We start from the raw sequence: 71,783 nt of genomic DNA on the forward strand, positions 1-71,783 counted from the left end.
ATTTGACAGCTGGTAGCAAGCAGGGTGTGGAAACTCAGTGAGAACAAAAGTGGAGAGAGGGAACTGTGTTGCTGCAAGTGATGCTTTTTATCTGAGAACGCGTAATGCAAACCTTTAACCTGGAGGAGGCTCAGTGGAAAAGGTGGACAGTGTTTCTGTTTGTCACCATCTGGCTTTTCACAATATAATTTATGACTCACATGTAGTCAAATATAACTGCAAAATTAATTTCAAAGTCAAATATCGGGTTGAGGATTATGTGCTATTTGGAGTTATTAAAACTACTGCTCTGTTCTACAGTAAAGGAGGAGAGGAAAGAGAGAGTCTATTCTGTTCAGAGAGCAAAAAGGCTCAAAGAGGTAATATGCTTCCTTTCTAGGTTCTAGTTTCATCGGAGGAAAATCAGACAATAAATAAGCTTATATTAAAATTATCTTTTATTATTAATTTTGTTTCCTTTTTCTTTTTTTCTTTTCTTTTCTTTTTTTTTCTGTTGCCCAGACTGGAGGGCAGCAACGCGATCTCGGCTCACTGCAACCTCGACCTCCTGGGCTCAATCTGTCCTCCCGCCTCAGCCTCTCAAGCAGCTGGGACTACAGGTAGGCGACACCATGTCCAGCTAATTATTTTATTTTTTTGTAGAGACAGTGTCTCACATGGTTGCCTAGGCTGGTCTCAAACTCCTGGACTCAAGCAATCCTCCCACCTCGGCCTCTCAAAGTGCTGGGATTACAGACTTGAGCCATCGCACCTGGCCTAGTATTAATTTTGATCAGAGCACTATGTATACCTTGTTTAAACATCAATAGATACTACAAGGTTTATCATGAAAAGCAGAGATTCCTTACAAGCACTTTCAACTCTTTTTAGACACTTTTCTGATATTTTCTTCCATAGGGGTGTGTGTGTGTGTGTGTCTGTGTGTGTGTCTGTGTGTGTAAAGACAGTATCTTGCTCTGTCTGACACCCAGGCTAGAATGCACTGCATGATCACAGTTTACTGCAGCCTTGAACTCCTGGGCTCAAATGATCGTCCTGCTTCAGCCTCCTGAGTAGCTGGGACCACAGGTGCATGCCATCACACCTGGCTAATTTTAAAATTTTTTGTAGGAACAGGGTCTCACTATGTTGCCCAGTCTGGTCTGGAACTCCCGGCCTCAAGTGATCCTCCTCCGTCGCCTCCCAAAGTGCTGGAATTATAGGCATAAGCCGCTGTGCCCAGCCTTTCTCCATAGTTTTAAGTAATATATTTCTTGATTCTTTTCATTTTACACACATATTAACTTCCTACTATGGAAGAGGAGAGTTTTGCTTTTATATAATATACATACATGCACATTCACAATCATTCTTCAATATAGTATTTCACCTTTTCTGGATAAATTAAAACTCAGAATTTATGTTGATACGCCTCTGTAAATAGAAGTATTATTTATAGATAAGCCTCAGAGTTTACTATAATGGCATTTCCTTTCTGGTACAATGTTTTGTTTCTCCTGGAGTTAATAATCACAGTGTTTATGTTTGCTCAAATTTGTAGGCACCTTTCGCGAATTCTTCCAACCTCTTCTAAAAACTCTTCTTAATATAGGCAAACACATGAAGTACGTGATCAGGTCTTCTGTCCTTGTTATGCTTGAATCCAGATGTCTAGTGTCCTTCATCCTGCTGCTTCACTCTGAATTGATAGGTGTCTAGGCCAGGGGTCCTCAACCCCCAAGTCAGGAACTGGTATCGGTTCATGGCCTGCTAGGAACCCGGCCCATAGCAGGAAGTGAGCAGCAGCAATTGGGCATTACTGCCTGAGCTCTGCCTCCTGTCAGATCAGCAGCGGCATTAGATTCTCATGGACCTCGAACCCTACCGCAAACTGTGCATGCAAGGGATCTAGGTTTCATGGTCTTTATGAGAATCTAATGCCTGATGATCTGAAGTAGAACAGTTTCATCCCAAAACCATCCCCCAACCCTGTCCAACCCTATCCCAGCACATGGAAAAGTTGCCTTCCATGAAACTGGTCCCTGGTGCCAAAATGGTTAGAAACTGCTGCTCTAGACCTACTACGCCCTGTTACCCTGAAATTCCCTTCACCTCTCTCCTGTGTTGAACTAGCTGCTTCCTGTGTCACTTTTTGTTGGTTTACTCCCTTGTTTTATTGAAGCACAAACCTTAGTAACTTCTTGAGAAAGGGCCCACAGAAAGTGAATTTATTTAGACTTTTCTTATCTGAAAAACTCTTGAATTCATCCTCATATTTAATTGATGATGCAAAAGTCATTTTCCTTCTGAATCCTGAAAGCATTGCTCTGTCGTCTTCTAGTTTCCAATGGTGCTGGTGAGACATCTGAATGCCATTTTGATTCCTGATCCTACATGTTTTTTCTGGAAGTTTTACGATCACCTCTTTGTCCCTGGTGTTCTAAAAATTTACATTGATTTATCTATGTTTTACAATGTTCCAGGCACTTGGTGCAAATTTTATGATATTATTTCTTTAACAATTTTCTACTCTCCATTTTTGCTCTCCTTTGTTTCTGAGACTCCTATTAGTTTGAGGCTGGACTTCTTGAATGGATTCTCTGTTATGGTTTTTGTTTCTTTTTATCTTTGCTCCTATTGCTCATTGATCCCTTTATTCCATTTTTTCAGCCCTACTATTCAACTCTTCTACTGAAGCGTTCATTCCTCTTATAAACACCTTAATTTATGCAAGCATTTTCTTATTCTATAAATGCTCCTGTTTTTATCCTGTTCTTGTTTCATGTATGAAATATCTTCCAATTCCTTAAGGATATTGATTTTCATTTATCTGGAGTTTTATTCTGCTTTCTGCATTATTTCAGCGTTGGGGTTTCCCAAGTTTCTTTTTCTATTTGGTTAGTTGGATCACTGGCATTGGTGTTAGAGGTTTTCCTTGAGCCTAACATACGTCTGAACATGCTTGGTTGTCCTTTATTCTCCTCATATTTAAGAATGGCACTCTTAATAAAAAAGCTATTTGGATGTTCTGGGTGTAGCTATTGTAATTCTTATAGCTTGGGCTCTGGAGTCAACTAGTCCTGTTTTCATCGTGTTTAGCTCCGTTACGTTGCGCTAGAGAGCCAACTTCTGTACGCCTCATTTCCTTATATGTTAAAATGGAGATGGAGATAACAGTAAGGACCATGGCTGGGACCAGGGTCTGATACTCTCAGGTGCTGATGCTGCACTTGTGTGACCCTGAAAATGAGTATCTCCTTAAATTTTGTGCCCTGAGTGCCTTACTTCCCCCCCCCCCAACATCCTCCCCAACAAGCTTACACGGCAGCTTGGAGAATTCAGCAGAAAAATACATTGTAGGTGTTCGGCACCAAACTGGCCTATGGTAAATCCTCAATAGACATGAGCTGTTAATTACAGCATGTGTGACACAAAGATTATTAATGTAAAATACTTATTTAATACACATATAATTTTAGTGTATTAAATAAGTATTTAGTACGTCAAAATCATTTAATGACATTAACATATTTATTGACATTTGATGCTCTATGAAGTGAAGAGAATTAGAAAAGAGAGGGAAAATGGAGGGGGTACCCAAAAAATAGTGTGAAGAAAGGATTATAATGATAAAAAATAGAAAAAACAAAGGGAAAACAATCCAAATCTACCGAAGAAAGGCTCACCTGGGAGACAGAAAGCAATGTCAAGGAAACAGGCTGGAGGTGCAGCTTGAGCAATTTTGCTGGTGAAGAGAAACGCCATCGTTGTAGTGAGGAATGAGTTAATAAGAAAAGGCTAGAGTCCCTTTCTCTTAGGAAAAGAGGGAGTGATTGATTGAGGCTTCCTGAAGGAACAGAAACAGCCTGAAGCCTGAAAGAAGATGCTCCTCTACTGCATTCCAGCCTGGGCGACAGAGAGAGACTCCGTCTCCAAAAAAAAAAAAAAAAAAGAAGATGCTCCTCTATAGCCTGTTTCCCGGTTTCAGTGCACGCCAGCCACTGCTGCTGCTTCCCCTGTTTTAGTTGATCGTTGGTGTTCTGGGCTTGTGGCTCAAGGTGAGTTAAGTCAGGAGCAAGACAAGTTTATAGGAATGAGAAATAAATACACAAGCACTAGAGATACCTTTCATTCTTAAGATTATGGGAAATAAAACCATTATGAAGAAAGAAAGAAAACCCCCCAACACCACAATGAAGTGAAAAATCAAGATGACTTTAGAAAAATACAAAAGGGTACAAGGAAATGGTTTTGTTCTTCAAACTTATTGCCTGTCACAATTGAAGAGCTCTGTGTTGCTGGGCTCAGTCTAACGTACGCACAGAAAGCCATGTGAGTGCCTTGATGCTCTGCTCCTCTTTGGGCCTAAAGGCTGTGGGGCGGCCTTTCTGGACAGGAGAGCAGAAGGCCGGCAAGGCTGAGACCTCTGGGAGAGAGAGAGGAGGAGGATACACCCACCACCTCCCAGGCATGCCTCACAGAGAATCTAAGAAGCCACCAGCCACAGGAGCATGTTGTTTAATAAACTATTGGAACTTCCTGGAATCCCATGATTTCTTTGTGTTCTGGTGGCATTTAGGGAATTGATTGTAAAATCAAAGCTATTTAAAAATGAAATAAAGCACTCCTGTGGGGTGTTTGATCTGTCACTCAAACCTTTACTGAGGAGCTTAGGCATCCTGGGAGGAGCTAAGGCCACTAACCCTGTGTGCTGGGGGAGGGGCAGGCACTCTGGAGGGGTGGACAGAAGGCAGGTTCTTACACGAGGTCAGAAAGAGTGGAATAAAATTATTATGTCATTTGAGCTGGAGCATCTGACTGGCCCGCCTTCTTGGAGTTACAGCAAGAGCTAAGAGTGTTGGCACAACCACTCTTGCGTCCAGGGGCGGAGGGGAGGCTGTTTCTGGTTTCAGTGGAAGGACACTCCCATCTGCTTTAGAACATGAGTTCTGGACTCAGCAGAGATGGGGCAGGTCCTTTGGAGCTTGAACTCCCAGGGACCTCCTCTGAAAAACAGGCATCCACTGCCACCCACGTTTGCTGGTAGGACAGTCAGTGAGACAACACAGCATGGTGTTGGGCTCAGGGATGCACACAGAGTAAGTGTTCATTACGTGGCAACTGTTATGAAGAACCTGGTTAAACTGGGCTGCACAGTTCGGCCCCTTTGCTTTGGAGTTTGCCTTAAACAGGTTCATTGCTGGTGTTCATTGGTCTCCTAAGGGCCCCGCTGAGTACCCAATACGTAAATGCTGGGAGACTGGCACTGCTGTCAGCCACTCATTCTTTCAGCAATTATTTACTGAATACTTACACATGTCAGACATAGTCTGGTTGCTGGGCATCTAGCAGTAAAACATCCCTGTGCTTGTGGAGCTTACGTTCACTACAGAAAACAAACAAGAAAATACATGGTCTGTTAGGGAGTGATGCATGCTACAGAAAAAATGACAGGGTAGGGAGGAAAGGGAGCATAGGGTTGGGGTGGGAGGTGGCTGGGGGGTTTTTTATTTTTTATTTTTTGAGATAAGGTCTCACTGTGTCACCCAGGCTGGAGTACAGTGGCGCGATCTCTGCTTACTGCAACCTCTGCCTCCCGGTTCAAGCGATTCTAGTGCCACAGCCTCCTGAGTAGCTGGGATTACAGGCACGCACCACCAGGCTTGGTTAATTTTTGTATTTTTAGTAGAGATTGGGTTTCACTAGGTTGGCCAGGCTGGTCTCAAACTCCTGGCCTCAAGTGACCCACCTGCCTCTGCCTCCCAAAATGCTGGGATTACAGGCGTGAGTGACTGCACCTGGCCAATGGCTGTTTTATATGGGATAGTCAAGGGTGGTCTTGACGTGAAGGTGACATTAAGTTGACCTGAAGGAAGCAAGAGAGATGTATTAATAATTAGAGGAAGAGCCAATTGTGATGGCTCACACTTATAATACTAGCACTTTGGGAGGCTGAGGTGGGAGGATCATTTAAGGCCAGGAGTTTGAGACCAGCCTCGGCAACATAGTGAGACCCTGTCTCTACAAACAATAAAAAAATTAGCCAGGCATGCTGGTGGCTAGGCTACTCAGGAGGCTGAGGCAGGAGGATCACTTGAGCCTAGGAGGTCCAGGCTGTAGTGAACTGTGATCACACCACTGCACTCCAACTTGGGCAAATAGAGGGAGACCTCGTCTCAAAAATAATAATCATAATCATAATTAAAGAAATATTATTCAAGATAGAGAAGTATGGCAGACTGAGTAATGGCTACCAGAGATGTCCATGTCCTAATCCCCAGAACCTGTGAATATGTCAGTTTACTTTGCAGACATGATTAAATTAAGGTTCTCGAGATGCTGAGATTATCCTGGATTATCTGGCTGGTCTCAATGTAAACTCAAGGGTCCCTATAAGAGGGAGGTATGAGGGGCTGGGTGTGGTGGCTCACGCATGTAGGCCCAGCTACTTGGGAGGCTGAGATATGAATCACTTGAACCCATGAGGTGGAGGTTGCAGTGAGCTGAGACAGCGCCACTACACTCCCAGCCTGGGCAACAGAGAGACTCCATCTCAAAAAAAAAGAAGGAGGTAACAGGGTCAAAGTCAGAAAAAGTGATGACAGAATGAGAGATTGGAAAAGGCTACACTACTGGCTGTGCTGATGGAAGAAGCGGCCAGGAACCACGGAATGCAGCCTCTAATATGCTGGAAAAGGCAAGGAAACAGACTGTCCCCCAGAGCCTCCAGGGAAAACGCAGCCCTTCTCACACCTTGGCTTTAGGACCTCAGCTCTCCAGAACCATAAGATAACACATCCTGGATGTTTTAAGGCATCGAGTTTGTGGTCATGTGTTATAGTAGCCCCAGGAGGCTAAGACGGGTGCAGCAAGTTGAGCAGGCTGGGAGTGGAAGTGCTGAGCGGGGGTGGCCCTGGGATCAGCGAGGGGCTGGGCTGGTGGAGTGAAGCCGACTGGGTGGAGTGGCAGGGGATGAGCTCAGAGCGGGAGGGGACCAGGACAGGTGGGGCCCTGTCAGGCCTGGAAAGGATTCTGGCCTTTACTTAGATGGGAAACCCATGGAAAGAACCAGACATGTGATGTGGTCTGACCTTCATTTCAGTCCAGGTAAAAGATAAAGGCGACTGGAAATGTGGTGGAAGTGGAAGAAGACATGCAAATGTCAAACATTGAAAGTGTTTTCAAGGAGGAGTCAAGCATTTTGCTGATGGGGTGAATCTGGTGACAGCAAAGGATTACTGACTCCAAGGGGTTTTCCCTGAGAAATTAAAGGGACTGTGGGGCATGAGCTGTTCTGGGAGAGCCTGAGGGAGGAGCAGCCATACACTAAGTTCCGTTTTAGAGAGGGAAGTGTAAGACACGGATCAGACTTGTGGTTGAGATACAAGGCGCGGGACTGGATGCCCAAGCCTGGAGTGAGATGTTCTGGCCAGAGACATAAAGTTGGGAATCAGGAGCCTAAGGATGGCATTTGCAGACGTAAGACTGGATGGAATCACTGAGGACAGGTAGAGAAGGGGGATCAAAGGATAGAGCCTGGGGCACCCCAACATTTAGAGATCCAAGAAATGGGAGAAAACACAGATGAGACAGAAAAGGAGCCAGGGAGGAAAGAGGAGAATGAAGTGAGTGTGATGTCCTAGACACAATGGAGCAAGGGCTGCAAGAAGTGAAGAACAGGTTACGTCAAATGCTGTGATGGGTCCATTAAGAAGACAAGTCAGGCCAGGTGAGGTGGCCCACGCTTGTAATCCCAACTCTTTGGGAGGCCAAGAAGGGCGGATCGCCTGAGATCAGGAGTTTGAGACCAGTCTGGCCAATGTGGTGAAACCGTGTCTGTAGTAAAATACAAAAATGAGCCAGGTGTGGTGGCAGGCACCTGTAATCCCAGCTACTTGGGAGGCTGAGGCAGGAGAATCCCTTGAACCTGGGAGACGGAGGTTGCAGTGAGCTGAGATCACGCCATTGCACTCCAGTCTGGGCAACAAGAGCAAAACTCCATCTCAAAAAAAAAAAAAAAAAAAAGACAAGTCAGGCCAGGTGCAATGACTTATGCCTGTAATCCTAGCACTTTGGGAGGCCAAGGTAGGAGGATATTTGAGCTCAGAAGTTGAGACCAGCCTGGGGAACATACCAAGACACCGTCTCTACAAAAATTACAGAAATTAGCCGGGCATGATAGCACGCAGCCATGGTCCTAGCTACATGGGAGGTTGAGGTGGGAGGATTGCTTGAGCTGGGGAGGTTGAGGCTACAGTGAGCTGTGATTGCACCACTACACTCCAGCCTGGGCAACAGAGTGCGACCACGTCTCAAAAAAATAAAAATAAAAAAAGACAAGCTTGAATAGATCAATAGACGTAGTAACTGCAGGTCATCCATGACCTTGGCAAGAGCAATTCCTTTTTTTTTTTTTTTTTTGAGACTAAGTCTTGCTCTGTTGCCCATGCTGGAGTGCAGTGACGCGATCTCAGTTCACTCCAAGCTCCGCCTCCCAGGTTCATGCCATTCTCCTGCCTCAGCCTCTGGAGTAGCTGGGACTACAGACGCCTGCCACTGCGCCCGGCTGATTTTTTGTGTTTTTAATAGAGATGGAGTTTCACTGTGTTAGCCAGGATGGTCTCGATCTCCTGACCTCGAGATCTGCCCGCCTCGGCCTCCCAAAGTGCTGGGATTACAGGCGTGAGCCACTGCGCCTGGCCGGCAAGAGCAATTTCAGTGGAGGAGGAGTGGAAGGTAAAAAGCCTGATTGGTGAGGGTTTAACAGAGACTGAAGGACAGACTCTTCAGAAGTTTGCTACAATAAGTAGCAGAGAAATGGACTCGTCGCTAGAGCAGAATGGAGAGTCAAGAGAGGTTCTGTGCTTATTTTTTTTAATTAAAGAAATCAGTATATTTATGTGTTAGTCAGATTATCCAAAAGAAGGAAAATTTGATGATGTAGGAGAGAGGGCAGAATTGCTGGCTGGAGTACAAGAGAAGCCGGCGACTTTAATGATATATTATTTCCTATTGCTGCTGTAACAGATTAGCACAAATTTAGTAAGTTAAAACAAACATAAATTTATTATTTTAAACTTATGATGGTCAGAAATTAAGGTGTCCAGATGACTGCATTTCCTCTGGAAGCTCTAGGGGGGAATCTATTTCCTTGCTTTTTCCATCCTCTAGAAGACACCTGCATTCCTTGGCTCCTGGCCATTTTCGAATTTCTCTCTTTGCTTCCACCTGCACTTGATCTTTTCTGACTTTGACCCTACCTTCCTCTAATGATGACTTTTATGATTACAATGGGCCCTCCCAGAAAGTCTGGGATAATCCCGCCATCTCAAGACCTTTACCTTAAATCGCATCTGCAAAAACCTTTCGTCATGTGAGCTAACATAGTCACAGGTTCTGGCCATTAGGACATAGGCATTATACCGCAAGCAGGGAGCATGGTGGTCATTCATGGACACAGAAGGGAAGAAAGAATATGTGGGTTTAGTTGTCATTGGATGAATAGATATGATACATGGATCGATTGAAATTCCCTTTAATATTCCTATTTCCTAAGTGAAATTAGAAGCAATGTCACCAATGGAAAATGAGGATGGAGATGGAGATGCTGGAGGTGGAGGACAGACAGTGAAAAAGTAGTCATGTAGGAAAATGAGAAAATGAATGGATGAGGGAACATGGTTGCATTTTCAGTAAGAACCAAGGACTCACTTTAATTTAAAATAAAACCAATCAGCATGCTTGTAATGTCTTTCTCTGTCCATGTTCCACTGTGGGGATGGATTGCTGAGATGGGGGGAGTTAGAGAGCTATGGAATAAACAGAGAGTTGGATTCAACCAGGGCTGCAATTCTGTGAGCACCACAAGGCGAGGGAGGGTTGAGGAGTTAATGTGCCTGTGAGGTTACAGATTTGATATGCAGTTACATTACAGTCACCATTCCAGTGACTAATGTGTAATGTGAGTCATTATAAGGGTGGTTGACCATGGAATTGATGTTGGGTAAGCGGGAAATGGGGAACATGAGAGTGATGAGAGACACTTAAAATGTGGTAGGATTGGTGATTTTAGGTCATGATCCAGTTGAGGAATAGTGGGAGTTGGAGTTCTGGAAGGAGTAAGCAGAGCTGAGAAGTTGGGAGATGAGTGAAGAAGTTATGAAGGTTTTGCAGTTCTTAGTAACAGGATGGTCTAGGGTCTAGGTGGGAGAAGGTACCAAGGAATGAGAGTACAGGATGTTAGCGGACCATCTCCCATGGCTGTTGAAATCACCATGGATGCTAAAGAATTGCAGTTGGCACAGTTGAGAGGGTGACAGAGCAGCAGGGGTTCAGTGCAGAAACAAAGTGGGGTGATGCTAGGGTCAGTGAATGGCTGCTCCTTGATGTGGCCTGAGGACACGAGCTTCAACTTGGGGAGCCTAAGGTCAGTAAGTATCATTGGTGACCCTAATGGATACAGCCCAGGGGTCAGAAAGCCTACTGGTAACAGGCCAGAGCCACGCAGCTGCCCCCACAGCCTTCTGGGGCCCCAGATATGCACACACTCATTCCTTGTCCTGCCCTTTCTCAGTTATTCCTTCACCAGCACCTCCAGAATGCCCAGGGTGAGCCCCAGATGACGCAGGACACTGCAGGTCAGAGATGAAGACAGAGCCTTTGTCCTGGAGGAGCATTGAGCATCCCACGCCCACACCACATAGCTCCTCCCCGCCCGAACCACTGTCCCCTGCAAGGTGAGCTGCCAACCATCTCAAAGGTCAGGGGGAGGACCAGCAAAAGCAGCTGCTTCTCTCTCTCTCTCTCAATCTCTCTCGTAAAATGCATTCAAGCAATCTAATAGCAGCAGAAATCTATTTAGATTTTGTGCCTCAAATTATTCTGGCTTTCAGGAATATACAATTGCTCACACAATAAAGACTGACTGCCCCTCACACCGCTCCCCACACACGGCAGGGCTTTGATTATGTAAGTGTACCATGTTTTTCACTCAGACATCCAACAAAAGTGGCATTTGACTGAAAAACAAAAAACCTGTCACTGTGCTGACAAGTTACCATGAGTCAAACAGAGGAGGAGGCAGACTCACTCCCTTCTTTCCCTCACCTTCTGGCCGCTTTGCTGGGATCCTGAGAAACAATAGAGGCCGCCAGCCCAGCCTCAGGATGCAGCCCGTCCTGAGTAGCACAACACACTGAGTGTGAGAAGCACAGGCTAGCTCCCCTTGCCAGGGCCACGCTGATGGACGTCGTCTTTTCTGCACATTTTCTGCCTACCCAGAGACCATGGCTGGGAGCCTGTCATTCTGGCATGTTCCACTGCCACACACACACACACTCACTCACTCACACACTCACACCCTCTACTTTATAATCGGGGGTCAGTGGACCCAGACAGGGTGAGCAGGAAGGGAAAAGACTCCCCCTCAACCTCCCAGTTCTCCAAAGTGCAACCTCCATTCCAGAGACAGTAGAAATATTCAGCTTAACATGGCCGAAGACATATTTAAAAAATCTTTAGTGGACAATGTGTAGTGGCCTAAATAAAGCCTTGGATATTGAGACTATAGAATTTTTGTGCTTTTTTTCTTCTTCTTCTTTTTTAACTAGAAGGTATCTGAAGCATTATTTGGCCAAACCCCTACCATTTGACAGCTCATGAACGGGACACTTACCAAAGTGAAATGACTTTCCCATCGTTGTACATGTCATAGAGGGCTGGCTAGGACCTGAACCCACATTGCACTGACTACTAACTCCCAACCGCATGTGCTCTTCCTCCCCAGCCCTGAGCCATCACCATCTACCCCCACCGGACCACAAGAACACAGACGCTCTTGCAATCTTTCTCTCTCTCCCTCTCTCTTCTCCCCCGACCCCCCAACACACTCCTCTCACTTCTCTTAGCTGACCTCAACATTAAGTATCTTGGCCAGTTTGGGTGCAAATCTCACACTCTTCCCAAATGCAAAGCAGGGAGCTAAGCTACAGTTTGGCTCTGTGGCCCATAGAGGGTAGCAGGTCTCCCAGAGCAAAGAAGGCTCACTGTGTCAGACGTTCTGGGTTCTGTGGTCAGGCCCTCTCTGGGGTGGGCAGCCATGTGGTCTTCCCTGGTTCCAAAATTTCAGAAGAATTTCCCCTGAATTCTGACCTCAGATTTAGCCAGCATGATCTATGAGAAGAGACAATACTTGGTAGCACGCTAGCGGGAGGAAAACTCCTGGTGATGGTTACAGAGTCAACAGGCAACTTGCAGCAGCAGCACCTCATGCACAGTGGCCTCTACTGTGGGACGATGCCTCTGCTAAGACACTGGAGAAAGGCACAGTGTGATCAGAGACAGGCACCCAGAGATTCTGGCCACCGCCTGTCGTTGTAGTTCCCAACCATGAAAATAAAATTATTTTTCCATGATGAGTTTTGAAACAAAACAAGGCGCTAAGAATCCAAGTGATTTTTAAGACTTTTCTTACATAAATATATTGATTTCCGGAAAAAAAATGTTTTCAATAATTTATTTGTTTATTCATCCATTTCACGATATTGAAGGCCTACTGTGTGCCCAATATTGGTTTAGTGACTGGGGATATATCAGAGAAGAAAATAGACTCTTTGTCTTTCTGCAGTTACATCCTAATAAAAAAGACAGACAGCAAAGGAAATCTAAAGTGTGCCAGATCATGCATTCTGTGGAGAAAAAATACTGCGTAGAATGGGGATTAGAAGGTGCAAAGGGTGGGGGTAGAGTTTCCATTTTATAAACAGTGGTAAAGGAAAGCTTCGCCCACATGGTGGCATTTGAGCAGAGAAGTGCAGAAAGTGAGGCTCCTGGCCACATGGGCATCAGGGGAAGGTTTAGCTGGCAGAGAAAAGGGCATGCAGAGGCCCCGAGGCAGGTCTCAGGAGCAGCAGGAGGTAGGGAAGCTGGAGCTGAGGGAAAGAGGGGGAGAGGGCAGAGAAGAGGTCAGAGAAGGAGTGGAGGGTCTGGTTGGGGGGCCAGATTATGGAGGGCTGGGTGGGCCATCTTATGGTCTTTAGCTTTTAATCTGAGTGGGATGGGAAATCGCAGAAGTGTTGGGGTGCAGGAGTGGCATGATCTGGGTCCTATTCTAGAAGAGTCACTTTGGATATCCTGAGAAAAGTAGGCTGTAGGAAACAATGACCCAGTAAATAGGGGGAAGACCTTCCAAATGTCCCAGTGTGTGGCCCCTACCCTCAGCTTGCCAGCCCTCACCTGAGATCTTCCTCTCTCCTTACTACTTCCCTCTGGGTTCTCAATCTCTCAGACCCTGCTACTCCCCTCGCCCTTCCCCACTCCCCAGCTCTGAGGCCTGTGTCTTCTCCTCGACTTCCATCCTAGGCTGCTGGTTGCTCTTCCCTGGAGGGAGCTGGCAATTTCTTCAGACAGGCAGGTTGAGGAGAGGCAGAAGAGGAAGGGGCCCCTCATGGCCCAGCCTCACAGTTAAGCACTGCAAAGCAATCCAACCTTTCATGCTGCCCGGGATGCCCCCTTGCTGTAACTCCTGTGAGTAATTATGCTCCGAGTCACAGTCTCTTTCCTCCATCTCAATGTGTGCTCCCTGGCTTGCATCTTTGCCTTCACCTTGTAAGCGCCCAGCCTCCAAATGCACCATGCTCTGGAAAGGGTAAGGAGGTCCCTGACTGCTGCACTCGTATGCCCAAGACACAACTAGGACATTGGAACAAAGCTCTGCTTCAAGCCAGAGGAGGTAAAGATGGAGACATTCGGAGAAAACGGAAGGGAGGATGGAGGGACTAGAGTGAGGGTAAGAGCTGGTGCTCAGTAGATAGCTATGTGTCCAACCAGTGTTTACCAGCAAGCACTCTGTGCCAGGCACTGGGTGGTAGGCAGAGAGATGGGAAGGATCTGGGGAGAAATGTGGCTGTTGACTACCACGGTCATCCAGCTTCTGGGACAGACTGGAAAGTTGGATAATTTGCCTTGAACCTTCCCCTCTTCCCCTTTTGAGCTCCTTGTTTAACCTTCTCACCCACTGGCAGCACCAGTGTCTGGGCTTCCTCTCCCCTCTCAAAACATTTCACTCTTAAAAATCTCTGTTCCTGGAAAACAGTCTGCAATTCCTCAAAAGGTCAAAGGTAGAGTTACCACATGACCCAGCAATTCCACTCCTAGGTACTATATAGATCCAAGAGAATCGAAAACAGGTGTTCCAACAAAAACTGGTACATGGAAGTTCACAGCAGTTCTATTCCTAATAGCCAAAACGTGGAAACTACCCAAATGTCCATCAACTGATGAACGGATAAACAAAATGTGATATATCCAAACAATGGAATATTATTCAGCCATAAAAATGAAGTACTATACACGCTACAGCATGGATGAACTTTGAAAGCAAGATGCTAAGTCGAAGTGAGATGCAAAAGGACATATATTATAGGGTCTCATTTATACAAAATGGCCAGAATAAGCAAATCCATAGAGTCGGAAATCAGATTTGTGAGCTGGGCCCAGTGGCTCATGCCTGTAATCCCAGCACTTTGGGAGGCCGAGGCAGGTGGATCACCTGAGGTTGGGAATTCGAGACCAGCCTGACCAACATGGAGAAACCCTGTCTCTACTAAAAATATAAAATCAGCCAGGCATGGTGGCGCATGCCTGTAATCCAAGCTACTCGGAAGGCTGAGGCAGGAGAATTGTTTGAACCTGGGAGGTGAAGGTTGCAGTGAGCTGAGATTGTGCCATTGCACACCAGCCTGAGCAACAAGAGCGAAACTCTGTCTCAAAAAAAAGAAAGAGAAGAAAGAAAGAAGAAGAAAGAGAGAAGGAAGGAAGGGAAGGAGGGAGGGAGGGAGGGAGGAAGGAAGGAGGGAGGGAAGGAAGGAAGGAAGGAAGGAAGGAAGGAAGGAAGGAAGGAAGGAAGGAAGGAAGGAAGGAAGGAAGGAAGGAAGAGAGGGAGGGAGGGAGGGAAGGAAAGGAAGGAAGGAAGGAGGGAGGGAGGGAAGGGAAGGAGGAGGAAGGGAGGGAGTGAGGGAGGGGAAGGAAGGAAGGAAAGCAAGCAAGGAAGGAAGGAAGGAAGGAAGGAAGGAAGGAAGGAAAATAAAGAAAGAAAGAGAAAGCAAGCAGCTAGATGTGTGGATGCCAGGAACTTTGGAGTGGGGGGTATAGATAGTTACTGCTTAATGGGTATAGGGTTTCTTTTTGGGGTGATGAAAATGTTCTGGAGTTAGAAGTGATGGTTGTGCAACACCGTCAATGTCCTGGAAGTCATTAAATTGTGCACTTTAAAATGGTTAAAATAAAACTCTCTTTTTTCCTGCCTCATCCAGACTCATCAGTCAAAGGGAAAGTGTTACCAGACTATGGAGTATTTGCGTTTATTAGGGAATTTTTGAAGACCAAAACACAATAAGTTCAGCAGCGCAAATCCTGAATGGAGCCATTTTAGGCACCTTGAGAAGGAGGAGAGAAGATGATCTGAGGACAAGAGGGTCTGTCCAGTGACCCTCATGTCACACCAGTACGACAGCAGCCCCTCATCCTCTGCGGGGAGTCAGCTCAGGTGGTGCCTCTCAGGCCACCTCATTTTGAATCCTGCCCAACTCCACCCTGCCTGCTTGTGAGGACTAAATGGCTGGTGCACTGTGGGTTCCTCCTCCAGGGGTGGGGGTCCATATGAGATCCAAGCGGGGAACTGGAGGATTCTAGACTCCTTGGTAGCTCCAGTAAGCCTTGGCCTAAGGGCCAATGAGCAGGTGACGTCTACACAGCCAGGCTGAGCCATCTCACTGTCTGTGTAAACAGACTAACTCTTAGGTATCCCCAAGCTTTCAGTCACTTCTTGTTTAAACATACTTTTTGTGTGGTCAGTTTGGAAGGAGAGAGCCCAGTGGAAGCTGATGCTGGGAGGAAGAGTCAGAGATTCGAGTGAAAATGCCCCCACCCTCTTTGTAGAAAATCTTCCATTGTAGCTAAACCTGGAAGGTCTGAGCTTTAGTTTTACTGAGGAAAGTAATGATTTTCTCCCAACTCTTGAGCCTAAGCTCTTCCAGTTAATAGAGAAAAGAAAGAAAGAGAGAGAGAAAGAAAGAAAGAAAAAAAGAAAGAAGAAAGAAAGAAAAGAGAGAAAGAAAGAACAGAGAGAGAAAGAAAAGAAAGAGAAAGAAGGAAGGAAAAGAAAGAGAGAAAAAGAAAGAAAGGAAGGAAGGAAGGAAGAAAGAAAAGAAAGAAAAAGAAAGAAAGAAAGAAAAGAAAGAAAGAAAGAAAGAAAGAAAGAAAGAAAGAAAGAAAGAAAGAAAGAAAGAAAGAAAGAAAGAAAGAAAGAAAGAAGGGAGGGAGGGAGGGAGGGAGGGAGGGAGGGAGGGAGGGAGGGGAGGGGAGGAGAGGAGAGGAGAAGAGAAGAGAAGAGAAAGGGCCTTCTTAGGAGAGAAGGGGAGGGGGGGAGGAGAGGGGAGGGGAGAGGAGGGGAGGGGAGGGGAGGGGAGAGGAGAGGAGAGGAGAGGAGAGGAGAGGAGAGGAGAGGAGAGGAGAGGAGAGGAGAGGAGAGGAGAGGAGAGGAGAGGAGAGGAGAGGAAAGGAGAGGAAAGGAGAGGAGAGGAACAGCCTTCTTAGGTATTTCCACAAACCAGTGCTTGCCTTCCTGTGATTCACAGCCAGGGGCTGCCGCTGTAAGGAATGGGGATGAGAAGGGGCAGGAGGGAAACGGAAGGATGATCTCAGCCATATCCTTGTCCATGCAGCTCTGCACCACCCGTGGCAACCAACTTCCCTGGTGAGGTCTGGGGGATCCCAGTGTAGGATCCTCCATCAGGTCTGCTCGCACACTACCAAGGCTGCTCAGAATGAACAGCTGCCCGTGGGGATTGGGGAGCAGCAGAGCCAGGCCAAGGGCTATGGTGGGCAGTCTTTCTTGTCTATCAAGACAAGCATCCAGGGAGGATAGGTTGGGAGCCAAGAGCACAGAGCTGTGGCACGGGGACAGCGGAGGCAGATGGTCACTGTCTCCCTCACACCTGGCTTCTCTGTGAAGGACACTCTAGACACAAGTCTTGGTGTCCACCTCCAAGAGCCAAGTAGGGAAGGCAATGAAGAGCCCAGGGCCCCATATCAGGAAGCGTGGATTCTGCGGCAGACTGCAGGACCTGCGGAGCTCAGGGAAAGGAGCTCGGTGTGCCCTGAGAAGGCTTTGTGGAGGGCTGCTTTGAGGGAGGAGGGTTGCAGGAGGAAAGGACTTTGGCTGGGCCTGGAAAGAAGATAAATACATTAACAAGTGAAAAGAAGGGGGAGCTCAGAATGTGAGGACCACGAAGCTTAACTCTCAGGCAGCAAAAGTCACTGGATTTTGACAAGAGGGTGGGGAGAAGGCAGTAACCTGAGAGTTGGGGAGAAGGCAGTAACTGATGGCAGAATGTAAGGACGTAGACTGGCCTCTGTGTCAAGGACAGATGGCACTGAAGGTGGGGACAGGGTGATAGACATTGCAGGGGTGTGTGCCGCAGGGTCAGGAAGGTGGCTGAAGCGAGATGTGTGACGGCAGCATATTTAAGGTGACAGGGCTGATGTGGGGGCCAGGAAGGGAAGAGTCGCTGACCCTGGTGGAATGAGGATCTCCTGATGTTCCCGGCACAAGACTGCCGTGTGGTGTGGCGAGAGCCAGCATGAGAAACGAATTCTCACCACAACAGGCCCGTCCGTGAGAACAGAGTCAGGTTTATGCTACTTAAGGATTGGCTTCCTTCTTTCTCCTCCAACACAGCCTGCCCTTCCTCCTCCATTTGGGACTTGGTGCCATCGCCCACACAGAAACTCAGGCCAGAAAGCTGGGAGTGGCTCTAGCCCGCCCAGCCCTCCCCATCCCATATCCCAGCCGTATCCAGGCCATACCCTCATCTCCACAGCCACGGGCCCTGCGCTGCTTCCACTCCCATACTCTCCCCTGTGCCTCCTTCTGGCCTCCCTCCCATTTGTCTGTCCTGTTGCCACCAGAGAGATCTTTCCATGATACAAACCGTGTCATGCCATTCTCAAGCTTAAGATCCCTCGGGTGGGCACCTGAATCAACCACGATCTGACGTCAGGCCTTTTTCCTCCTCTCTGCCCTCCCAGGAGCATGTCTGCCTCCTCTCCCCACCTGGAAACAGCCAGTTGTCCTCTACAGATACTGGCAGTATTTTGAGGGGAAAGGATCAGCAGGAAATCTAAACTGCACATTCACAGATCACACTCCTGGTGCAGCCTCGCAACTTAGGTGACTCACAGGCGCTTCAGACCTAACATGCCCAAAGCCAAGCCTTTCATTCCTCACCCCTACACCCTGTCCCAAGCCTGCCCCTCCTCTAGGTAAATGGCACCCCCACCCAGAAGTTCAAACAAGAACCCTGATTCCTCCTTTTCTGTCTTCACACCCCTACATCCAAACCATATTCCCATCTCACATTTCCCAATTCTCTCCATCCCCACTGTCCCCACCATGCCTAAGCCACCACCGTCTCCAGCCTGGACACTGAGATAGCTTAGCGACTAGTCCCCTGGCTTCCATACGCACTTATTGTCCACAGTCAAGACTTCTTTATTCTTTAGCATCTTACATTTTATTTCCTTTTTGAGGTGATGACAAATTTACATGGAATAAAATTCAAATGATGATAAGGGCCTAGTATCCAGAGTATATAGAGAACTCTGACAGCTTACCAACAAAAAGACAAGGACGCCAACCAAAAAATGGGCAAAAGATCTGAGCAGACATTTCTCCAAAGACATACAAATGTACAATAAGCATAGGAAAAGATGCTCAAGGCCACTAATCATAAGGGAAATGCAACTCAGAACCATGAGATACCATCTCCTACCCATTAGGACATCCACTATCCAAAAACCAAACAAATAGCAAGTGTTGGTGAGGATGTGGAGAAATCAGAACCTTGATAGGAGTGTAAAACAATGCAGCCGCTTTGGAACATAGTTCAGCATTTCCTCCAAAAGTCAAGCATGAAATTACCATATGATCCAGCAACTCCACTTCTAGGTGTATAGCCAAAAACCAAATACACAGACATGCACATTCCTAGCAGTGCTAATCCACATAGCCATAAGGTGGAAATAGCTTAGATGTCCATCAATGAATTAATGGATGCACAAATTAGGGTGTATTCATACAGTGGAATATTATTCAGCCATAAAAAGAAATGAAGTACCAATATATGCCACAACATGAATGAACCTTGAAAGCATTATGCTAAGTGAAAGAGGCCAGATGAAACAGGTCAGGTATTGTATGATTCCATTTATATGAAATACCCAGAATAGGCAAATCCACAGAGACGAAAAGCAGACTGGTGGTTGCCAGCATTTGAGGGAGGGAGGGAGAAGAGGGAATGGGGAGTCACTGCTTAATGGGTATAGGGTTTCATTTTGGGGTGATGAAAATGTTTTGGAACGACAGAGGTGGTGGTGCATGACATTTTGAACGCACTAAATGCCACTCAATTAAATGTTGAAAAAAAATTCAAATAGTGGGAAGGAGGACATGGTGAAAAGTCTGCCTCCCACTTCTGGGGTCCGGCCACCCATTTCCTCTCTTCCGGAGTAGCCGGTATGCAGTGTTGTACCTTACATCCTTCCTGAGGTGCTCCATACATATACATCTGTGGCAGCCATGGAGTGGCGGCACACACCTGTCTTCAAGAAAGAACCTACAGTGAGGAGTGTCAGCTGACAGCCTCTGGCTGCTGCACTTAGAAACCCACCACAGTGGTCACACTGAGGCCACATTCTCCCCAGGTTGCTCCCAGCCAGTGACAGCCCAGCGGAAGGCCTTGAGCAGGGCCAGTTCTGCCTGACCAGGACTCCTTTAATGATACTCTTGGCTCTATGGCTGAGATATACTCTAGAGCTGCACTGCAGTCTGAGGCTCTTCCTACCCCATCCTCCTTCTTTCTCCCAATCCTTTTCCAGGCTTCAGACCAACCTTGGGATCTAAGAGCTCTTCCTGCCCTACTGCTTGCCCCCTCTCCCCTGTTTCCTGCATGGTCATTTCCCCCAATAAATCTTTTGCATTTCTAATTCCAACCTAGTATTTGCTTCCTAGAGGACCCAATGGGCACACAAGCAAACACACACACACACACATCCTCTACTTATACAAATGATATATACACTATACACATGGTTTTAAGAATTGACTATATGTATATGTCAGAGACTGACTAGTATCAGTACATAAAGAGCTCACTCAATCCGTACAGCTGCCCAGCAGCACGTTGTGTGGATAAACAATGTATGTTTATCCAAATCCTCACTGGTTGATATTGTTAGATTTAGTCCTTCATTGATATTTAGGTCTTTTCCAATCTTTTGTAGTTATACACAATGTTGCAATGAGTAACTTTCCATATATTGATTTCAAAACATACTGCATGCAGGCAGGAAAAATTCATGAAAGAAAAGTTGCTGGGTTGAAGGGTATGTGCATTTTTTATTCTGATAAATACTGCCGCATTTCTCCCCTTAGGGTCTGCATCAGTTTATACTTCCACAGCAATAGATGAGTCTGTCTGTTTCCCACATCTCTGTGTGTTTCAAACTTTAATCTTTGCAATTCTGATGGGTGGGGAGACATTGTTTTCAAAACAGAAGTCAAATCATGTCACTCTCTTGCTTGAAATTTCTCAGGGGCTGTTCATCTATTGCATAACATCCTATTTCCCTGTCCATGCCCACACCTCACTCTCCAACTCACCCATTTCCTCCTCCATTGAATATTTGCTTTTTCCTTAAACACACCAAGTTCATCCCCAACTCAGGGCCGGCACACAAGTTGCCCTACCACCTGGAATGCATCTCTAAGCCCTTCAGGTCTTAGCTTCAATGGTGCCTCATTACAGAGGGCTCCTGGAACACCTTTAAAACTTGATATCCATATTGTGCCTTATTATTGCAGACTGTCAGTTGCCTTTGCATCATTTATCACAATTAGAAATTGCTTGTATGGTTTTCTTTCCCGCTAGATTTTCACAGTGTCTGGCTCATCTTGAGTGCTCAATAAGAACTTCCTCAAAAAATGTATGAATAAATAAATGACTGAATACATCTCCCTAGACTTGCAATGACATCAAGCTTTTCCCATATTCTCTCGAATTCCATTGTCTGTCCACAAATACCTTGTGCTTCTGAAGCTGTAAGATGCATTATTCCCCCAGGTGGCTGCATTTTTCAGGAGTTTTTAGCCAGCTAATACACTTTCAGATCCTTCTGAAGGCAAAATATGACTCACAGAGAGGTCACAGCTGACACAGGTGTGTGCACTGAAGCAGATTAGAGGCCCGTCAAAGACTTTCTATAGTTGCCATAGCAGAGTTCAGGCTGCAACATGCCGTCTCAGGAAAAAAGAGACAGATTCCTGGTCTCACCTGGGCCAATAAAATCTTTTAGGTGGATCTACTGCTTTATACAGAGTTTTAAGCCAAGAGTCAAAGCAAGATGCAACTGGAAGATCTTCAAGGTTACACTTCCCATGGAAAACATACAGCACCTGAGTTTATCACATCAGTGTTTTGAGTTGAATTGTGTATCCCTCCCCATCTCCAAATTTATATGTTGAAGTTCTAACCCCCAGTGCTTCAGAATAAGACTTTATTTAAAGAAAACAGTCAGCTGGGTGCGGTGGCTCATGTCTGTAATTCCAATACTTTGGGAGACTGAGGCGGGAGGATCGCTTGAGCCCAGAAGTTCGAGCCCAGCCTAAGCAACATAGGGACACCTCAACTCTACAAAAATAGAAAATGAAAACATTAGCTGGGTGTGGCGGTGTGTGCCTGTAGTCCCAGCTACTCAGGAAGATGATGTAGGAGGATTCCTTGAGCCCAGAAGGTTGAGGCTGCAATGAGTCATGATCATGCCACCGCACTTCAGCCTGGGTGACTGAGTGAGACCCTGAAGAAAAGGAAGGAAGGAAGAAAGAAAGAGAGAAAAGGAAGGAAGGAAGAAACAGAGAAAAGGAAGGAAGGAAGGAAGGAAGGAAGGAAGGAAGGAAGGAAGGAAGGAAGGAAGGAAGGAAGGAAGGGAGGGAGGGAGGGAGGGAGGGAGGGAGGGAGGGAGGGAGGGAGGGAGGGAAAACAGTTTTTGCAGGTGCAATTAGTTTAGTTAAGACAAAGATGAAGTAATACTGAGGCAGGGTGGGCCCTAATCCAATAGGAATGTTATCTCTATAAAAAGAGGACATTTGGACACAGAAAAACACAGGGAGGATGCCATGTGAAGATAAAGGCAGAGATCCACTAGCCAAGAAATGCCAAAGATTGCCAGCGAGGCACCAGAAGCTAGGGGAAAGCATGGACAGGTTCTTTCCCACAGTCCTCAGAAAGAACCAACCCTGCTGACACCTTGATCATGAACTCCTAGCCTCCAAAACTGAGAGACAATACATCTCTGTTGTTTAAGCCACTCAGCGTGTGGTACATTGTTACGGCAGCCCTAGCAAACTCACACAACCGACAATCATGCTAGGCCAACATGGACAACTGTATTCTGTATGCCAAGGGTAAATGTGTCCATTTGCCACCTAAATAACCTCAATCACAGCTGTTTCCTTGTTGAAGTGGTGGAAAGAATGTGGGACTTGGATTGGGGGGTCCTGGCACATCCTCTCTCTGGCTCAGTGAAGTGAGGGGGTTAGACTAGATGATCTCCCAACCTCCTCCCACATCAACACCCTTTCCCCCCATGGGCATAGTTACAACAGTTTCCACCAGGCTTAGAGAGAGGAGAGCCAAAGAAGTTTCAACCAGCAATTTAGATCTCAGAGGGAGGGCAGAGGAGATGCCCTGCAGTCGAACTTTGGTAACTGTACCCTACATGCTTTTCCTTTCTATCCTTCTCTGCTAACAGAACCTCTCTGTTGGCCAGGCTCCATGGTTCATGCCTGTAATCCCAGCACATTGGGAGGCCAAGGTGGGAGGATCACTTGAGCCCAGGGATTTGCGATTAGCCTGGGCAACATGGTGAAAAACCATCTCTACAAAAAATACAAAAAAATTAGGTGAGGTGCCTGTAATCCCAACACTTTGGGAGTCTGAGGCAGGTGGATCACGAGGTCAGGAGATCAAGACCATCCTGGTTAACAAGGTGAAACCCCGTCTCTACTAAAACTACAAAAAATTAGCTGGGCATGGTGGCGGGCGCCTGTAGTCACAGCTACTCGGGAGGCTGAGGCAGAAGAATGGCGTGAACCCAGGAGGCAGAGCTTGCAGTGAGCCGAGATCGTGCCACAGCACTTCAGCCTGGGGGACAGAGTGAGACTTTATCTCAAAAAAAAAAAAAAAAAAAACCGGCAGGGCGTGGTGCCTCACGCCTGTAATCTCAGCACTTTGGGAGGCCATGGTGGGTGGATCACTTGAGATCAGGAATTTGAGACCAGCTTTGCCAACATGGCAAAACCCTGTCTCTACTAAAAATACAAAGATTAGCTGGGCGTGGTGGTGCACACCTGTAATCCCAGCTACGAGGGAGGCTGAGTGAGGCAGGAGATTTGCTTGAACCCAGGGGGCAGAGGTTGCAGTGAGCTGAGATTGAGCCACTGCACTCCAGCCTGGGTGACAGAGCGAGACTCCGTCTCAAAAAGTAAAAAAAAAAAGAACAAAATACATGTAGAAGTCCCTTGACTACCTTCCTACCCCGTCTTCCTTTTGTTCCTCAGAAGCAACATTCATAGATTTTTATATATATATTTACATTTATATTTTTAGATAGCAGGCAAATACTTCTCCCTCTTGATTCACTTATTTCCCACTATAGTAAGTGAATGTTTTGGATCACTTACTCCTCCCCTTCCTTCGGTTTCTATCCTTCCAATTGTTTATCAATTTTTTTGTTAAATCCACATGTAGCATTTTCATTATGATGAGAACGTAAACATTGTTTACTGCTGAGCCAAGTAGTGAAAGGATAGTACATTTCAACATTTTCTTCTTCCTGGAGTTGATAATTCCTCCATGTTTTGCTTTTGCTTTGTTTTCTCTAAACATCTGAGTCTTTCCATATTTCTGAGAAGCCTGCAAATCAACATTTTATACAATTTTTGACATCTCAAACCTGGCTACAATCATTCCATTGTTTCCCTGGAGAAATTCTTCCCAGAACCCTGCAATGCTCTGCTCTGACCTGGACTAGCTCGTTCTAGAGCCTGTCCATAGCTTCATCCTGGAACCTCCCTGTGCCTCTCCCCTTTGTTAGATTAGAAGCCTTCTGGCTGGGTGAGGTGGCTCAGGCCTGTAATCCCGGCATTTTGGGAGGCCAAGATGGGCAGATCATATGAGGTCAGGAGTTCGAGACCAGACTGGCCAATATGGTGAAACCCTGTCTTTACTAAAAATACAAATAATCAGCCCAGCATGGTGGCGGGCACCTGTAGTCCCACCTACTCGGGAGGCTGAGGAAGGAGAATCCCTTGAACCAGGAAGGCAGAGGTTGTAGTGAGCCAAGATCACGCCACTATACTGCAGCCTGGTAACAGAGCTAGACTCTGTCTCAAAAAAAAAAAAAAGTTAGAAACCTTCTTTTTTCGTGGTACAGCATCTTCCAGTAGCTTCCCAATAAAGGATACACTGGATGTAATTTTTTTTGTATTTTGCAAATGTCTTTATGGATTGGCAGTGACTGATACTATCAATCATATTTGATTGATAGTGTGGCTGGAAATAGAATTTTAGGACAAAAATAAACATCCCTGGGGATATTGCAGGCATTTTTCTGATGTACTCTAGCTTCCCATGCTGCTATCGGGAAGTCCAGTGTCATTCCAATTCTTGATCCTTTCTGTGTAAGTGTTTTAGTTCTCTTTATGAAAACTCTTACTATCTTTTTTCCATCTCTAGGAGTCCTGCAATATCCCAACTGTGTATCTTGGTATGGGGCTGTCATCAGATATTACCTTGGGCATTTGGAGCATTTCAGTTGAAGATCTGTATTCTTCTACGGCTTTCTTTTTTTTTTTTTTTTTTTCTAAATAATTTTCTTACCACCATGTTCTCTGTTTTGTCTTTCTAAAACTACCTATTGGATATCGCACCTCCTGAATTGCTCTTATGATTTCTTATCTTTTTTTTTTTTTTCTCCTATTGCCCTTCTTTGCTTTACTTTCAGGGAAATTTCCTAAACTTTATCTTCCAACACTGTATGGAATTTTTGAAATTTTAGCTCTCATATTTTTAACTTCCTGGAACTCCTTCTTGCCCTACTTGTTCCTTTTTCATCACATCCTGTGGATGTAACATCTTCCCTTCTACCTCTAAAGATATTAATTATAATTTATCTTCAGCTTCCCCTGCTTTTTCATTATTTCTACTGACTTCATTAGATGCTTTTGTTTCCCTGTTCGATTATTTTATTCTCTGTGATGTTGGACACTTTATTCCGTGATGATCCCTGACTGCCCCTCAAATTTAAGGAGGCCCTGAAGAGCTGAGAGCTGATTGGAAGTTCTGCGTGCATGGACAGGATTTTATTCCAGGGTGATCAGATAGATAATGGGCTTTTTTGCTAGGAGCCTCCAAACGTCTCTTTCTGTATATACCTACTATGTGCCCACAATAAAACGTTTTAAAATGTCAATATACGTATGGGCAGCTCCTGCCGGGGATGGGCTTTTTTTTTTTTTTTTTTTTTTTTGTGAGTGGGTCCAGTTTTTGCAGAAAAGAAATCCTTCAATTTCCTGTCCCTGTTGTTCTGAGGCTAGGTCAGGGGAAGTGCTCACTCATTATGCAAACTCACCCCCTCCCTCCGAACCTGGTGTTATTAGCATCAAGTCTTTTTGGTCCAATTTCTCTAGAAAATAAACTTCCTCTCCTGCAGGCGAGGGTAGGGTTTGAGATCTGCAAGTCTATCTGCCTGTTGTAAATACTCGTAAAGACTTCTAAACAATGCCTCTGTGTTCACCTTACTCCCCTCCACAGCAGCTAATGCTCCAGTCCTTGAGACCTACCGAGGTTCTATGGGCCATAGCAACTGGCCTCTCCGATGTAGGCCACCCCTGCTCCTAGGCGCTCAGCTTGGACCTCCCTCTTCTCTGCTCATGCCTTCACCTTCCACCATCTTCCTATAGTGTGGTTATGGGTCACATAGTCTCCCAGCAGAGATGAGACTTTGGACGAGAGGGTGGAATTGCTGTACCCCACCATCTTGAAATTCACACTCCAAGGAGTCTTTCAATTGGTGTTGGGGAAAACTGCCTTTTGTGCCACCCTCAAATCAGCAAACACTGGTGGAGCATCTCAAAGGGCTCTGAACTCTGTAATAACAACAATAAGCATTTGGTAGCACCTGCTACGTGCCAAATATTTTTCATACATTATCTTTAATCCTCATCTCAATCTACCAAGGGGGGATGATCCCTCTTTTACAGATGAGGAGACTGAGGCCCAGCAAGGCAAAATTGTCTGTCCCAGTTTATCCCTTTGATAAGAGCCGCATTTGAATCCAGGTCTCTCTGGCCCCAAGTTGCCTATGGCAACCAAAGCCTTCCACGTCTACCTCCAGTCACTCAGTGGTGGCCTTCCACCAAATCTTGGTTCATCGGTCATGTCCAACACACCGGTATGTGCTTCCGTGCTTAGAAAGGGAAGCCAGGCAAGATAAGCCTCCCTGGTACGCCTGTGGTCCCGTTTCCTGGTTCTCATCCTGCCGTCTTTCAAGGTGAGCCTTCCAGGTAAGGGGCTGGGCCTGGTATCCGCAGCATGCAGCTGGGAGCTGATTTTCAAAGAACCCGGTGCAGCAGGAAGACCGAGGAGACAGCCGCCTCCCCTGCTCGACTCCTGCTGACTGTGGAACTGAGCTGGAGCCGCGTAGCCATGGTGACGGTGGCAGTCGGCTGACAGCCCGGGAGGGGGTCGGGGAGAGGGAAGAGGGAGCCAGAAGCCGGGCGGAGGCCTCCTGCCGGGGATGGGCAAACGGGTTTCTGGAAACCGCTCCTGGGGGAGGGGCACGTGGGGAGGGAGCGCTCCCCTCCCCGCGAAGCCGGGCACCCTGCCGCGCCGCCCACCTGCCTTCCCCGCCTCCTCCCCTGACTCACCACGCAGGTGGGTGACTCACAGCACCTGCGGTGTAAGCGGGGCCGAGGCGGGCAGGGAAGCCTCCTGCTGGGGCGCTTGGCCTCGGGAGTGGGGAGGGGAGAGAAGGTGATGCTGAGGGCGACTCTCCTGCCTTCTGTCCCTGTCCCTGCCCCCAGCACCGCCATCTCTTCGCCCACGTGCCCCCCTGGGACGCCCTTATCCGTGGACACTGCTTGACAAGGAGGGCGGAGGGGCCTCAGCCCATCACTTGCAAGGTACTGGGCGCCCCAAGACCGTCCAGTGTGCCCTGAAGGCCACTCCCGCTCCAGTCTCTCGCCGGCTTCCCCAGGCTCCCAGCATAAACACGAACTTGACTCCAGTCCTGTCTCCTGCCTGGTCACCTGACCTCTCTGCCCTGGGCCACCCTGGTGGTCTTCCCATTTCCTGGGCTCTCCCTCACAGCCATTGCCCAGGCCCTCTTCTCCACCTGGGATGCCCTCACTTCCATCCTGCGTTTGCCCCTTCAGGTATAAGCCCAAACATCGCTTTTCCAGGACAGCCTGTCCTATTCCCACCCCACCCAGGCGGGTCACCTCGGTCACTCCAGTCACTCCGCCCTGCAGGACCCAGGAACTCTTTGTAGCATTCCTCTCAGCTGCTATGTCTTGGCAGGAGGCCTCTCCTCCCCGCTGGACTGGAAGGGCCAGGAGGGCAGAGCCAGGCCTCCTCTCTGCACCTTGGATTCCCCAAATTTTGTACAATGTCTGGCAGAAGATCCTCACTCAAAAAATGTTGGAAGGGAGGAAAGAAAAGAGGGAAGGAGGAAGGAGGGAGGGAGAGAGGGAAAAAGGAAGAAAGGGAGAAAGGAGACATCATTTTGCCCTTCTGGGCAAGGAGCTGATGGAGTGTGCCGCCTTGCACCTGCCCCAGCTGGGAGGTAGAAACCAAAGTGGTGCTTCCCCTCCCCTGCTGCTCTTCCAGCTGACCAGGGGCTAAGGTGATGGTGAAAATACTATGAGTATTAAGGGCTGTGGGCTTCTCGAATTGAACAATCATTTGTTCTGCTTTCAAAAATGCATTTCATGAAGGTAGGAGCAGCTAGTACTGCTAGCATGAAAGGAAGCGTTCTTGAGTCCCCTGCCTTGCGTGGGGGACCTGCCATCTGGCTCACATTCAGAGCGTTTGCTTTCTTTCCTGCAAGCACCGGCCCTGATTCTCATGTCCCCCCAGCTGTCTGGTTTCCTCAAAGTCATGTGCCCCCCTAAAGGCCATAGGAAAAGTGCTTGTGGAAAAGACACTGAGCCCCTACTGGGGCCAAATTCCCCAAAGGCAGGAGATTGGGTTTCTAGCTGGAGGGTATGGAGCAGAGTGGAGTTTAGAAGGCCCTTCCCTGAAATTGATAGAGAAGCCGGTTCCTGCTCAGCCCTGCAGTCCCAGCCCAGTCCTTGCAAGGGGCTCCAGGGAGTGAGTGAAATCTGATAAAGCCAGCCAGGATAAGATAGAAGGAAGGTTGTTTATACACCGGCCCTTCAATACCAGGTGGGGCTGCTGTTTTGGAGGCCAAAGAACATCCATTGGAATAGGAGAAGTCCTGTTAGAAACCAGAGGAAGACAGAGTAACCCAACTGTCATTTTCTTGAATTTATGTTATTATTTTTAGTTTTGATTTTTCAAAATGGGTCTTGCTCTGTTGCCCAGGCTGGAGTGCAGTGGTGCAATCAAGGCTCACTGCAGCCTCGACCTCTCAGACTCATGTGATCTTCCTGCCTCAGCCCTCTGAGTAGCTGAGACCACAGGTACCTGCCACAACACCCAGCTAATTTTATTTTATTTTATTTTTTGTAGATGGAGGTCTGACTATGTTGTCCAGGCTAGTCTCAAACTCCTGGACTCGAGCTATCTTCCTGCCTTGGCCTCTCAAAATGCTAGGATTACAGGCATGAGCTACCACACCCGGCCTTGAATTTATTTTAAATGGGCTTTGAGTCAGTCCTACCAGAGAAAGGTGTCTAAATGTATAATGCAAGTCAAATGCATTCTCTAGCCATGTGACTTAGTAAAGCATTTTTCTTCTCTGCTTCATAAACCACCCTGAAGCCAACTCAGATGATCCACTGAGACTCCTTTAATAAATATGTGGGGAGTGAATTAATGAAATAATGTCTTCTCTCATGAACTTGGGAATCAAAAAGCTGAGTTTTAAGTATTGATTCTAGCATTTTCTGACTTCCCGTCTCTATAAAATGGAGTCTACACATAGGATCGTCCCCAGCGTGGCACCTGATTCCTAGAAGGCGGGAGTTGGCTAAAGGTCGGTCACTGTGCCACCCCGTTCCCCACCTCCCAGTGGGCGTTAGGAGGGCTGCTGCAGGTGTTTAGAGACTGGTACATTGTATGTGCCTCTGAAAGAAAACTCCTGGCTTGTTGAGAATGATTCGGGAAGCCAGATGTTGCTCCTTTACCCAAAACTTTGTTCCTGGGCCTTGAGTGCTTCCGCCTCTGACTCACAGAGCACTTCTATGTGAAACCGTGGCTCAGATAAAGCAACACTGGTTCCAGAAGGGGCAGAGGGATCGGGGAGCCTGTGAGCAGAGGAGAGGATCAGAACAGAAAGGGGAGTACCCTGCCCATCGGCCAGCCCTAGAAACAATTATTAAACAAAGTCCCATAAAACCGCAACGTCAAGATTGCAAGGACCTTGGCGGTGACTTGCTCCAGGCTCCTGTTTAATATAAAAGGAAGCAGGTTCAGGGAGTGAGGTGAACCTCCCAGGAGTATCCAGACAGCAGGTGGTGGAGCTGGGACAAGTGCCCAGTTCTGCCACCAGGGAAAGCTTGCCTTGGGACCTTGATCCGCCCATTGTAAGCTCATTCTGTGCCATAGGGCACTGCTCATTCCCTCCAAGGGTTAACAGAGAACAGAGATGGAAGGATCAGTTCTAACTCTTCAAGTTCTGTTTAATTAGTATGTTTCTTTGTTTTTAATATTAGCCAGAGATAATCATTCATTTATAGACCTCTTGAGACTCAGCCAATGTGCCAAAGGTCTTGATGACATTGCCAATAGATATTGTGATCTGAAGGAATTCCATGGTCTCCCAGGACTGAGCACGTAGCATCCCACACATGTCCACCCCTGCCTCCCTGCAAAGGCCCAAGAGGGGATCTCTCACGTGACTGATCTCTCTCACTGAGGGGCAGCGGCAAGCTTAAGTCTCCCGGGAATACCCTGAAACAAACCACTATCCAGTGACACTGTGGAGGAAGCAGAGTAAGGCTGGGCAGACCAGGGAGAGATCCACAGGGTTAGGGTTCTCTGCCCGCTAGAGTGGGAGCAGGACCCTTTGGGTTCCCCCAGCCCCATGATTTAAATCCATGGAAAATTTGTATTTTGGGGGTCCTAAAAGAGATGATATGGCCTCCAAGGAAGTAACCTTCAGCCCAGGGTCAGAGAAAGGGTACTGTTACCCTACCCGAGGGTTATACCACTATCCCAGGCTTCTAAGACCCCAGAAAGTGCCAAGGGTAAGGGGTGGCAGGTAGGCGAGGACAAGAGGCTGGGTTCCTAGGGGCCAGGCCACAGCTGTCCATGGAGGCACGGAGCTGGATTTAGGTGGCACAGCCTGGCTAAGGCAACTGAGCATGGAGAGTGAGACTCTGCTCAAAACACTCCCAGGGCTCCTTTCAGGCTCTGCTGAGACATGAGGGCTGGGTGGCTGGCGACTTCAGGGAAGGTGGGGCGGGGCAACACAGGGGGCAGCAGGAGTGGACCAAACTGTAACCACGGGCACTGCTTATAGAATGTAGACAGTCCATGTTCAGGGCATATACCCAGGAATAAGACTACCTAGGTTCATATCTCAGATCCTTCACTTTCTAGATAGTAATAGGAATTAGGCAGATGCCTAAACCTTAGTTTTCTCAATTGAAAAAAAAAAGGGATAGTAATACCCACCTAATATTGTTGATTAAATATCAGATCTATGAAGGACCTGTTGCAGTGTCTGGCACGTTATAGTTAAGTGCTTATGTTAGTTATCTATTGCTGCAAACATGTTACCCCCAAACTTAGTGATTTAAACAACAAGCAGTTGTCTCACATTATTCATATGGGTCAGGAATCTGGACACAGCTCAGCTTCTGGTTCAAAGTCTCTCATGAGATTGTAGTCAAGCAACTGGTCAAGTGGTCCCATTTGAAGGCTTGGCTGGAACTGGGAAGGGGTGCATCTAAGCTCACCACATGGATGCTGGCAGGCCTCCGTCCTCACCATGTTGTCCTCCACACAGGGCTTCCTCACAACATGGCAGCTGGCTTTGTTTGGAGCACACAATTCAAGAGAGAGCAAGCGAAAATGCCAGGAAGGAAGTCACACTCTTTTTTTAAAATCTATTCTCAGAAGGAATATCCCATTACTTCTGATACATTGTATGCATTGAAAGTGAATCAGTAATTCCAGACCACACTCAAGGAGAGGGGTTACATAAGGCATGAAGAACAGGAGGCAGAGATCACCAGGGGCCATCTTACAGAATGACTCCCACAATGTTTAATCAACGCTATTTTTATTATTCCATTTGTGTATCTTATTCCCCAAATTATTCTCCATTAATGCTGCTACTAATTTCCACTTCTGTGTTTTGCTGGTGCTGTTCCTTCTGCCAGGAAAGTCTTCCTCTAAATATCTGTGGTTTCCAATCCTACACATCCTTTAAGGCCACACTCAAATGCCACTTCCATGAAGCTTTGCAAATTGCCCCCTTGCAGGAAGCACTTTCCTTCTCTGATGTCCAAAAGGGAAGAGTTTGATAAGGGAATAAGGGAAAGTGACAAATCCAGCCTATTGGATTTAGGCCCACTGGGTCCATGAAGGCACCGACTCTGTGAGATCATTCCCGAAACTTCTGTCATGGCTCGGCTTGTTCTGGGATGTCTGAGCACCTACCCATTTGCCAATCCTCAGAACTAGGCTTCTCTAATAAACTGATATGAATCCAAAAATTAGAGCTCTTCTGAATGTTGGACTCCAAAAGCTCCAATAACATATGCAGACAAAGAGCCATCTGCCCCACGTGGAGATAAAGCACTTGAGAGGGAAATCTAACTGTGGGTGGTGTGCTCTTCTGTGAATTCTCTTGTGGTTTTGAGAACTTCATCTTTCAAAAAGGCTCCGTGGGGACTGAAGAGGGCTTTATTCCACCCCAGAATACCCTTCTCTAATGAGTCCAGTTGTCCCAAAAGGATAAACTACCTAAGGGTGCCCATGGGTGTGGCGGGCAACTAGGGAAGAGACAAAGCCAGGAATCCTGGATCCAAACTGAGTCAGTTCAGCCACCGTCTTCAGCAGGGGGGCATCAAGTCAACTTAGGAGGAGAAGAGGAAGAAGCTCCTGGGTATTATCCACTCAGTGTTTCAGACACCATACTGGGAACGGAACATGATGTCATTAAATCCTCAGAAAAGCCTGGTAAGGAAGGTGATATTTTTCACATTTTACAGGTGAGGAAACTAAGGCTCAGTGAGGTGAAATGGCCTGCCCCAGGTCACACTGCCAGTGGAACACAGACTGCTTGACTCAACGCCTGTATTAATTTCATGATCCTCTCTTACAAATGGTTGTGGGAGAACAAAGGGAAAGGGCAGGGTTAGGAGCCAAGCTAACTAAAGTAACTCCAAAAATAGCTATTACAGACCAAGCATAAAGTTACAGTTAGTTCTCCAAGATCCTAAGCCACATTTTAGCAAGGCTTCCCTTATTGTTTCTGAGTTGCATAATAGGCAAATCTTCCATAGGGACGACTTGGGGAAGAAACTGAGAAAAGATGTTTAGTATGATTAATAGCAAGACTTCCACAGTCCCCTGCCCCCCACCCCATTACCAACCCCACCTTTATCAGAAGATGCCTGTTAACAAGGATGACACACACACCCAGAAAGTTAACCGGATAACAAATCTAAATACCAGCTTCCATTCTTGCATGACTTGTCTCCTGCACTCCTCACTCTTTCTGTCCCAACTTTCTGTTCTTTTAAGATTTGGTCAGCTTTCCTGTTTCAGGAAAGGTGTTTCAAAGGTGTTTCCCAAAAGGAAGCAGAGGCTCAAGTCAGGAGAAGATGAGGGTATGGTTCAAGGCTAAGACAAGGCTAAAATTGCTGATACCAATCCCTTTCTGCTCATCGCTCCTTGACAACATGGACTAGGTTGAATTGCCATAGAGGCCAGGCATGGTGGCTCATGCCTATAATCCCAGTACTTAGAGAGGCTGAGGCAGGAAGATTGCTTGAGGCCAGGAGTTTGAGACCAGTGTGGCCAACATAGCAAGACCCCATCTCTCAAAAAATTTTAAAAATTAGCTGGGTGTGGTGGTGCACACCCGTAGTTCCAGCACTTCAGGAGGCTGAGGTGGGAAGATTGCTTGAGCCCAAGAGTTCAAGGTTGCTGTGAGCTATGATCACGCCACTACATTACAGCTTGGGTGACAGAGACCCTGTCTGTAAGAAAACAAACAAACAAACAAACAAAATTGCTGTTGAGCCTTTTGGGGGTATGGTATGGAGGGAGGGAGAGGTCTAGGAGTGCCCACTCAAGGCAATAGGGTAGCATTGGTCTTTTGATCTTCTCAACTAATGTTCTTTAGCACAAACTCCCTGCCAAGCACTGGGCTATAGGTACTCCAAAGGGAGAGAAACTCAGAATTTCAAATTCCACAGGGGAGATATAATATGCACACATAGCTTAAAAATAAGACAGCATGTTATAAATGCCATTTAAAAATTAAATTGGCCGGGCGCGGTGGCTCACGCCTGTAATCCCAGCACTTTGGGAGGCCGAGGCGGGCGGATCACAAGGTCAGGAGATCGAGACCACGGTGAAACCCCGTCTCTACTAAAAATACAAAAAATTAGCCGGGCGCGGTTGTGGGCGCCTGTAGTCCCAGCTACTCGGGAGGCTGAGGCAGGAGAATGGCGTGAACCCGGGAGGCGGAGCTTGCAGTGAGCTGAGATCCGGCCACTGCACTCCAGCCTGGGCGACAGAGCGAGACTCCGTCTCAAAAAAAAAAAAAAAAAAAAAAAATTAAATTACTATTCCTTGAAAAGGACAGAAATTTTGACACATGCTATGACATGGGTAAACCTTGAGGACATCATACTAAGTGCAATAAACCAGTCACAAAAAGACTACTATTGTATGACTTCACTTACCAGGTACCTAGAGTAGTCAAGAGACGGAAAATAACATGGTAGTTGCGGGGACTGGGGGATTGGGAAATAGAGAGTTGTTTTTAATGGATAAAGTTTCAGTTTTGCAAGATGAGAAAGTTCTGGAGAGTGGTTGCACAACAATGTGGATACACTTAACACTGCTGAACTGTGCACGTAGAAACATTGAAGATGGTAAATTTTATCTTACGTGTATTTTACCACGATTAAAAATAAAAATTTTTGGCCAGGCATGGTGGCTCATGCCTGTAATCTCAGCACTTTGGGAGGCCAAGGCAGATGGATCACTTGAGGTCAGGAGTTCAAGACCAGCCTGGCCATCATGGTGAAATCCTGTCTCTACTAAAAATACAAAAATACAGTGGCACGTGCCTATAGTCCCAGCTACTCGGGAGGCTGAGGCGTGAGAATCACCTGAGCCTGGGAGGCAGAGGTTGCAGTGAGCCAAGATCACACCACTGTACTCCAGCCTAGGTGACAGAGAGAGACTGTCTCAAAAAGTAAAACTAGGCCGGGTGCGGTGGCTCACGCCCATAATCCCAGAACTTTGGAAGGCCAAGGCAGGTGAATCACATGAGGTCAGGAGTTCGAGACCAGCCTGGCCAACATGGTGAAACCCCGTCCCTACAAAAAAAAAAAAAAAATACAAAAATTAGTTGGGCGTGGTGGTGGGCACCTGTAATCCCAGCTACTTGGGAGGCTGAAGCAGGGACAATTCTTGAACCTGCCAGGCAGAGGTTGCAGTGAGCCAAGATCGCACCATTGCACTCCAGCCTGGATGAGGAGGGCAAAATTCTGTGTCAAAAATAAATAAATAAATAAAATAAAATAAAATAAAAATAAAAAATTTTTAAAGAAAAAGCTACTATTGACCTACAGAAGGTAAAATAATTATGTATCTCACTGGAGATATCAAAGAAGGCTTCACGGAGGAGGGGCCATTTGAACTGAGCCATTTAGAAAAGATGGGCTAAAGATGGGCAGAAAAGAGCATTCTAAGCGAACAGAGCAGCAGCAGCAAAAGCACATCTTAAAAAAAAAAAATTGAGAGATTTCTCTCTTCCATTGCACCAACCTTAATAGAAAACATTGTTTCAGTGATCAAAGTGCCCAAGCCCGCATGCGTGACTCCCAGCACAGCGTGGCTCTCCTGCCTGCTCCCTCTCTTCCTCTCATCCCCCCTCTCTGTGCCTGCCTCTTCCTGCCTCTTGTTCTCTCTCTCTCTGGTGTCTTTTGAACCTTCTAAAATGAATCTTTGACAAAAGTTTGCTTTTAGCTCAGAAGCAGCCTTCCTTAAGGTCTCTTTAATAACAGCAAACACCCAAAGACTCTCACACCTTTATTAACAGAACTTGTTTTGCTGTTCTTTTTCTCTCCTTGGATACCAGAAGCTTAAGAAGAAATTACCTCATCACCACTACAGGCAGGTCCCGATTGTAAAAACAGTCCTTTTGACAGACACTTCATTGCCAGTTCTCCCTATGAATGGCAGCTTTGCAGAACAGCCTCTGGCATGGGAGGAGGGGGAGAGCCTTGATTTATATTAATACTTGATTTCTGAACAGAAGTCAAGAGAAGGGTGGGCTCGGCGGAGAATTTCTTCTTCCTTGGAGGTATGATTAAGCCAGAACTTATTATTCTCCATGTAAATCACCAGGACTTAGAGCAAGAATCCTGCTTTTTCTGATGAGAACGGTAACCAGGCAAGGGAAGGCATGCAAGGCTGCAGGGAGATAACGGTCTGAACCCTGGCCCTAGGCATACCCAAAATGCAGGCTTTCCCCAGCACCCAGTGCAGCCGGGGCAGCACACAGAGGGCTCATGTCATCAGGGTAGCCAGCATGGAGCTCACTCTGGCAGGTTCCCAGAGTGCAGACACGCCTCGTGGGGATGCCAAAATCCGCTTGTTAGGGAGAACTGATGTGGCCTGAAGTGAAACTCGGCTTTCTTCTGCCGGGTGTGACTTAGAGAGGCTGCCAGATCTCCAATGAGAAAATAGTCTTGTGCTTGATTTCTGCCTTTTTGTCCTGTGCATAATTTTCTTTTCTTTTCTATCTTTTTTTTTTTTTTTTTTTTTGAGATGGAATCTCGCTCTGTCCTCCAGGCTGGAGTGCAGTGGTGCAATCTCGGCTCACTGCATCCTCTGCCTCCCGGATTCAAGTGATTCTTCTGCCTCAGCCTCCCAAGTAGCTGGGATTACAGGCGCACACCACATGCCCGGCTAATTTTTGTATTTTTAATAGAGACGGGGTTTCACCATATTGACCAGGCTGATCTCGAACTCCTGACCTCGTGATCCGTCCGCCTTGGCCTCCCAAGGTGCTTAGAGGCGTGAGCCACCACACCCGGCCTGTGCTGTCCATAATTTTTAATCATTACCTTTAATTCTGAGTGAGGACCCCTAGCCCCCCCCCTTTTTTTTTTTTAGGCAGAGTCTCGCTCTGTCGCCCAGGCTGCAGTGCAGTGGCCGGATCTCGGCTCACTGCAAGCTCTGCCTCCCGGGTTCACGCCATTCTCCTGCCTCAGCCTCCGGAGTAGCTGAGACTACAGGCGTCCGCCACCACGCCCGGCTAATTTTTTGTATTTTTAATAGAGACAGGGTTTCACCGTGTTAGCCAGGATGGTCTCAATCTCCTCATCTCGTGATCCACCTGCCTCAGCCTCCCAAAGTGCTGGGATTACAGGCGTGAGCCACTGTGCCCGGCCTCCGTAGCCTTTTTGAGGATGAATGCTGCCAAGCCCTGAAAATAGAGCGAGCAGCATCGACATAGGCCCTGCCTCCTCTCCACAAAGTCGGCCTCCACGCTGGAGAATTCATACTGCCCTTTTCTGAATTCCTTCAGCTCAATCTAGACAGCTCTCAGGTAATCAAACACTGGAGAGAAGGCAGAGCTCAGCGTGAGTTGGGGAGCCCGTCTGGCCTTGACTTCACTGGAATCGATCACTTGGGAGTTAAGGGGAAAAATCTAATTTAGGGACCACAGTCCTTCCTTCGTGTCTATTCAATTACGTTAAAAATTATAACAACAAAACCATGGAATCTCAGCATCGGCGAGAGCCCCTGGTGTCATCTTGGCCAAGCCTGGCAGGATGCAGGAATCCTCCAGGGCATCCCAGCTGCCTTTGCTGGCTCAGATAATCAGACATTTTCACTGAGAGAAGAGTGTAAGTGCACTCCTTTTGGGAGTGAAATGAACTGTTCGGAAACTCTGAGACTAAATGAAAATGAAAATCAGCTTCTTTAACAGCCTCCACCCGTAGATACTAATGCCTGGCACGTGTGCCTGAGATATGTCTGTTGACTGACTAATTGGTTGACTGATTGATTGAATGAATGAGTGAGTGAATGAACGGTTAAACAGAGTGAACTGACAAGGGGATCAAAGGGAAGGAGAGAGAGTCATTGCAGTGGTGAGAGGTAATGGACGAGTAGGAAAAAATGGGGAGACAGAACATTTTTCTCTAAAGATTTTTTTCTTGTTGTTTTTTGGGTAAAATGGGGAGGGAGCGCCTGATTATTCCAGCAAGCGTTTTCATTGTTCAATAATCCCTCAAACAAACCATCAACAAAACCAACAATCCAATTATACGTAATTATACTTATACATTTATTTGACAAATAAATACATTTGTAAAATAATTTAAATTACTTTGGATTAGGGCAATCATTGCTAAGGACAAGTATTGCCTATTTACTCCAAGTTGCTTTCTCATGACTTCTCTCTCTCCCTCTCTCTCCTCTCTCTCTCTCACACACACACACACACACACACACACACACACAAAGAACTTACAAATCATCGCTTCCTGGCCCCCTCAGAGTGAGTGAGCTGGATGAACCAGCTAATAGCCCAAGTACCTTCTCACTCTGCTTCTCATCCCCAAACAGATGCTCCCCCTCCGGCCAGTGAGAGCAGCAAAGACCCTCCCCAGCATCCCCTCCCTGCCCCACTCCCACACACCCATACAGGGCTCCAGATTCTGGCAGAGTTGCTGGAGCGGGAGCCTCTCCCAGGCAGCAGACAGTCAGGCAGGCAAACACACATTGCCAGGCATCTTCCTTGATATGTGGGAGGGTTGAGGAGAATTCCCAGGGTGCAAGCTGCAAGCGCTCCCCTAAATCTCAAGGAAGGCTCACGCTGCCTTTCGGGGGTCGGGCTTCACTTGGTGGTCCTGGGCTTGGGCTCAAACAATCAGATGTTTCCCTTTCCTCTCTCCTTCCCCCACCCCCTTGCACAACCTAGGAACAAGTTCTCAGCCACCAGGCTCCACAGCACACTCTCTCCTCCATAAATAGGAGAGCGGGCCTTGCCAATCTGTGTGATGTCTGCATCCTCCTACTGGAGCCCGTTCTCCAATCCTCCCTTCAGGAGGGCACTGGAATGCAGGAAGCACATCTGCAAAGACTGCAGAAGCCGGTACTGAAAATGCCACTGTGTTCTGGATCTTTCCTGGAGAGATAACCACCCCCACTATGTTCTCCCCATCTCAACACCTCCCCCAGCCCCCTAGTACCTGTGATTGGAGTGCCACAGCCCCCAGCTCCAGTGAAATGGATAGCAGAAAACTGTGCAGTGTTTCCGGGCAGCAAGGACAGCCAACCCAGATCCTGCCAGGCAGATCCTCTCAGCATTTGGTAATTCAGCTACAAATAGGCCTTCGGCTTTTTAGCTTTCATTTTGCAGATAATTGTAGGCACAGCTCATCTAGCATCTACTCAGTTTTCTTTGCACACTGGTACTAGGACACAGAATTCTTAGAGTGGAAAGCACCCTAGATGGGAATCAATGTTTAGGGAACTCCTGCTACACATCTGACCTTCCGCTGGAAGACTTACATCCATTCATCAAACACACGATACCTTTTTCCAATTCCATAAATCTGAATTGATCGTTTCTCCTTTGCCCTCCCTCAATTCTTTGTTAGATCAAATACTATAGGGCATTTTCCACGTTGCTCTGTTCTGCAGTTACTGGTTGCCCTGTCTGTCTCTCCACTCAGACTGGGAGCTCCACAAGGGCAGGTCATATTCCTCCTGAATCTCTCCCAGCTCCTCGCGCAGACTCTGATACACAGAAAGTGCTTCACAAAGACGTGTGTGGTGGAATCTCACTTTCCTCTTTCCCTTCCACTGTACCAAGAAATACTACTTTATCTTCAGTGAAGGGAGTCTGTGCCGCCATTAAAATGTCTCCCACATGCAGGTGGGTTTTATTCACGAGTCTGATGAAACACAGAGAGGAGAATTAGAAAGCGCCTGGAGTCCTCTCCAGGTCTGTCGACTCCAAAGCTCTGTGTCTTCAGGTCAGTTTCGGTAGTACCGTGCTGGGCTAGAGCCAGTAGTGAGCTGCAGCTAGACTTTACTTGCAAAAGCCCATTGTTAATTTTCAGAAATTTTGCAAGCCGGTTGACATGATGTTGCTAGCTTCGAGTCAGCCGTGGTGAGTATTTATGCCACAGAAATTGGCAAACAATACAAAATCAGGGCTTCTCCCCCACCCCGAGAGCTGGTTGTTACACATTAAACATATATATTTTGGAAGTTCATTTCAAAGTTCACCTTTGGGCCTAAAGGGGACGTTCTCGGTACCACTCTTGGAGTGAATACATACCTAGCGCCCACCAGATAGCTGAGCCCGGCAAGAGATGTCCCCAGAAAGTCGCAGGCCTTGGTTAAATCCTCTTCAATCTGCATCTGAGGCCTCTGGGGTTCCATATCTCTGCATGGAGCTCCCAATAGCCAAGAACAAAGCCCATTCTGCTCTTGATCTTACATAGCTCAGCTCAGCTCAGGACGCACAGCAAGTGTGTGCTGTGTAACTCAGCAATGAAGCAGTTCCTCCCTCCAGGCCTGTCTCACCCAGGAGAGGGAAGAATAGTTTTACAGGAGGCTCAAACTTTACCACCTTCCATTTGCTTGTGGAGTCCCCAACAAAGATGGAAGTTTATTCCCAAGGGGTGCAGAGTGAGCCAGGGAGTCACGCCCATGAGTACCCCTTCTTCTGGGCCTGCTCCCATCACTCTTGGGCTGAGACCATCACAACCTGAAAACATTCAGTATTTCAGACACCAAATCTCCTCGTGTTAAAGTTGGCCATGACTATTGAAAATAAAAGGCAGTGGCACATTTCTAAGGAATAGACATTATTGTAGTCAAAGCAGCGTCTAAATGCAGAAATCTGACCCCACGTGTGTGTGTTTGGGTTTTGTTTGTTGTTTTTTTCCAGACTTTTGAAAGTCCTTCAGAAAAGCAAAGGTGAAAGACTTCTGTGGGCTCGAACTAGGAACCAGGACAAAAGCAGGTCAGAGGGGCACCGAGGTCTCCCGGCCCAAAGAGGAGCCTTGGGAAATGGGTTAACCTCTCCAGGCCATGCAGGTCCTTGCAGAAGGAGCAGTTTCCAAAGCTAACAACATTTCTCCAAGCACCTGCCTGACAGCATGGCCAAAGTTCAACTCAAAAATGCATCTGAAAATGTTAAGGCAACAACTTAGATCATTTTACTTCAAACTGAAAATAAGTGACCTTGGGCTAAAACATCTCCAGCCCAATGGAATGATTTAAGTGCGCGTGCTATTGTTGGTATTCAATCTGCTACCATGCCCAAGAAAGTAAAACAATTCCTGCTTTCAACCTTCCTCGGCCTCCTGCCCTGACAGAACCTTCCAGAGCTGAGCAATTTGGACTTTAAAATGATAGCTACTCTTGCTTATTGTCTCCCACTAAAGTGCTACTTTCCAGAGCCTGAGTCCCTGCCTCCTGCCCTCTCCCCTATCAGCTGGAGATCATGTCATTGTAGCAGGGACTGCATCAGCCCCCATGTTGTGAGAAATTAAAGTAAATCATCAGGCACCAACTCTGCCTTTGACTCAGCTAAAAGAACAGGAACCAGACACTATCTTTAATTTCTAGGTGTACACAGGCTGCAAATGCCCCCGGGGACTCAGCTTCCTCAAGCTAGCATCAGGCCCCAGGTATGGGAAAGCCCCTTGAAAGGATGACACGCGGTGGCTCTCGGTGACATCCTGGCCCCGGCTCTCCAGCTCTGGGAGGGCATTTTCAAGACACACTTTCCCCTGATCTGTTCAAATATCTGACATGTTTGCCCAGTTTATCCTTTCAACACATGCTAGAATAATAAATCATCTCATCTTAAGGATGACTTCAATATCTGTGGCATTTCTCAACAATTTTTTTTTTTTGAGACTGAGTCTTGCTTGTCACCGGGGCTGGGGTGCAGTAGTGTGGTCACAGCTCACTGCAGCCTCCACCTCCTGGGCTCACTCAAGTGATCCTCCCACCTCAGCCTCCTGAGTAGCTGGGACTATACGCATGCACTACCACACCCAGCTTTGTAATTTTTGTAGAGATGGGGTTTCTCCATGTTGCCCAGGCTGGTCTTGAACTCAAGTGATCCACCCACCTCAGCCTCCCAAAGTACTGAGACTACAGGCATGAGCCACTGTGCCTGGCCTATCAACACTTTTATTCATATTAGTTTTAAGTTTTCAGAGGTGTTATTTGTCTTCCTCACAAATATAAACGCGAAGTTTACACCTTCCAAGCTAAATAATTGTTCTCTGCAACATTTACTCTCACATTTTTTGAGGAATGTTATTGAAAACTTTTGGACTTTTGAATCAGTTCTTTACCGAGATAACTTTTTATTAAAAAAAAAAAAAATCATTGTTTCTCATTGTCAACTTGAATAAGTAACACTATATTTTTACTATAAATCTGTACTCTATTTTCAACACATGGGCTATTTTACTCACATGTATGTTTCTGCCTAATGTAAGCCTTTAAAAACTTAAATTAAATTTTGCTGTCTACAATGTGGTCAGACTATGTACTAGAAGGGAAATCAAAGAAAATATAAACTGCATTATTTGGGTTAAAGGAATGTGAAATCTTTTTTTGTTTGTTTGGTTTTCTGAAACAGAGTCTTGCTGTGTCACCCAGGCTGGAGTACAGTGGCACGATCTCGGCTCACTGTAACCTCTGCCTCCCAGGTTCAAGCAATTCCTGTGCCTCAGCCTCCCGAGTAGCTGGGACTACAGGCATGCTCCAGCATGCCCGGCCAAGTTTTGTATTTTTTAGTAGAGATGAGGTTTCACCATGTTGTCAGGCTGGTCTTGAACTCCTGGCCTCAAGTGATCTGTCTACCTCAGCCTCCCAAAGTGCTGGGATTATAGGCATGAACACCACACTTGGCCTGGAATGTAAAATCTTGAAAGAATTTTACCAAATAGTATCAAACACACTCCTAGTTCAGTGGAGTACATCAACCATCAACCCCAGAACCAATGTATAACCCTGACATGTCCAGAATAGCAGGGTTTCCACCACAGAACTGGCCTGCCATGGAGGATGGGTGGTCGCCAGATTCTTAACCAGCAACTATTTCAGAAACAGAACTGGAATGACCTCCAGCAGAACAATTAAAAACTTTCTTTAAAGAACTTCCTTTAAAAAACTTTTTTTAAAGAACCTTATGGGCCGGGCATGGTGGCTCATGTCTATAATCCCAGCACTTTGAGAGGCTGAGGCAGGTGGATCATGAGGTCAAGAGATTGAGACCATGCTGGCCAACATGGTGAAACCTGTTGGTCTCTACTAAAAATACAAAAATTAGCTGGGCATAGTGGTGCGTGCCTTTAGTCCCAGCTACTCAGGAGGCTGAGGCAGGAGAATCACTTAAACCCAGGAGGTGGAGGTTGCAGTGAGCCAAGATTGCACCGCTGTACTCCAGCTTGGCAAGACTCGGTCTCGAAAAAAAAAAAAAAAAAACAAACTTTATGGAAAACATTAGCTGATCCTTTTACCAGACCCTATTTTGAGAGGCCCCTGCATTTCCAGGGCAAGATAGGGAAGAGAGCAAATATCTGGCTCACAGAAAATGCAGAGGCTTCACTCATCTTGTGGCGTATCCCAGTCCATGGCAAGGAGGCCCTGCACATCTCTACCCCGGCCAAAGGGGTTCATCTGACCAAAGTTTACATAAAGCATAAGAGGGTATCACCCTCTCATTCTCATTTCAGTACGAACCAGTCCAAATTTCCTGAGAGTTGACATGCAGGTTATCAGGGAGAAAGGGCAGATTAAGCTTTGCCCCTTGTTCAACCTTGGAGGTCACCCTCCCAAGAGGTCTTGGCATCTTTTGAGCCCAGCACAATCTTCCCCGGAGATGGGAAGGTGGATTCGAGTCTTCCCCTGCAATCAGATTCAGTCAATCAAGTGAATCACAAATTACATAAATCCAGTTATGTGCAATCTAGGAAAAAAGAAAAAGCAAAACGTTTAATGATGAGGAAAAGTTATTACCCTATTTAAGAGATGATAAAATTTAGGGTCTGATACTGGGGGAAAAAGGAAAACATTCACCAAAATGATTTTGACTCCATACCCTGTCTGCTGAGTGAGGAGTCCAGAGTAAGTATCCTGTGTTCATTCAAAGCCAGTCTGTACTCATGAACTTAAGCATTGTCTTGACCAACTGCTTCCTCAAGGTTCTGGTAGCTCTGCCTATAAGCTGGGTGGTGTTGGCCAAATTCCCTAACCTCTTTGGTATTGTTTTCCTCACCCTTCAGATGAAGCTGTGATCTTTACGTTCTCTTTAGCCATCCAAATCTAAAATTCTCTGACTATGCTGCACAGATAGTTTTGCCCTCAATTAAGTATTCTTTATTTAGGGAACAATTTCTGGAGGCATTAACCTTCAGCATCCCAAGAAATGCACAAAGCCACAGCTATAGGCTGAGACAATCTTTCTCCAGGAAACCCGAAAGGAGCCTTCTGGAATGGCCGGGCTGGTCTGCTCACACTAGCCTTTTCAGTCACACCTGACCCAGAAATAGCCATACCGTCTGCAGGGATAAGTTGCTCTGAAAAAGTAGGGCGATTGAAACCACAGGACTATTAGACACAGCTGGATGGGATTTCAAGAAGCAAAGGCCCGGATGACAAGCTGACACTAGCCTGCCGTTATGTCAGCATCTTACTCCTGCAGCAATTCGATACCTGGACACAAGTTATTCTCCAAACCTACACTTGCCCCTGCCCTGAAGATTTTGAAAATGTGGTTGGCAGAAGAGTCAGAGTGAGAGAAGGGCGAGGCACATCAGTGTGGAGTCACAGCTACCTCTGCGCTTCCCTGAGCCCCTGAATGAGGCATTGTTTGTGCAACTGGGAATTGGAGCTTCTCCTGTGTGTCATGTGCAGTTTGGGCTGCACCCGCCCTGCCTGCTGGGCCTGTAGGGTGTGTAGGTTATGTCGAAACAAGACTGCACCCAGACACTACCCTAGGCCTCAGGCACCCTGGGAGTTCTGCTGTGTCAGGGACCCTTCGCTGCAATCTTTTTGTCTTCCAAATGAGACCTGGTAAGCAGGTTGGGCTGCCCAGAGGGGACGGCATAGCTCAAGACTGGGACATGCTAGGTGGTAGGTACCTTTTGCTTGTATCCCTCAGGGGTGAGAGCAGAGGATGCGGGCAGCCCTGGGAACTCTGGCTTAGTGACCTGGCATCATGGGAGTGTTGATAACTTGCTCTGTGAACATTCTCTAACCCAGAATGCAAAGGGGAACTGCCTTCCTTTGGCAGACAGGAGTAAGCACTGCTCACCTTGGGTGTGGAGAGATCATCCTGTTTTAGCACTTCAAGGACAGTAGCACCTAGGGGATCCCCCCACTACCCCCCCCCACACACATCCATAAGTGCCTCCTCTCCAGCCACCTCCTGCTGTGACTGTTGAGCCCCACACACCCTGCATGACAAAGTATTCTGCCTTCTGCCAGTGGAGACATTGGGTGTAGCCAGATGGACCAAGTACTGAAGAAAATGTCCTCGTGTGGCATTTAAGTTGCTGCAGGGAACTCAGCCTCTGGTAGATCCCCTGTGCCATAGCACAAAATCAACTCCTGGATCTCATTCCACTAGGGTCTCTGGGCATACATTTCTGGTAGCTCCACACCACCTCCAACATTCCTGAGCAGGAATGAGCCTCACGCCTGTCCATGGGCTGCAGTAACCCTGCAGGTGAAGGCACCACGGGTGGGGCGCCCTCCCAGGAGGATGGCCAAAGAACACCTGTTCTGAGAAATGGTGCCGATGACTCAGCAAATGGCACTCTTCCTCAGACGCAGCCCTGACTCTGTGCCTGGCCTGCTGGTAGGGGTTTGGAGCAATCTAGGAGGTGCCTCTTGGGTGAGTCAGAAACCAAGAGGCTGACTTTTTATACTCCCAGGGACCCAAGACTTTCTCAGAAAAAAAGCAGGTGGAATGAACTTCTATTCACTCTTTCTCCTTTTGGCCTCTGTTCACCTGTGGTGATCATGGGAAGTGCTTATATGCTTTTTCACTGCTTCTAAAACTGTTGCTGAAAGTTTTTGGGCCTTGTGAAATAAGAAGAGTTAATTAAGAAGGTTCCATAGTATATCAATATGGATGATCAAATTATAACGCTAATGACCTATATCTATACCATTCTATATGATAACCACTAGCCACGCATGACCATTTCAATAAAATTAATTAAAATTTAAAATTTGGTTCTCCAGCCATATCAGCTACATTTCAAGAGCTAGTAGCTGCCTGCAGCACAGCTATAGAACATCTCTGTCATCACAGACATTTCCACTGGACAGAGGTGATCTAAGTACATAGTGTTAGAGATTCACTCAACTTCTCATTCATTCATTTACTCAAGTATTTACAGAGGGTCGGCTGTGTTTTAGTGACTGTGGGTGAACAAAGATGGCAAACAGGTGGTCCCTGCACACTCTAAGAGTTTATAACTGGTTGGGAATTCAAATGTGTAACCAAAGATACAGAATCTGTTCATTCTGGGACTGAAAAAAGTGATATACAAATGAACAGAATGCTTCTGAAAAAAGGTCAGCGTTCAAAAAGAAGAGCAGGGAAATGAGTCGGCCTGGTGGACTTAAGCTTATTAATCTTTAACTCAGCATCTGCTTAAGGAATTGTGGGTAGTAAGTTAGCTTAGATAGCTTAGACCTGAGTGACTGATGTGACAGACACAGGGTAATTAGGCCAAAAGGAGGAAAGTTCAGACCCAAAGCTCTCCTGGGAAATTTCTGACTGTGCGTCCTAAGGAGGGCAATTGCATGAACACCACTGGTAGAGGAGAGGGCCGTTGTCTCAGGCAGTCATATCCCAGGGCTGCGAAGGTTAACATTGCCATTCACCTCCTGGAACTCTGGGACATGGTGCTTTCCACTGGACTTCTGAGAAAGTAGCGAGCAACTGGCTGGCTCTTTCTCCAGTTCAGCTGCTCCTTGTTTGCAAGATTTTCACATAGTGATTTCAAAGGTTTTTATAAGGTGTTCAAATTGGGCAAGCACATTGGATACGCACCAAGTACAAGGTCTCAAAAAGGGATCCCAAAGCCCAAAGAGGGTGAGAACTTCTCACAGAACTTCTCAGCTAGGCCATCTTAGGGCAGAGATGCTCAGGGAAGAAAGATACCAAAATAAAGGGCATGGAGACACCATGTGAAACTGATGGATTGTGTGGGAGAGAAGCAGGTAGAGAAACGCAGACACTTAACTCAAAGCCCCCAGGGAGACCAGGGGGTCATCTTCAACCTGGGAGGAGTTGTAGTGGCTCACAGATGGTGACCCCTGGCAGCTGCTCGCTAAAGGTGTCCAGGAATTTGTTTGGGGGAAATATTTTTTAACACTTGAGATCACTGGAGATGGTTTGTGAGTCATAAAGCTGGATGCTGGGCTCCCCGGGCAGTTGAGCTACAGAAGAGCTATTCTGAAAAAAAGACTGTGGGAACAAGCAATTTATTTTTTATGTGAGGTTTTGAATAGGATACATAGTTGCATGATTCAAATCTGAGGAAATGTGTATTAAAAGGTTCACAGTGAACAGTGCCTCGCCCCTGCTCCCTATGTGCCTGGTTCCCACACTTCTCCCACCTGCACTTGGGCAACCACTGTTAGGTTCTTTTGCACCCATCCTGAGTTCTTTTTAAAACTTTTATTTATTTATTTATTTATTTGAGACAGGGTCTTGCTCTATCATCCAGGCTGTAGTGCGGTGGCATGATCTCAGTTCACTGCAGCCTCGATCTCCCCGGCTCAAGCAATCCTCCCACCTTGGCCTCCTGAGTACCTGAGACTACAAGTATGTGTGACCATGCCCAGGTGAGATATATTATTTATATATATATACAGGTCACTCAGGTCTACGCTATCTAAGCGGTGGAAGCTGGGAAGTTGAGGGAGGAGGTCAGCGGGAGACCCTCGGTGTGAGGCGGAGCTGATGGCAGCCCGGGTGAGGATGCGGCTGAATCAGGAATCTTCTGCAGGGCAGGCGCTGTGGAGGATGGGTTTGGGGGCTGAGCCTCAATGGGACACGAGGCCTGGGCACATGCATTTTTTTTTTTTTTTTTTTTTTGGAGAGACCAAGCACGGTGGCTCACACCTGTAATCCCAGCACTTTGGGAAACCAAAGTCAGTGAATCACTTCAGGTCAGGAGTTCGAGAACAGCCTGGCCAACATGGTGAAACCCTGTCTCTACTAAAAATATAAAAATTAGCCAACCGTTGTGGCACACGACTTTAATCCCAGTACTCAGGAGGCTGAGGCAGGAGAATCACTTGAACCTGGGAAGCAGAGGTTGCAGTGAGCCAAGATCACAGCACTGCACTCCAGCCTGAGTGATAGAGGGAGATTCTGTCTCAAAAAAATATATTTTTGTAGAGACGGTGTCTTGCTCTGTTGCCCAGGCTGGTCTTGAACTCCTGGGCTCAAGAGATCCTTCTAAAGTGCTGGGATTACAGGGGTGAGCAACCACACTCAGACTCTGTGAACTTCTAATCATATCTTTTACTCATTCTATGGGTCTTTGGCTACTTTTAACAATCAGTTTCTTCTTATTTTTTTCTCATCAATGTTTTTATTGATTTCAAGACTAGCCCTTTGTCTGTGAACGGAGGAATACAATACAAACACAGAGCTAATCGATAACAGTCTTACCCAAAGATATTTTGATGATTCTCTGTAAAATTATTTTCAAGGCAAGGATTTCAGCCCTGTCCCCCAGGCTCCCACCACCCCATGTCATACCAGGTTGCTGGCCTTTTTGTTTGTTTGTTTGGTTTTGTTTTGTTTTCGTTTTTGTTTTTCACTTATTTTTCTTCCTTGGGCCTTTGCATTGGCTGTTTCCTCTTCCTGGAATGAGGTTTTCCCTTTGTCCTGGTAAATCCCTGCTCACTTTCTCAAGGCCTATGGCACCTTCTCATTAGAAAGAGCAAGTGAGGACAGAGGTGAGTGACTATTGGAAACCTCAAGTCCTTTCCCCAAATCACAGTGCACGGAGGGGAGACCCAGGCTCGGCAAACAACTTTGAAGCGGTGGAATTTGGGAAGTTGAGGGAGGAGGTCAGCGGGAGACCCTCGGTGGGAGGCGGAGCTGATGACAGTCCCGGTGAGGATGCGGATGAATGAGGACTTTTCTGCAGGGCAGGCGCTGTGAAGGATGGGTTTGGGGGGTGAGCCTCAATGGGACACGAGGCCTGGGCACATGCATTCAGTGAACAGAGCTTCCAGAGAGGACAAGAGGACGGAGAACAGAGCACGGGAAGGACACAAAGTATGAATACAGGGCACTCAAGACCAGACCTACAGAATCTTCCAAGGGGCTACAAGAAGAGGAATTTCAACTGGACACCGAGGGACCTTGACTCCAAAATGCCCTCATCTTCCAAAAACTCACAAAGAAGAGAAAGAGTGAGAGATGTCCCAGCCTTTGACAAGGAAAATAAGGTAAAATATGGCTGGGTGCGGTGGCTCACACCTGTAATCCCAACAGTTTGGAAGGCCAAGGAGGGCGAATCACTTGAGACCAAGAGTTTGGGACTAGCTTGGACAACATAGTGAGACCCCATCTCTACAAAAATAAAAAATTAGCTGGGCATGGTGGTGTGTGCTTGTGGTCCCAGCTACGTGGGAGTCTGAGGCAAGAGAATTGCCTGAGCCCGGGAGATTCAGGCTGCAGTGAGACATGATCACACCACTGCACTCCAGCCTGGGTGACAGAATGAGACCCTGTCTCAAAATAAACAAACAAAAAGGTAAAATGTGAAGAAAGACATTCAACCTCAAGAATCTGGGCTTAGAGCAACCAGAGATGGCGAGAGAATTTGAAAAGCCTGTGAAGAGACTCATGAAATGAGGCTTTAACCCTAAACCACAGGGTAGAATTCACACCTGACTATGTGCCCACCACTTGCTCCAAAAAGGTTTGCACTCAGACTCACCACACCATAGGAAAAGAGTTTCATGTCTCATAAGGTAGCCTACTGGATGCGCTACACTTGAGGGCAGGCAAGTTGGGGGATTGGTATTCTGATCTCCTGGGTGGTACCAGTGATTACCTAGAGAAGACACAACAAGAACCCAGGAAGCTTCTGGCTGGAGGGCCGCCCTGGGAGCTTCCCTCATACACTTCTAGTGTATTCATTCAGTACATGTTTGTTGAGCACTGCTGTGTATCAGGCACTGTGCTAGGGGCTGGGGATGTACTGGTGAGTAAAGCACTGAGCCTGCCCCAGCTGCTGTAGTGCAGTGGGAGAGACGGACATGCACACAAGCCAGTGTTACGTGTGCTCTGGTGAAAGAGCATCGGGGCCTGTGGGGCTGCAGACAGAGGGGCCTGGTTCAGATTTGGGGTGCCATGAAATGCTTCTCAGCAAACATGACTCCTAAATCAACAGGGGTCCTTTGGAGAGTAGCCTACTCGTGAAAGACCCCTGAGAGCATCTGCCCCAGCAGTGGGTAGAGAACTCTCCGGCAACAAGGGTAGAAAGCCAGTGTGAGGTCAGGAGCCTCAAGTTAATATACTGGACTTCCAAATAAAGGAAGAAAGTTTAGAAAACCAAACCAAGAGATAAATGCTTTTCTCCTTCTCATTGTTCTGACCCAGACAGTCAAATTCTTGCACGACTTATACCTTAAAAGCAATGCGTGTGCAAATTCCAAGCCGAAAATAGAAGCCATGCCTGATAGGATCCATTCTCATTCCTTTGTTGCTGACTTTTGTATTAGCTCTTAGCTGAGGGTCAGCATTTTCTGATACCATCTTCTGCACTGGACTCCTCCTCCTCTCCAAACTCTTTTAAGGATTCCAAGCAGCCTTATTCAATATTTATGTGATCTGGACACAGCAAGACTTCTTTGATCTGCAGTGAGCAAGAACTGAAGATCACTGGAGCTTGGCCTTCAGCAGCTGCTGTTCCCCAAATTTGTCCCTCCCCCAGGGGGTCCCCAGGAGCCCTGCGGGGTGAAGGCATCACCTCTTTGTGCAGAGACTTTGCTTCCACTGGGCACTGGACTTGCCAGTCCCCCGTGGGGCAGAAGAAAGAGATCTGCTGCATACTTTAGCTAAGTACTTTTTAAAACACAGAGATTCTGCTTTGATTTTTTCTTGTGAACAGTTAGCAGAAGCAAAAAGTCAACAAACCCCCAATGGACAGACCACCCCAACAGGGCCAGCACATGCAACAGGAAAGTGGATAAGACTTGGGACTGCTCTTTTTTCCATTGCAACTTAGAATTCCCAAGGCTAGGCTGCCTGTTTCCTTTCATCAGAGGAAGTAATGAGATGCAGGACCTGTGTGCTTCATTCTCTCACACAGACGCACACCTCAATCAGGATGCTAAATAATGAAAATACCCTGGGACTTGCTGCCAAGACCTTCAATAAGAAATGAAGCCCAGTTCAGGCATCTGTATTGGTTTGTCTCTGGCACAGAGGGTCTGCAGGAGTGCTAACTCCATTGCTGTTATCTTCTCAGCCTAGCCACAAGAAGAACACCTCCATCATTGCTGCCTCCAGACAGAGTCTGTCTAGGTCAGTTAGCTGTTTGGACACCATAAGGTAACCGGGCAGGCGGGCATGGTGACTCACGCCTATAATCCCAACACTTTGGGAGGACAAGGCAGGATGATCACTTGAGCCCAGGAGTTTGAGACCAGCCTGAGCAACATAGCAAGACCCCCTCTCTACAAAAAAATTTAGAAGTTACTGGCCAGGTGCAGTGGCTCATGCCTGTAATCCCAACACTTTGGGAGGTTGAGGCAGGTGGATCACTTGAGGTCACGAGTTCAAGACCAGCCTGACCAAATGGTGAAATCCCATCTCTACTAAAAATGCAAAAATTAGCTGGATGTGGTGGCTCATGCCTGTAATCCCAGCTACTCAGGAGGCTGAGGCATGAGAATCACTTGAACCCGGGAGGCGGAGATTGCAGTAAGCTGAGATGGTGCTACTGCACTCTAGCCTAGGCAACAGAGCAAGACTCCATCTCAAAAAAAAAAAAAAAAAAAAGTCATGTGCAGTGGTGTGCACCTGTAGTGCTAGCTACTTGGGAAGCTGAGCTGGGAGGATTGCTTGAGCCCAGGAAGTCGAGGCTACAGTGAACTATGTCACACCACTGGTTTCCAGCACAAGTGACAAAGTGGGACCCTGTCTCAAAAAAAAGAAAAAAGAAAAAGAAACTGGGCATCCCAGGAGGGCAAGGAGGCTTTTTGCCATAGAAGGGCTTGTTTTACCAACATCTTGGAGAAGTAATATGGCAGCATCAAAGGCATGAGTCAGGGTTGGTAAATACAGCATAGCTATATTTACTCTCTTGCTCTGTCTGTCCATCTCTTGTGCAGACATAACTAATCAATCATAACCCATTTTTCCTTTGGAATATACGTACCATCCTGGGAGCCACAGTTACTGAAGATCCTTGGGCTGTAAAGAAAGTAGAAAGGAGCACTGATCTCCATTACCAGGGAGGTTAAGCCTTACGGTTAGCAGTTTAAAAGAGTCTTTCCCTAACACTTTTATACTTAACAATCCAAGTGAATTCATTCTTCTCATGGGGAGAAAAAGCGATGAGCTGCTGGTTCACTGGGTGAATGATGGCAAACAAGAGCTCAGATATCCCATAAGGAGACACTCACACAACCCAGAAGAGCCTATGAGGCTGTATTGAGCAATATCCGAGATGGGAATGCAGGACACCTTGCTCCTGGGGCTGAAATCAATCCGCATCTCACCCAACATCGGAGACCAAAGGAACAGGGCTAAAGCCCAACCCTGAAGCCTCCTTGGTAACTCCTGGCACTCAGAAAGGATGGAGAAGAGAACAATCACTTATCTACCTTCCTACGTAAGTTGTTTCATTTATTCGTTTATTTACTCACTAGATGACCAATATTTCTCATGGATCTAGCTTTGGCTAGGCCCTAGGACTTTGACCGGGGGCGGGCAAGGGTGGCTGCATATTAACTGAGATTCCTGCTTGTGAATTTCGTAGCTCTCTGCCACCATCTCCCCCTCAGTTCTCAGGCATTGATTGCTTCAAGCAGGAAGTAACACTGCAGAATGGCAGACAAAGCACTCTTGCGATTCAAGGCTAGGCTTTCCATTGTCTAGAGCCTAGTATATGTATGTCAAATATCAAGATCCTAGTAGCGACTTTTTGGGGTAACAAATCTGTTCTATATCTTACTTGTGGTGGTAATGACATATTTGGACATATGTATCAAAACATATAGAAGTGTATACTACACTAAAAAGAGTAAAATTAGCTATAAGTAAATTATTACCTTAAAATGAGGAAAATAAACATAATGTGGAGTAGGAAAAAAGTGACAAATACATATAATAAGAAAACGTTTTAGATGTATATAATAGAACATATTATTTTTAAATGCATAAACAAATAATAACCGAACAAAAATCTACAAGAGACAGAAGAACGCCAGTTTCAGCATAGTCGATACTTCTAGGAAGCAGAGGAGAGTGGAGGTACTTGGCTCTATCTGCAGTGATTTATTTTATTTTTAAGAAAAGAGTGATCTAAAACAAACATGACAACATTTTAACATCTGTTTACTTTTGGTAGTAGATACAAAAGTGTCATATTATTTGCTGATCTTTCTGTACATTAAAAAAAATTTTTTTTGAGACAGCGTCTGGCTCTGTTACCCAGGCTAGAGTGCAGTGGCATGATCTCGGCTCATTGCAACCTCTGCCTCCCAGGCTCAAGCCATCCTCCCACCTCAGCCTCCTAAGTAGCTGTGACTACAGGCGCCCACCACCATACCCGGCTCATTTTTGTATTTTTAGTGGAGACAGGGTTTCGCCATGTTGGCCAGGCTGGTCTCGAACTCCTGAGCTCAAGTGATCTGCCCACCTTGGCCTCCCAAAGTGCTGGGATTACAGGTGTGAACCACCATGCCTGGCCTGTATATTAAAATTTTTTTATAATTTGTTAAAAAGTTTAAAAATCATACACACACACATACACACACACACACACACACACACACACACACACACACACACGGCCCTGAATGTCCCTGGTCCTAAACAATAGATTTGGAAGTCAGAGGCAAGTAACTAAGAGTAAAGGTGAAAGCAAGAGAATTAGCCATTGTGGTGAGTCCTAAGGTTGCAGTGGGGGTGGGATTTTAGCCTCCTGTCCAGAGAAGAGGCCTGGAAGTGGCAGACCTTATAGAGTCCCAGCAGATCTGAGAACCCCTAGCAGAATTTCCCCACCCTGCGGGGTACAGAGGCAGCCAGGTGCTTCCCATGGCTCAAAAGGGTATGGAAGGAATGAGCAAAATCAGATCTGAGAGGTAAAGGGCCCCAGAATTGGCTGTTTCTGCCACTCAGAGCAGATACTCAAAATAGATATTCAAAAGTAATAGAAAAATAAATAATTTTACATTACCTGCACATTTAGGTTTGTTAGAACTTGGCTACATCAAAGATGAGTAAGTCACAATCCCTGCTCTCAGGAGCCCATGGGTTATCTGGGAGACAGAGAAGTAAACAAGCCATTAGGATGTGATGTTCTCATGGGAAAGGGGGGTTAAATCAAATGAAAGCTCCTTGCACAGAGAAGTATTTGGTGAGACTTCTCCCATCCCTCTCTCTAGTCCTACCTTTTGAGCATGTATTAGTATCTATTGCTGTGTAACAACATTACCTCATAATTTGGGAGCTTAAAACAGTTAACATTGATTATCTCACAAAGTTGGGATTTGGGAAGTGGCTTAGCTGGCAGGCTCTGGTGCAGGATCCCTCACTAGGCTGTGCTCAAAATGTTGACTGGGGGCCGGGCACAGTGGCTCATGCCTGTAATCTCAGCACTTTGGGAGGCCAAGGAGAGTGGATCACTTGAGGTCAGGAGTTTGACCTGGCCAACGTGGTGAAACCCCATCTCTACTAAAAATGCAAAAATTAGCCAGGCATGGTGATATGTGCCTGTAACCCCAGCTACTCGGGAGGCTGAAACAGGAGAATTGCTTGAACCTGGGAGGCAGAGGTTGCAGTGAGACAAGATCATGCCACTGCACTACTCCAACCTGGGCAACAGAGCAAGGCTCCATCTCAAAAAAAAAAAAAAAAGTTGACTGAGCTGTAGTCATCTTAAGGCTGGACTGGGACAGGAGTTCCCACTCCCAGGTGACTTTCTCGTATGACTGTCCATTGCTGGTTGCTGGCAGGAGGCCTTAGTTCCTCACCATAAGGACCTCTCCCTAGGGCTATTCGAATGTCCTCAGAGTATGGTAGCTGGCTTCCCCCAGAATGTTTGATCCAAGAGAAAGAGCAAGAAAGAAGCCACATTCTGTTTAAAAGAAGCAACTTCTTAAGTCTAGCCTATACTGTAGAGGAGAATTCAGCTTCATCTCTTGAAGGGAGGAGTATCAAACAATGCATGGACTTATTTTAAAGCTGCCACAGGGCACAAAGGAAGCCAGAGTTCCTAAACTTTCTCCATTGTCCTGACCACCCCAAGTGTGATGGATGACTATGGATCCAGTTATTGGCAAGACTAAAATTAGGATTCAGACATTATCATCAGGAAAGATTTGGAATCTAAACACAAAAGAGCGCAGGCAAAACTGTGTCACTTCTGGGATGGAGGCCTTGAGTGGGTCCAGACGTTTCCTCCAACCTCAGGGAACCAGCATGAAAGGGAAAGAAGCCAGACATACGCCCTGTTAGCTAGGGTCTGAGGAGTTTCCTTAAGCTGGATGATAGAATCAAGGAGGCATGGGCAGGCCCCAAGAGGCAGGCAGCATCAGGGAGGCCCAGCCACAGGGGATAGCAGGAGCAGGAAAGCAGTCTTGGGGTCTGGGGCCCTTGGGTGTAGAGCTAGATGACTCAATAGGTAGCTGAAATATGGATTTAGAGACCCAGCTCAGCAGGCATCTCCCACAAAACTGAAAAATGTTTGGCTTCAGCGAGAACTGAACTAAAATTTTACAATCTAAATATCTCAAGTGAAATCATTTTAATCTCAGCATCTGTATCAGTTTTGTCTTTTAAGAGTCAGGATCATTTTTATTTTGAATTACATAATGGCAGGGCAGAGGGAGGATGGCAGAAGGGTCTGTAAAGCCAAACTTACCAAATGGTGTGTCCCAGCAACCTGGTAGCCTGTTCACAGGCAGGGTTCTCACCTGCAGCCATGTAGCCAGTGCTCTGCACAAAGCAGCTAGCAGGAGGGGCATGTGGGAGCTGAAAGCAGTCTGTGTCCTGACCACCAAGCCTGGCACCCAGCTTGTAAAAATACAGCACATTTTTATTATTCCTATTTTCTGCTAGCTGCTAGCTCTGCTAATGGGTTATAGATAAGCTGAAATGTGGAGCTCTCTAGCTCTTGCGAGGCCAGGCAGGTGAGAGAAGCTGGAGCACCCAAGCCAGACTCCTCCTGCTGGGAGAAGCTTTGCCCAGAGTCCAATTCAAAGAAAAAAAAAAATAGATGGAGGCCCGAACCCAGCCATAAGCAGGCAGCTCACCACTCAACAAACATCAATACCCTACCTTGTGCAGGGTTGGGCAGGGCTGTACGTCCCATCAAGGACTCCTTACAGGTCCTCGGCTTATTGACCCCAAGACTGGGTAGGATGGGCTCCCAGGCTAACCAAGGGGGCATAGAAGCAGGGCTAGAGGGGAGCAAGGAGATGGGCAGCCTACACCCAGAGTCTGCCCTCCCAGAGGGGTGTGCTAGGAAAGCTGGCTCAGCCAGTCCCTCCAGAGTTCTAGCAGCTCCACTCTCCCCAACCTGCTGGCCCAGCCCCACAAAGGGGCTATCCCTGGAACCCTACTCTGAAATGCCCCTCCCTTCAAAGAGTTCCATCCGACTGGAGGGGCTGTGAGCTGGAGCAGAGCAGCATAAAGATGAAGGATATGAGGCCAGACCCCACCCCCCATAAATACGGCCTGAATCTGATAGTCACAGGTTGTGCTGGACGGCTTTATTTGCCCACAGGATTGGAAGTTAGAGGCCCATGGACTGGATTAGGCTAAAGGAAGTGACATATGCAAATGAGTCACATGCCAGGCTGCTGCGACCAGACTGACAGCTTTATCATGCAGTACCCCGTATCTCTCAGGGCCTGTTTATAGAAAGGTCTGGAGTCTTCTCTTGTCTTTTGGCAACGATCCAGCTTGCTCAGGCATGACTTCGCACGGAAATTGGGTTTGACTTTAAAAATGCTCCTTGTGACGGTAACTCAGCAGCCAAGACCGGCTCTGCGCTGAATTATTGAACGGTGAGGATGTTTGCCTTCCCCCGCCACAGTCCTTCTTCTCTGTAGCTCCTTTTCCTGACAAGTAATTTTAAATATGCAGCAGTGCAAGGCTCTGTGCTCACTTGGCCTAATGCTGAGCCAGATTCCAGTCGTGCTTGAACAACTGCCAAGACACCCAGGGCAGCAGGCCTTGCTCCAGGGGCCTGGGGACTACAGATTTGGGCAAGTGGATATCTTGATGAGCTCCAAGCTATTGTTCTGAAGGAATCACATCTTAAGGTATCTAAAACCAAAATCATTCATTAATACCCAGCCGGCTTCTTCACCTGTTTTCTCTATTTTCACCACTGGTGTCACAATCTATTCAGCTGCCCAAGCCCCTGCCTTGGCCTCACCTTTAACCCTGCAGTATGTGCACAGTCTCCAAGTCCTCCCTATCCTCACTATCCCTGACTTGTTGAAGCTGATATCATCTCCTCTAGACTCCTAACAAGCTCTTCCAATCAAGCTCCCCTTTTCCAATCCTTTGGTCACAATGATCTAATCATATTCATATTATTGTCCAGTTTTCACTGGTTTTATTAACTTGAGGATCAAGTCTAAACTCTTCAGCATGTTAGTCACAGACAGGTATCAAATGAGCAAAACTACAATATCCTTGCTCTTAAAGCAAGGATGAGGGAGAGAATCAGGCAAGCAAACAATCATTGCCCCATATTTTGAATATAAGTTTTATCACTTGCAATTCCATGACCTTGGCCAAGTCGCTTAACCTATAAACTGAGCTTATTAACAGGAATAAGGATTAATATTAGACACAATATAATTTATTCTATATATTCTAAATAATCTAATTTCTTATAAAATACTTCTATTTCATACAGTATTTTAAAACTGGAAAAATTATTTCACTTTCAAAATATTCAACCATGGAAACTGCAAAGCAATTATATGAGTTCATTAGTGTCTAATATCTTTATTCTTAAAAAAGAAAACTGTCATTTTTAATTAGAACAAAAATTAAAGTTTAATTCCCATTTTTAGAAGAGCAAAATATTTTTAATTGCAACTAATTTCAAGGATCTTTATGTGTTGTACAATCAAAGTTACTTACTCTTACAGATTTTCATATTTGACATGCAAAATGAAAAACGTAAATTACATTATTTACCTATAAAATAACAATAATGGGATTAAATGAGATAACATATATAAGTAACATAGTTTCAGTATCAGGTGTCCAGAAAGTACCAGAAATGCTCACCTCTGTAACTGTTGCTGCTTTTCGAACCCTGGCTTCCCTCCCTTCCATTGTCATCTCTTGACTATCTGGAATATCCTAGGCAACCACACTCATTCCCAAATCACGTCCTACCACCACATATGTTTGTGTCTTTGCATAGCTATTCCCCTACCTGAAATTGCCTTTATCTCCTTGTCTAGCTAGTAAATTGCTACTCATTCCTAAAGAGCCATCTCAAATGTTGCCTTCCCTAGAATGTCTCTAGTGCTCCCATCTTCCCATTTTCATAGCTTTTGCACGTAACTCTATTGTAACTTTTGCCTTGAAATATTTATTCTCGGGGCCGAGCGCGGTGGCTCACGCCTGTAATCCCAGCACCTTGGGAGGCTGAGGCAGGCAGATCACGAGGTCAGGAGATCGAGACCATCCTGGCTAACACGGTGAAACCCCGTCTCTACTAAAAAATACAAAAAAATTAGCTGGGCGTGGTGGTGGGCACCTGTAGTCCCAGTTGCTTGGGAGACTGAGGCAGGAGACTGGCGTGCACCTGGGAGGCAGAGCTTGCAGTGAGCCGAGATTGCGCCACTGCATTCCAGCCTGGGTGACACAGCGAGACTCCATCTCAAAAAAAAAAAAAAAGAAAAGAAAAGAAATATTTATTATTTATTCTCATATGGGCTTCCCTTATCATACAGTGAGAAGCCCAAGAACAGAAAAATGTATCCATTCAAGCATTCATTCAACAAACAGGCATGTGGCATGTATTATGGATCAGGTATTGTGCTGGGAGTTGCAAATGCAAAGATCCATTAGACATCATCTATGGGTGCTTAGTTGCAGACAATGGCATTCATTCTAACTAGTTTAGGCAGAAAGAATTTCAATATTTTAAAAAATTGGGTAGCTGACAGAATCTTAAGAAAGACCAGGGCCAGGCATGGTGTCTATGCAGGCAGAAGCAATGCAAGCTGGGACTAAGGAAGATGACCAAATACACCAAGGAGATGTTCCAGTGGAAGCATCGTCACCATAGCCACCCATGCTAGGGGCTGGACCCTAGAAACCCAACTGTACCTGGTCCAGAAGAACCAGATATCCTGGCACCAAGCTTACCAGAAGATTCCATCTTCATTGCTCGCTTCTAATTGAAGTCTCCTGCAGGTACATCTGCGCGATGGATCCTACATCACGTTTCTACATCCCAGCTGCAAGGGAGTTTTGTAAATGCAATTTTTATCTGTTAACTCAGATAGGACATCAGGCTATGGAAAGGGTGTCGAATGAGCCAAACTGCAATATCCTTGTTTTTAAAGAGAACACCAATCTAGGGAGAGAATCAAGCAAGTTAACAATCATCACTGTATTATCAGCATAGTACTGGTGGGCTGTGAAAGCCAGAGAAGCAGCCCCCAAGCCAGATGAGGTGGCTTTGTACGAAAGATAAAAAAATATTTTGTGGCCAAGCGCGGTGGCTCATGCCTGTAATCCCAGCACTTTGGGAGGCCAAGGCGGGTGGATCACGATGTCGGGAGTTCGAGACCAGCATGGCCAACATGGTGAAACCATGTCTCTACTAAAAATACAAAAATTAGCCAGGCATGGTGGCATGTGCCTGTAGCCCCAGCTGAGCCAGAAGAATCTCTTGAACCCGGAAGGTGGAGGTGGCAGTGAGCCAAGATTATGCCACTGCACTCCAGCCTAGGTGACAGCGAAACTGTGTCTCAAAAAAAAAAAAAGAAAGAAATATTTTGATTTTTTTAAAAAGGGGTTGTTACATTTTAATTTTATTGTTCTAAATTTAAAATGACGATTTTCTTTTTTTAAAAATAAAGATATTATTTATTAAGATGTTAGACACAGTGAACTCATATAATTGCTTTGCAATTTCCATGGCTGAATATTTTGAAAGTGAAATGACTTTTCCAGTTTTAAAATACGGTATAGAATGAAAGTGCTTTGTAAGAAATTACATTATTATAACATATAGAGTAAACTATTGTATCTAATATTAATTCATGGGTAACATGGCTAGACCCTGTCTCTACAAAAAATGCAAACAAAAAATCTGGGTGCAGTGCATGTGCCTGTAATCTCAGCAGCTCGGCAGGCTGAGGGGAGGATGGCTTGAGTCCGGGAGGCAGAGATTGCTGTGAGCTGAGATTGCGCCACTGCACTCCAGCCTGGGCGACAGAGCCAGGCCCTGTCTCAAAAAAGAGAGACCGGGCGTGGTGGCTCACGACTGTAATCCCAGTACTTCGAGGGCCAAGGTGGGCGGATCACCTGAGGTCAGGAGTTCAAGACCAGCCTGGCCAACATGGCAAAACCCTATCTCTACTGAAAATACAAAAATTAGCCAGGAGTAGTGGCACATGCCTGTAATCCTAGCTACTCAGGAGGCTGAGGCAGGAGAATTGCTTCAACCCAGGAGGTGGAGGTTGTAGTGAGCTGAGATAGTGCCATTGCACTCTAGCCTGGGCAACAGAGCAAGACTCCAAAAGAAAAAAAAAGAAAGAAAAAGAAAGGAGAGAAAGAGAGAGAAAGAAAGAAAAGAGAGAGAAGGAAGGGAGGGAGCGGGAGGGAGGATGGAAGGAAGGAAAGAAAGAAAGGAAGGGCTTTGTACGCCAAGTTTTAAAAGCTTGCATTTTATCCTGAAGGCACTGGGTGTAGTCACTGAGTGGTTTAAAACAGGTGAGTGGACATGGTCCTATTTAAGTTACAGAAAGATCCACATGGACTGGAAAGGGGTAAAGTTAAAGAGAAGAAAGCTGGTTAGGAGGCCACTGCAGCCATCTGGGAAGAAATGGTGACGATCTGCACCAAGGAGGTGGCAGTAAGGCTAGAGAAGAACAGAGGCAAGAAATGTTTCAGGCCTGATGACAGACTGACCATGGGAGAGAGGAGGTTTGAGGCCTATCAGTCAATGAGCAGGTCCTGGCTTGGGCAGTTGGGAGGATAGCTGTATGCTTCACCAAGATGAGCTACACAAGGGAAGACACAACATTTGCAGGGAAAGATGAGTCAGATTTCAATATGGTAACCTGGAGATGTGTGTGGAGCATCCAGGTGGAGACACCGAGTAAGCAACTGCAAGATCAAGGTCTGGTCCCCATAAGGGAGGTTCGGGCTGGGCAGCAGCCAGCTGCTGGGTTTTTGTGTTTGGTTGACCATCCTACCTGTCTTGTTATCTTGTTTCTGAAAGAGCTACCCTTTCAGAAAACCATGTAGTTGTGAGAAAATAACCCCCTTAACCTCTCAGAGTAGACACTTCACCCAAACATATCCAAGCAGAGCCCACCAGCCACTAGCCACAGAGACAGGGTCAGCTATGGTCATGTGACCCAAACTGGGCCAACCCATAAAAATCACACCCAAGCTTTTGCTGGACCCATTAGAGAGCAGGCAGTCTATTTCCATGGGGTTGACAGGCCAATAGATGAAAGCCTAGAGTTTCCAGGGGCCACTTTTTCATCAAGTATCTCTGATAGACTATCAAGTTGCAGGGTGTTACCGGGCAGCTGATTGGCTAAGGAAGAGCAGAAGAGAGTGACCCGGAAGGATATAAGTTTGTGTCTTCTGCACCAACAGCAGTACCTGCATACAGCAGACATTCAACAGCTGCTTAGCGAATCAGTGAATGAAGGCTTTAAAATGTGTATTTAGGCCAGGCACAGTGGCTCATACCTGTAATCCCAGCACTTTGGGATGCCAAGGCGGGCAGATCATCTGAAGTCAGAAGTTTGAGACCAGCCTGACCAACATGGTGAAACTCCCTCTCTACTAAAAATACAAAAATTATCCGGGGATGGTGGTAGGCACCTGTAATCCCAGCTACTTGGGAGGCTGAGGCAGGAGAATGACTTGAACCGGGAGGTGGAGGTTGCAGTGAGCCAAGATTGCACCACTGCACTCCAGCACTCCAGCCTGGGCAACAAGAACGATACTTGGTACCAAAAAAAAAAGGGGGAGTATTTACAAATATGATATAGTACTACAACTACATATCTCATCACTTAAAAAGTCATACTCTTGAGATTTAGAAAACATCACATTGAATCTATGTATACAGAAATTTCAAAACTGGCAGATTCCAGGTGTTCTTGGGGCAGGAGGTGTTGGGAGGATTACACTGGGCATAACTGTACGGTTTTGCACAGCCATTTCCCTTCAATGTCTGAAGACATCCATGAATAATAATAAACACATCTCAGTACTAAACACTGTACCCAACTGAATGACCAACTTCCTTTCCTTTAATGGTTGATGCCATAGAAATAACTGCAGTATAACAGCAGGACTCGCTTCCAAAGTCTTAGAAGCTTATTTTCTAGGGGCTGATGCAGTGAGACAGCGGGTTTGATTAAATTGCAAAAACAAGGCCGGGCGCGGTGGCTCACGCCTGTAATTCCAGCACTTTGGGAGGCCGAGGCGGGCGGATCACGAGGTCAGGAGATGGAGACTATCCTGGCTAACACGATGAAACCCCATCTCTACCAAAAATACAAAAAATTAGCCGGGCGTGGTGGCGAGTGCCTGTAGTCCCAGCTGCTCGGGAGGCTGAGGCAGGAGAATGGCGTGAACCCGGGAGGCGGAGCTTGTGGTGAGCAGAGATCCGGCCACTGGACTCCAGCCTGGGCGACAGAGCGAGACTCGTCTCAAAAAAAAAAAAAAAAAAAAAAAGTTGCAAAACAACAAAGGCGGCATAAATTAAATTGCCATTTTAATCAAGTAGGAATCTAGCATGTAAAAAGATACGTCAAACGTTTTGCTTAACATTGCGCACCACAATGAATCCAGAACTTTTGCATGTCTGCTACTGAGCAGAACTGACAGTCTAGCCACCATTCTCCATTTCACTCCTTTCTTTGGTGAATAAAGGATAAGAGAAATCAGGAGAGCTTACAGATCTGGCCATCGGTAATTAACTCACTCGACCTCTCTCCTTTTTTTTTCCCCCCGTGTCTTCACCTATACCAGGAACCAACATATGTCCTGAGCTTTAATTAAACGAATTACCCAGAGAGTATTAGCAATTCTCTTCTCACATGCTGAAAATATAAGGGCGTTGTTGGTAGCTGGAATTTGTCTTGGGCTGTTGGGGAATTGAGGCAGGAGAATGCTGGAGAGAAAGGAAAAGAGGGGCTAGAATTGAGAAGGCCTGGTTTCTGCCATAACAGAACGGCTTGCACATTCCTCCTTCCTAAGCTGTAATAACAAACAAGCCAGGCAGGAAGGCACCCACTCCCCTCTCCCTCGGATTTGTCTTTTCCTTTGCCTGGTACGTCCCAGGACCCCTTGGGCCTCTGGCTGTGCTTTTTTGTGGCAGTGCCACATCTCTCCAGAGTCCCCTGAGCCTGACCAAGGGACAATTTGTGCAAAGGAAACCTAAGGGTAGTAGGTCTAAGGGAAGCATCTCTTATACCAGAGGACGGAGAAAGGTTGCAACACGCACGCACATGCACACATGCAATGTGCAATTTTCTAACCCCTTAAGAAATTCTGGCCAGAGTTATTCAGCTAGACTTCCATCACCTTTGCCTTCATGGCAGAGCTACCATGGGGGGGATTTCCGCAGCACAGGCTTAGGGAGAGGAGGGTGCCCATGGCAGCCGGCAAGTTTTCTAAACAGGTGCCACTCTCTTTATTCTCCCATCTCCTTTCTGAACCTGTAAGTCTTCCGCCTCTCAGATACCCTCTTTGTTCACACTGTCCTCCAGCTGTTCCCTATACCCCTTCCTCTTCTTAGGAAGGAAATAGTGTTTTATAGTGATCTTCCTAAGATAGCAGGCAGAAAGGAGGTAGGAATGTGTGTATAAAGAGGTACTGGAATAGCAGCCAATCACATAACAGGTGCCCAGTTGACATCTGTTGAATGACTGACACAGAAAAGTCTCTGGATAACTCACATAGACCCAAAACAGCTTTAAATGCAATATAGAAAAAAAAAAAGATTGTTCTTTCCCCACTCTCCTATCCCATTCTACTCACCCTGTGGCTTCTCTAGACACTGTCCCCCCAAGAATTGTGGATCTAAAAATACTGCTTTAACTTGGCTAAGCCTCCAAATGATTAAATAAACCACATGGCTAGTTGAGTAGAGGGCTCACTATTACAGGAGAGAACCTCAGATCACTGCCAAGTTGAGATCTGGAAAGCTCTCTGAGGCCTGATGTCCCATAAGCCACATCTTCTAAGATTGCAAAAATCCCCAAATTACCTAATCTTTTTTGGCCAGTTTTAGACTGGAGGCAGCTATTAGTACTAAATGAATAATAATTTTTTTTTTTTTTTTTTTTTTTGAGACGGAGTCTCGCTCTGTCGCCGGGCTGGAGTGCAGTGGCCGGACCTCAGCTCACTGCAAGCTCCGCCTCCCGGGTTCCCGCCATTCTCCTGCCTCAGCCTCCCGAGTAGCTGGGACCACAGGCGCCCGCCACCTCGCCCGGCTAGTTTTTTGTATTTTTAGTAGAGACGGGGTTTCACCGTATTAGCCAGGATGGTCTCCCTCTCCTGACCTCGTGATCTGCCTGTCTCGGCCTCCCAAAGTGCTGGGATTACAGGCTTGAGCCACCGCGCCCGGCCAAATGAATAATAATTCTGTCATCCTTGAACACCTTTCTTGTATTAGCTACTTACAAAAATGATCTCATTGACTTGTACAGTAACTCTAGTTTTATCACCATACTCCATCGTTGGGTACACCGATGTTCAGGGAGTTTAGAGACCTGTCCTAATAACACATAGAAAACTGGCAGAGTCAGGATTTGAATGCAGATCTGCCTAGTTCCCAACAGTACACTAGGGTACCTCACCTGAATAGGAGAGTGGCTTCATTCTCATTTGCTTTCAGCGAAGGGTGCAAATGATTCAACTACTGCATTTTAGAATCTGAGCCTGATCATTTTTCCTGCAGGCCAGCTTTTCTCTTAGGAAAGTCCCATTTTGCCTGTTACAGAGACAGCTGTCCCCACAGAAAACCCTGGTGACCCATTAAAATGTTCTCATGAAAACTGCCTCTGGCCAGACCAATAGGAACAAAGTTGAGGATGCAAACTGCAGCCCCTGGTGATTTAAGGAGCTGTTGGCTTCACAGCCTAGTGGGGCTGGTGCAGGTACAAATGTTATTAGGCAAAGCCACAGAAATAACAAACCAAATTAAGCTTTAATCTCCAAACCATTGTAAGGATAATGAGTGCACTTTATAATAATTGCCGGAAATGAGAGCAGGGAAGAAAATACTAGAAAAGGCCGCAGCTCCAGTTTCTTCATTTGCAAACCAAGGACTATAATGCCAAAAGCCCCTGAGCCCATAGAGGGTTAGAATAAAATGCTTTACAATTCATGCTCTGGGTTCAGATTTAAAAACAAATCTGCTTTACCAGTGGGTCGGCCAGCCTCGGGCTTATTCCAGGCAGTGACCAGGATGACCACAAGAACCATGCCTCCCACCCCTAGGAAGGTTCTCATACACATTTTTTGCCTCAGGCTGGAAATCCAGCTGGCTTATATAACAAGCTTCCCTGTAGCATTCATCTCTGAGCTGGAGGGACCCTGGACAAGTCTCACTTCCATGGCCGCCATAGCAGGCACTCCCAGCCTTCTGAATTCAGTAAATCACTTGACGGTGTCTCCCAGGCCCCTCCTTTCTTGGGTATGTTTGCCTCATGTCAGTACCCCTAAGTGGACAGCATTCAGCCATCCCTGGGACTGTCATGCTCAGGAAGGAGAACCCTGACAGGGGTAACTGGGTGCCACTCCTGTCCACACCCTCATTTTGGCTTTTGCGTTTCCAGCTCAGAGGAAGAAAGATTTACCTGTAGAAGCATGAAGAAGCAGGCAAAGTGCCTAGGGAAAACCAGGACAAACTTAACGGTTACAGCCACTGTGAACATCCGTGTACAAGTATCTGCTTGAATACCTGTTTTCCATTATTTGGAGTATAACCTAGGGGTGGAATTGCTGAGTCATAGGATATGATTCTATTTACATAAAATATCCAGAATAAATGCATAAAGACAGAAAGCAGATTGGTGGTTCCCAGGAAAGGGCATACTGGGGAGCGACTGCTTAATGGGTACGAGGTTTTCTTTTTAGATGATGAAAATGCTTTGGAACTTGATTGAAGGGGTAGCTGCTCAGTATTGTGTAGGCACTGTCACTGAATGGTACAGATTTTTAAGGCCTCGGTCACCTGAGACCTGCCTTTCAAGGGAGATGCACTGTGAAGTCAAAGCAACCGACAGTTTAAGGAGCCCAGGCACCTTGATGCTGAATGCAAGTACAGTGCAGTCATCTTTAGGGGGACAAGGAGGCAGTCGGTAGTTTCAGAATTATGGAAGTCAAAAATCTTTTTTCTTTTTTTTTTTTTTGAGATGGAGTCTCACTCTATTGCCCAGCCTGGAGTGCAGTGGCTCACTGCAAAATCCGCCTCCTAGGTTCATGCCATTCTCCTGCCTCAGCCTCTCTAGTAGCTGGGACTACAGGCACCTGCCACAACGCCTGGCTAATTTTTTTGTATTTTTAGTACAGACAGGGTTTCACCGTGTTAGCCAGGATGGTCTCGATCTCCTGACCTCGTGATCCACCCGCCTCAGCCTCCCAAAGTGCTGAAATTACAGGCGTGAGCCACTGTGCCCGGCCAAAAATCTTTATACTGTCAACATTACCATCGCCCTTTCTTAAAATACAGTAAGTCTTTCAAATCTTTTTCATAAATAATATTCCCAGCCCTAAGTATAAAATTCTATATAGTACTTCTGATGTATCTCAGAGTTCAGCTAGGCCTAAAGAAGGGGAAAGGCAAGTTTATATGCACAGGTTTGGCCTTTTCAATATTCTCCCTTTAAGATAAGGAAGGGGAGGACATTTTGAACATATTTCTATTTGTTTTCAAGGTTTAGTCTCATTCTTTGCACCTATAAACCTCAATTATATGATCTTAATACATGTTAATGTACAGTGTTTGTTGTGGAGGAAATTAAACGAGACAAAGCAGTCTCCCTTAGGGAGTGTGTTTGAGAATGATCAGCCTCTGTTAAGGGATAACTTTAAAAAAAGAAAAAGGCTAGGTGTGGTGGCTCACACCTGCAATCCCACCACTTTGGGAGGCCGAGGTGGGCGGATCACTTGAGGTCAGGAGTTCAAGATCAGCCTGGCCAACACGGTGAAACCTCGTCTCAAAAAAAAAAAAAAATTAGTCAGGCATGGTGGCACGCCTGTAATCCCAGCTAGTTGGGAGGCTGGGGCAGGAGAATCGCTTGAATCCCAGAGGCAGAGGTTGCAGTGAGCCAAGATCGTGCCACTGCACTCCAGCTTGGATGACAGAGTGAGACTCCGTCTCAAAAATAAATAAATAAATAAATAAATAAATAAATAAATAAATAAAAAGTTAAGCCAGGTGTGGTGGCACACACTTGTAATCCCACCTACTTGGGAGGCTGAAGCAGGAGGATCCCTGGAGCGAACGGTTACACTGAGCTACGATTGCATCACTGCACTGCAGCCTGGGTGACACAGCAAGATCCCATCTCAAAAATAAATAAATAAATAAAAATTATTAGCTGAAAGAATCTTAGTTTTAAAAAGTATATGTAATAAAAAGGTAAAATCATTACTTTCATGCAGATATGAAATGATCACATGTCAAAGATTTTTTATTTAACTCATTAATTAGCAAGGGAACCCAGCATTTAAAGCAGGTAATGCTGTAGTTATTACAAAAGAGAGTTCAAAAGAGAACTCAAAATTCCTCACATTTATAGTCAGATGAGGAATGCTGAAGTGCACTGACAAATGGCTGAAAAACTGGAAAAACTGTTCACTGTCCACAGGGTGATCATCAGCTGCATTCCACTGGACACAATTTACATTCCTACGGACAGGGATTATGACCATTAGTTTCCTACAGGCAAATATCTGTCTCTACCGAGTTGTAAAACAGCCTTGTTAAAGATAAAGGCAGAGGGTGGAGCTAGCCAGGACACCCAGTAAATTTCAAAACCAGCCACAATTTTTTCCTAGATTTCGAAAGTCTGGGTATGCTTTAAATGCACAGCATGAGGCTCTGCTGTGCTGCCTAGAGCGCCTCTGTCTAGCCTGCAGGGTGCCGCTGTGTCCCTCCAGGGTTATAGAAAAGATAACTTCATCCTGCAGGTGAGAAAGATTTCTGCATTTCCCTGTGCCGGACTGTCAAAGGGCTTTTCTCCCAGCACTGACGACAAGGTTTCCTACCGCCACACGGTGATTTCCCTTTAAGTGAGTGGCAAAAACAGGGCTAAAAGGCAGCTGAAACAATTCCCCTTGTCAGTAAAATTTGTCAGTCCTGTCTCTTCACACCCCCTGGTTCATGACCTCTTTCTGGTTCCTGCCAGGCGGGTCTTTATCCACTGACCCTGACGTTCCTGGGCTCTGCTCCGCCCAGGCCTCAGTGCCTTGCTTGCTGGGAGACCTGATGAGCTGTCGCCCACAGCTGCATCTCTGTATTCACTTGCATTGGTGCCACCATCCTGGCTGACTCAGCCTGGCTGACCCCTCTGCTCCCCCAGCTGGGCTGGTACCATTATTCTCTTCCCCTGACATTCCCCATCATGCAAATGTGTCCCCTTCATGAATCCCATTGAGCCAGTGGGTGGGATGGCTCCTGGCTGGGGTAAAATTGTAATCAGCTGTTTGAAACAAAGAGAAGTATACTAGAGACCCCAAATGAGTTTCTTATCTATGTTAAAAGTCAATTTTCTGAACTTGAAGCTGGGGTCTGGATAGAGATCAGAGGCAGAGGTAAGGTGCATAAGGTGAGTACAGAGCCCAGAAGAGAGGCTGTTCTCGCTCTTGCGAAGGCTGCTGCCTAGACTGGGCAGGTGGAAACGATCTGTATTAGTCAGAGTTCCCCAGAGAAACAGGGCCAATAGGATGCGTAAAGAGAGAGAGAGAGAGAGAGAGAGAGAGAGAGAAAGATATTTAATTTAGGGAATTGACTTAGAGATTATGGGGGCTGGCAAACCCAAAATGGTGGGACTGGCCAGCAGGCTGGAGATCCAGGAGGGAGATGTTGTGATGTTGCGGTTCAAGTCAGATTTCTCTTCTTGCTGGTGGCAGGAGGGAAGGTCAGCCTTCTGTTCTATTCAGGCCTTCAACCCATTGGATGAGGCTCACACACATTACAGAGGGTGATCTGCTTTTCTCAAAGTCCATTGATTTTAATGTGAAACTCATCCCCCCAACCCCCCCCCCAAACGTCCAGAACCATGTTTGATCTGGGCACCTTGGCCCAGCCAAGTTAACACATAAAATTAACCATCACACGTTCCCGGGACTATAGCCTGGGTCTTAGAAGCCAGCGAGTTGGGGGTCCAGAGTCTTCAGCTGGAAAACAAGGCTGGTACTGGGAGAAGGTAAAGGAAAACATGACTTCAGAGTGGCCACACAGAAGGGCGGCTAGGGGAATCCAAGCTGAGCCTTATTACTATTACTCCCCTGTCCTGCTCCTCTAATGACCCTCTCTGCTCCCTAGGGAGCCTTGCCACCTGTGCTGCCTCCAGGCTGCTCGAGGAATTTTTATTGCATTCCTAAAAAGTGCCAAGATAGCTCACCATGACCTTGCCTAGCTGAACTACCCTTATGGGGACCTAGCCATCAGCCCAGGGTCTCTGGACTTTCTTCTCTTCACTCCTGTCTGTCACTCTTCTTCATAGGTTTACAAAGTGGTTACAGGGGAGAGTTCTGGGGCAGGCAGCCCACTCTGCAACAACCATGAGAGGACAGCACTGAATGCAGAGGAAGTTCAGCCCTCCTGGAACTGGTGGCTCCTCTGTCTGGGGCTTCAGGGCCTGTGTAGTAGGTTTAATGGTGACCCCCCAAAAGGTATGCTCATACCCTAACCCCCATAACCTGCAAGTGTTACATTATTTAGCCAAAGAGTCTTTACAAATGTAATTAAGGATCTCAAAGTGAGATAATCCTGACATCTAGGCAGACCCTAAATCCAGTGAAGAGCCCCCTTGTAAGGGAAAGGCAGAGGGACACTTGAGGCAGAGAAGATGACCTTGTGAAGATAGAGATAGAGATTGGAGGTATGCCATCACAAACCAAGGAATGCTTGGAGCCACCAGAAGCTGGAAGGGGCAAGGAATTCCCTAGAGCCTTGGACACCTTTGATTTCAGACTTCTGGCCTCCAGAACTGAAAGAGAATGAACTTCTGTGAAGCCACTAAGTGTGTGTTAATTTGTTACAGCAACCTCAGGAAACTAATACACACTATTGATGGCCCCTTAAAGTTGTCTGAGACATTAATGGATCCAGGTCTTGAGAGTAGTAACGTGAAAGCTATCAAGCGGCCAGAGGCAAAGCAAATGCAGTGTCCTCACTGTATAGAAGCTGCACAGAGAGAGAAGCTATATGCAAATAGAAGCTATATAAAGCGACAATGACATATAGAAGCTGCATGTGTTAATTTATCCCTTCAACAGGACTTTATTGAGCACCCACCATGTGCCACAGCCTCGTATTAGTTGCTTATTATACTACGATGATCAGAACATCCTAGGGAGGATGCAGCTTCAAAGCTGATTGTCCCCAGCAACCCTTGGTCCAGGTCAATCCTTATCAACAAACGAAACATCTGGTGGGCTGTGCTGTGCACAGTGCTCTGTGCTGGAGCCAGTCAGATCCAGGGCCGCTCTTTCCCCCGATGGGCCCAGCCTGGCCTTCTGCTCCAGTCTGCTGCTGCACCACCTTCCTCTCTTGGCTCACTGGATCTTCTCCAGCATCACCCATCTGGTCCCCAGAATCCACTCCCAGCCAGAGCCCTTGCTTCCCAGGCCCAGCTCACAGTAGATCCTTGTGGGAGTTGAGACTGAGTGTCCCAGCAGGGAGTCACACTGCCTGAGTTTGATCCCTGGCCTCACCATTTACTAGCTCAGTAAACTTAGAGAAGTATGTATTATTTCTTAGCCTTGATTTCCTCATCTATAAAATGGGAATAACAGTGTCTGCTTCATAGGGTAGTTCAATTAAATAAGGTAGTATCTAGCTTTCAGTCAGTGCTTCCTAAATAATAGCTATGGTATTTTTAGGAAAAGTGGTCCATTTCTTAGTTGTCCTCTGTCTCCCATCAGAAGGCCTGGGGTCTCTTCTGCTCTAACCTGAGAAATTGTGTTTTTCCAATATGAACCAGGAAGGCACCTTTCAGGATGTGTGAAGTGGCCAGGTGTAGCGGCTCACATCTATAATTCTAGCACTTTGGGAGGTCAAGGCAGGAGGATTGCTTAAAGCCAGGAGATCAGCTCTTGGCCTACAAAGCGAGACCCTGCCTCTATTTTTAAAAAAAAATTTAAATTAAAAATAACATTCAAAAAAATTAAAAACAAAAATAAAATTTAAAAAGAATGTGTAAGGACAATTGACCTTGAGCCAAATGCAAAGAAGAGCAATGAAAAAACAACCTGATAGACAGGGCATCACAGATAACGGAGGTGTGGCCGCTGGCCTGAGTCAACAGTGGGCCAGCCTAAACTCTCAAAGAAAGGAAGTCACAGCAGCTAGGAGGGAGCCAGGGTCCATGACTCTGCCACCCTCATGCTCAGATCACTTTGTTCCACATCTGCAGGAATGGTGAGAGCTGGACCCATGCAATATTCTTCTACAGGTTGAAAAAGGATAAGAACTGGGATTTTTTAGATGCTCCTAATTCTCCCCTGTGGGAGTCCCAAGTTTTTAATTCATTAGAAACGACACTTGGAGCCAGGTGCGGTGGCTC

At 46.5% G+C, this 71,783-nt stretch overlaps 2 long non-coding RNA genes across 3 annotated transcripts; one reads left to right on the top strand and one right to left on the bottom strand.

Moving 5' to 3' along the window:
* The first annotated feature begins 26,178 nt into the window (after positions 1-26,178).
* Positions 26,179-27,381, top strand: LOC139355660 (uncharacterized). The gene is made up of 2 exons (XR_011606477.1): positions 26,179-27,029; positions 27,179-27,381. It is a non-coding gene; the product is annotated as an uncharacterized lncRNA (long non-coding RNA).
* A 20,533-nt stretch (positions 27,382-47,914) lies between these two features.
* Positions 47,915-54,200, bottom strand: LOC105476046 (uncharacterized). Of its 2 annotated transcripts, XR_983810.2 has the most exons (4): positions 53,981-54,200; positions 51,956-51,990; positions 50,200-50,428; positions 47,915-48,717 (listed from the first exon to the last, which is right to left on the bottom strand). It is a non-coding gene; the product is annotated as an uncharacterized lncRNA (long non-coding RNA). The 2 variants fall into 2 exon arrangements; XR_983807.2 differs by lacking the exon at positions 47,915-48,717 and having other exon boundaries at positions 48,794-50,428.
* Between the last annotated feature and the right edge of the window lie 17,583 nt (positions 54,201-71,783).

This window comes from Macaca nemestrina, chromosome 8, assembly GCF_043159975.1.
Source record: "Macaca nemestrina isolate mMacNem1 chromosome 8, mMacNem.hap1, whole genome shotgun sequence".
Classification (NCBI taxonomy): Eukaryota; Metazoa; Chordata; class Mammalia; order Primates; family Cercopithecidae; genus Macaca; species Macaca nemestrina.